Here is a 65,300-nt window from a genome sequence, read left to right as displayed (position 1 = left end):
GTCTCAGTCACTGGCGTGCGTATAATGTCCAACAATGTCAATATGCGCTAGCTTCTGCAGCCACGCACGGCGCACAGCCTATTACTGCGTAAACATGTAGATGGCAAAGCAACGTATTGCATGTAGATACGTTGTTTTGCCAAGTCCATTCCCAACGTGTGTTGAGCAGGAGCAAGTGTATCACCGCTTGCATTGTTTTGCCGACAAAATTTGAACAATTCCCACTGGGAGGGAGCATCATATCTCAGTAATGGAATGGGTTCTGATTTGAAGATTTGGTCAAGAGTTAGATTATACTAAAATAAGCTGAAATATGTGACTAAGTCACTTTTCATGAATTTTCGACTTACATTGTTTTGTGATTTCACGTTTGTGTCGACCAAATTTCCTTACCTGAAAAGTAGGACCCTGAGCATCAACACACCATATCATTGGCAGGGAGTGTTGGAGAGAGAAGATATCTCCAGCATGGTGCATTGGGATGGGTTTGTCTCAAGGCCATCTCCAGCATGGCCTCTCGTACTACCACGCAAATATGTAACTCTTCATGAGACAATTGCTCTTCCGCAAATCAAAGCTCCATGGAAGTCTGAATAAACCCTTTAACCTGTTGAGGACGGGCTGATTTTGCTACGACACACATTTCCCATAGACACCTGCCCGAGTATGCTCGGGACTCGTCTTCAACGGGTTAATTGTAGAAACTACTGTAAAAGTGGAAATTTTCGCGGTGTTGAAATATTCGCGCATTTCGTGCAGACAGAAGCTAGGACGAAAACAAAAGCACGCAAATATTTTTGCGTAGCCATATGTTCCAGTAGCTGATGTCTTGATTCCGCGGAATTAAAAACACGCAAAACTCTTCTTACCTGGCCAAGCGCGAAAAATTAGTCACGCAAAAATATCCGCTTTTACAGTAGTGTGCCATGCTCTGACCCTGTGGTTACTTAATACTATACCTCTGTAGAACATTAAGTGAACTTTTGAATCAGCACATGATGAAGAATGAGTCCTTTAACCACACATTTGCAGGTAAACTGTTGTTTGTGCTTTTAACTTTGACCCAACTTCTACAGAATTTGACTGATAAAAGGTCTTTGTGGAGAGAAAAGTATGTAATGTTCTGTCATTTTTTGGAAGCTGTCTTTAGATCCTAAGTGATGTGCTTTCCCCATTTCAGTGGGACAATGATTATGTACATTTTGATGTGGACATTTCTGATTAAGGCTGTTCTTTATTTCTCAAGAAGAGTTTTGAGATACAAGTATTGTGCTGTTATTGTTACAAAGACATATTATAGTTATAATTGAAATGTTTTAGAAGTGATTCATCCAAGTAGATACGTATAGACAAATGGATTTTTGTTCTGCTAACATGAGACATGTCTATCACTGAAATTTGGAGTATTTTGCAGTTTTTTGTGCATACTGTTGTATTTATGAAGTTTCTTGCTGTAGTGTGAAATTTTGACAGTTGAACATGATTGCATATGTTGGCAGGTTGTGTTGTAAATAATCAGATATCAAACTTCAAAGCCCTATGCTCTGCATTATTCCATGGCAGGGCAAACCAGTAACAGCTCATGTGCTTTGCTACCAAACAGTGCTTATGGATAAATACTGTTTGATACCTTTTTTAACAACCTTTACGCACAGTGGTAGGATTTCACCGCAAATATGAAAAATGTAAATGCATGAGACAAATGTGGATGGTGAAGCACAAAGCCAGCTGGCAAGCTATGGTATCTTTCAATCAGATATTAAGGTCATATCACTTCAGTCCATCGCCCTTCAAAGAGTAGCAGCTGAAGCTTTGCCAGTAAACCTGGGATGTGGTCCAGCATGCCATCAGGAAGGGGAGGGATGTTGTATCGGCTTCTGTAAGCCGCAAAGTGTGAGTTAGTGCAGTAATTATGAGGATCTATGGGCTTTACATGGAGAGTGACACCTCAGCTCCTAGCTAATTAACAAATTGTTACCAAGAATTCCACGATAGTTTTGCAAATGCACACATTCTTGTTTCACTTGTGCAGTTTTTATCTTTAGGAGAGAAGTGTAATATAAGGTGGAATGAAAATGAATGCCACAGTAAACACAGGAAGAAGATCCGATGCATTTATGTCTGCACAACCCAAAGTTGGGGGGTGGGGGGGGGGGGGATTTGACCATACCATATAGTGTTTAGTTTTTGATATGCAGTACATAAGATACTTGCACTTGTGGATGAGCTTTAAAGTGTTCCAGATGCATATTATATACATGTATGTATCATACCTTTATTGGCAACATGTGCATAGTTTGCGTACGAGCAGCAGATTCAAGTCTCTATGCTGGGTACACTTCCAATGCAAGGTTTAATTTAGAGATGCTGATTTCTACTTTGCAGCATGAGATATTTCTTGTGTATAAACAAGACAATTTCATGTGGTAATGCTTATTTTTGGAGCAGTTTGGTGTGGTTTCTATCATGTGTCTGTGCTGATAAGGCTCCCAAATCAAAGTTGAGATGGTCACTATTTCACCAACATCAAAAAAAAAAAAAAAAAAGAAAGGAAGAAAATGACACATATCTCAGGATTGTGTTCGATGTTTTGTTAATAGCAGTGAGGGAAAATATGTAGTGTATGTCTTTCACAATAACTTCTAATGGCAAAACACAAAAAATTCACATCAGAGTACATCATTTTGGCTCTAAAATCTGAAGTTTCCCATTAGTATGGTTTCCATTTTGCATCAGATGAACTTGTATTTCATCCATTATATCTTGTTTCAACAGATGGGGAGCTGTTTAGTGAACAAAGAGTTGCGATAGACACAAGTTTTCTATTAATGCATGAGTCTGATTTCCCTGTGGCAAAGTTATTATCTTATTTTCTAAATGCCTTTTGGCCGGTAGTCAGTCGCAACTCTGTGTGTAACAGGTAACGGAGCCTCAATGCAAATGAAATGTAGTGAATTGTCTGTGTATATTCCTCTGTTTTGTGCCATGTATCATATGTAAATATGTATGAAAATATTCAGAGGTTAAAATGGGTAGAAGAAAAAAAAAAACACATACTGAACTTGGGTGAAATGCATGATTCCGCCCAATGGATGCACATATTATGTATTAATCTACTTGGCTCTTTGATGAATTAAAGCTCTTCTGAAAATACGATGGCAGATTTGATGTTTGTTCGTGTGATGTCTGCATACAGTGTTTGACGTGAGAGTATGAACCCGTGTACACAATTAAACGTGCCGGTAGTCAGCTCCGAATGCTCTAGAATGTAATGTAACTTCCTCCATTAATTTGTGCATGTGCAAACACACAGTCACACACGCACACATACAGACACGCACACATACTCTCTCCCTCAAACATATTATTTCATTTGCTTTTTCATACATTGTATTTAGATATACAAGTACCATATACAAAATGTACAGGGTTCATGTATTCAGAATTAAATAAATGGTACAGTCTACTTTGCTACATTGAAATTCACACAGTGCTGCCAGCATTTCACTTATCAAAATAAAAGGATGGTACAGCTTTGGTTTAGATGGGGCTGCAGGTTTCCAACTTTGTGTGTGTGTGTGTAAGTGTTTGTGAGATAATGAGAAACCTCTTGTGATAAATTAAAAAACATGTAATTCTTAATGGGAATTCACAGTTTATTTATGACGAAAATTGGTCTTGAAATGGCTAAGATATCAAAAAATAATGATCCTAATAAATGTGACAGGCCACAACTTTTATGCGGATCTATGCTTCATTTTTGTTTTTTGATACCCTGTATCTTAGTCATTTCAAAACCGATTTTCATCAAATGAACTTTCAATTCCCCTTACAATTGCTCTTGAACATTTCAGAGTGGTTTCTAACTTCTGCAAAACATTAAAAGCTGAAAACTCTCCTCAACCACAACTATGCCATCGCTTTAGAGGGAAATTTGATTGTATAATTATGTAACAGAAACTTTGTATGACAACATAATAGTCAAGAAAGTCGATCAGCAAAAATTTTGGGAGGGGAAAATGAGACACACACACACAAAAAAAAAAAGTATTACAAGCTGTAAGAACTTTGAGAGCAAAACAAATTGGCGACCGTGTGATGTAGGTGTTGAGAGTAGACATGTATTATGTTCATGGTACAAAATCATACTACCAGGTGTTAACAGATCTCCATTCATGTCATACACAAATATTAAAGGAGACCTCCAGATGATTTTCAGATTTTTACGTTTGAACAATGATAAGTTACTTAGACTGAGTACAGAGTTTCAGAATTGATAGTGATTTGGATGAGGAATAAGAATCAATGTACATTTTACATGTATTCAAAATTTATAACAAATTGCAATGAACAAGGATGATGACATGGCAGCCTCACCATAAGAATGCATGAGTTGGAGCTCGAGGAACCAGAACAAAAGAAGGTATGCATACATTCTTCACAGGTGAACTTGTCAGTCATTATTGCAATGCTACATTTCTGAAATACTTGAGGCTCTATGTCATCAACACTGTTCAGTGTAATTAATCTAAGATTTTTTAGGGTATCGGTTTCTCTGCTCAAAGATCACAATGAATTCCACAAATCTATACATGGAGCTGTCGATTTATGTACTACATGATGTGAAATTATGAAAATCGTCTGGAATGCCCCTTTAAACTAATTATGTTTTTCTCCTGAGAAAAAAAAAAAAAAAATTCTTTTGAAATTTCCTTCAGACATGTCCTTGTATATGATCAGTGTGCATGTATATTTTTAAAGGGGTGGTTAGTATTGGTGGGGATGAGGATTGAGCTTGCAACTTTTTGCAAGATATTGAGAAACCACTTATGAAATGTTACAGAGCATACCATTCTAAGAGGAATTCAATGTTTATCTGATGAAAATAGGTTTTGAAATGGTTGGGATATCCAAGACAAAGTAAAACAAAGAGATCCTAATGAAAGGATCGAGGGTCCCACCTTTTTATCAGTATTGCTTGTTTTGAACATCTCGGTTATTTTAAAAAACTATTTTCATCAAATAAATGTTGAATTCTTCTTGGAATCACATGGACTTTCATATTTCATAAGAGGTTTCTCAATATCACACAAAAAAAGTTAACACCTGATGGCAAATCTCAACCAAAACTGTATCGTCCCTTTAAGACCTTTTTTCTATGTCTGTCCGCGATGGATATGCTCTGTCTGTGCCCAAATAGAAATATCAACACGCATGTACAGAACACCAATACACTCCCATGCACAATGTGATTGTAAATACAGTAGCAATTCTTGAGTAGTTTAAGTGTGATCCAGTAACTATAAATTTCTTCCTGCTCAAGAATGGAGCTAGGAAGAGAGAGCTACATGGTGTGGACAACAGACGAAAGGTATACAGTATTCAACCCTTTAAACAAGCTCTTCCACTGGTTTGTTTTGTCTTGTTTGTTGCTTGTTTGTTTTATGGGTGTTTGGACTCTGTCAGTGAGATTGGTTGATCTGTACAAATGTCATCAAGTTGATGAAAAGTTCTGAATTTTTGTTGTTACTGTACACGTATTTTGTTGACTTCCTTGTAAGTTGACATCTACGCAAGTCGCCAGATATTCTCCGGTCCTGTGTAGAAGTTTACTCCATATCATACATTTTCCTATCACAGTGACGTTAGTCATAAATAACCGCATATGCAATTCTAATACAGCTGTACATAATGATGTCTGTGCCTCACAGGACTCCAATTTGCCTATCACAGTGACGTTAGTCATAAATAACCGCATATGCAATTCTAATACAGCTGTACATAATGATGTCTGTGCCTCGCAGGACTCCAATTTGCCTACACACAAATCTGTAATTTTTTATCATTTAATCTAACAAAAAAAAAATGCACCCTCTGGATGATACTCCTGTTGCACTAAAATGAAACAGCAATGACTTCTAGAGGGAACAGGCTGTAGCTGCTAAATATAAACAAAAAATGCACTTTTTGAAAAAAAACAAACAAACAAAACAACTGGGTAGTTATGAGCTGCTGACACCATTATCTCTGCTTATTTGCACATTTAGTTGTGATGAACATCACAATTCCATGACAAATTAGGAAACTTTGAAGTTCCATAACTTTCTCACCTCCTGTCCTTCATGACAAAAGTTCCTCCATATTTTCTGCTTTTCTCACATTATCTTAGTAGTTAACCTTGAATATAGCATTAAAATGCACATGAAAATATTTCCCTTGGGGTCTTCGACAAAGCTTTATGTAGTAACTTCCATTTCCCTTGTCTAACCTCACAATAAAGAGAATGAAAAAGTATATTGTCCATACAATGATCTTTATTACAGCATAGAATGTTGGCATAATCGTTTAGTATGATCCACTCATTACTTTCTTCACAACGTTGCCACTACCAGTGGACAGTCACACATAAATATACTCAGATTGAAGTCTCTAAATACTGCAAAAGTTGAGACTTTCCCACCATAAACTTATTGCGCAGAGCTATTTTCAGTAAACCTTGCTTGTTTATGATTTCACAGATGAAAGTATCTTTTTTGAATAAGAATTTGGTGTTTCACAGAGTACATGTATTTGCATGTTATCATCTAATGCAATCATTCAAGCAAAGAAAAACAATCACTTTCATAACCGTCAAATAAAAGTAATGCTCATTTGCAAATACAGTATCTGAAGAAGTTCAGATGTTTATAATTCAGACAATAACTTACACTGAGAGCTATGGTAGTTACCATTACATTCATTTTGTGGTTGTTATGTAATAATTACTATTATCAACTGGGCCAGTTCATCTCGGATATGACCCATACACACCACACGCACTGAAGGAAAGGGGGAGGAGTCATCTCGCTAGCAAACGCATGTTGAGGCTCAAGCTACAATTGAACTCACTGAAGAGTAGTCCCGAGTATTCTCTGGCTGGAGTAAATCAGACATGCTTGTTACAGGAAAATCAGTCCATCTACAACATGTTAACAAATGGTTTTCTTCAAATCTAAAGTTGGCAGAAAGCAACAAAGGGATTTGCAATTTAAAAGCAACAAAAGAGATCTATCCTTGACTCTCCCAGTAAATCTTAAATCAGAATGATATGTCTTCTTTGTCTGAAGCGCATCCAGGTGAACCCTGTTATAGCAAAATAGTCAGTGATACTGTACATTAACGTAGATAGCAATAGTTGTGATGGTACAAATCTAGGCTCGTTGTGATTACTGGCAATTAGCAAAACAATGCAGAGCAACGCCATAGGATAAAATCTAGGTTGTTTCACTAGATCTAAAATTACAAACTAATCATACAAAAATCTCATTTTGGATCTCATTATTATAAAAGCAAAACGGGACAGGGATAGGGAGAACCTTAAAAAAGGAAAGAAAAGAAAAACAGCACTGTGAAATGTGCAACAAAACCCAACCTGGGCTGTTTCCTTTGACTGCAATAACCACACAAAATTCCATGCACCACAATTAGTGCAAGATGATTGACTAGCATCACTCAGAGTTATAATGCATGAATTCTACCCATACTGAAGGAAATTCTGCACTACAATGTAGTGTGCCTGTTTAAGCATGAAACTGAACAGAGTACAAATATGGCTGCCATGCTTCCATAATTGTTCAATCCGAGTAGAAATCATTGTTTTTGAAGCTTCCAGTATCTGAATGAATTAAATCACTTCCTCTGCTTTTTCATGTCGATAAAATATAAAGCCATTTTTGGACATACTTAAGCAGAAACTTGATCAACTTATTCTGCATGATTTGCAAGCAAAACTTCAGCAGAGCATCTGATTTGCTGGCCCCGAGGGGGCTAGAAAAACAACAAAAGCTTCCTACAAAAACAATGTATTCCGAAGACTATTGAGGTAAGAGGACACGACATATAAAACAGTTGCATTTTATTTGTTTTCAGCGAAGAAAATACATCTTTTTAGTCATCTGATTCATTGAAGTCTACCTTGTACATCAACATGTGATACACCTCTGGATCACAGTCACATAACATGTTCTCCTTGTCAAATAAAGCCAGCCTTTGATGTTGTTTGGGGCGATATAAAATGACTGAACGAGTCCTCTGCATGTTGGCCAGCTTGATGAGGGATTTAAGAACACTTTCAAAATTTGTAATTAATGTCAATCTCCTCATGCCCGCTACAAAGACGTACACGCACAATTTTTGTTTAAATCTAATTTATGAAGACAGTTAATTATTTGCAAATCATACCGAGAGCATTTCTTCTATATTACACCATGCAAATATTCACATTTGAAGTGCTTGATCAGAAACACAGCAAACATAAAGCCCCGAATTCACGAAGGTGGTACAAATGAAACCATGGTTTAAACCATGGACAAAAACCATGGAGCGCCAAGTGTCGCACGGAATATTTCGTTACGAAATTGGTCATTTCGTCGACAAAATGACCGTTTCGTTAACGAAATTATCATTTCGTGGACGAAATTTTCATTTAGTTACAAAATGCTGTCATTTCATTGCAAAATAATCATTTTATCGACGAAATGACTGATTTCGTAACAAAATATTCCATGCGACACTTGGCGCTCCATGGTTTTTGTCCATGGTTTTAACCATGGTTTCATTTGTACCACCTTCGTGAATTCGGGCCAAAGATGCTTCTTGTGGGCATGAATTAAGCTGAAAAATAAATGAGTAGCATTATCTGCATTCACCTAATCCGTTGGGGCAACGAGGGAAAAATGCAGAACACAAACTTGTATGTTTTGTTGAATGTTGAGACATTGATAGTGCTGGCTGTATTTGGAATCTTGGTACAATGATATTGTTTCATGTGTAGTGCTGGCATCATGCATACACTTGTCCATATCCACCTCTCCACAACAGGGCGGATTTTACAGAGAAACTCAGGAGAAGCGATTCCTGCCCGCTACATTCACACATTGCTGAGATCCCCTCACGTGCATTCTCCCAATCAACTTCAAAGAGGATTTCAGAGTTGAGGCATCACAAAAAAAAGTTCTAGTGTGATGTGAGTGAGGGCGTCCCCTTGGCCTCACGACAAAGCCTGTACACCATTCTGACCAGCGTGCTTATTTCGTAACGACTTCTGGAGAACGTGGGCGTCGGCCGGCTCAATCCGCTTGTAATAGTGCTCCTTGGTCTCAATGATCTCAAACTCAAACTTTTTGTAGAACTCGATGGCGGAGTCATTGTTGATCTGCACATGCCTGTAGTGTTAGAAAGGTGAGACCAGAGTAAAGAGAAATATAATGAATGTCCAAGCCAGCTGAAGAATTTATGTGGAGCAAAGACAGTTTAGGGTGGCGGCATTCTTACTGGGAAACCAGGGCCCTGTTGCTTAATAGTTGAAATCGAACATAAGTCAGCCAATCAAATATAAGTCTCTAATTACCCAATCCTGATTGGCTGACACTTGTCTTTTGTTTGATTTTCCAACTTACATTTGATTCCATCCTTTTATGCAACAGGGCCCACCTGGGTGAAAATCTGTGCTTACTCAGACAAATAACTAGAAAACATTTTTTAGATGAACTTTTAACAATGTTGGCCTCCGGCTATTTTTTAGATCACGCCAAGGATAATGATCAATCTCAGCTAGAACAAATGCCTCATGTGCAAAGAATTTTATCACATGTGCAGATGTACTCACAGGTAAATGTTGTCAATGCGGCCATCTCTTTCACAGAAATCCAGGACATGTTTCAGCATTATTGTTCCTGCAGAATAAACAAAAATGGTACAATCATTACAGCATTGTTGCCAAAAAAAAACAACTAACTAAATATCAAACTACACTGCAGCCCGTTTTGGAACTCCGCTCCCTCTTAACTATATTGTATTAATCACTCTTTGATAAAGAGTACTACATTATCAGTCATGCTCATCGACTACTGTAAACCTAACTAGAAATATCACTTAAGGTGATTAATACCCCCGCCCCATGACGACAGTCTTACCCAAGGAATGATCTTTCCTTGATCTTCTGCCATTTAAATGCCGCTACCATGGCAACGCAGCTTCCGACACGTCCGAAAAATATGTCTTGCACATCTTCCCACCAAGACTATTGTGTGTGCCACATTTCATAAGCTTTTGTCAAAAACTGAGGAAGTAGTTCAATCCACAAGATCTTTCCTTGATCTTCCACCATTAATATGCCATTACCATGGCAACGCAGCTTCCGACATGTCCAAAAAATATGTCTTGCACATCTTCCCACCAAGACCAATGTGTGTGCCACATTTCATGAGCTTCAGTCGAATACAGAGGAAGTAGTTCAATCCGCAAGATCTTTCCTTGATCTTCTGCCATTTATATGCCGTTACCATGGCAACGCAGCTTCTGACACATCCGAAAAATATGTCTTCCACATCTTCCCACCAAGATCAAGGTGTGTGCCACATTTCATAAGCTTTGGTCAAAAAACTGAGGAAGTAGTTAAATCCGCAAGATCTTTCCTTGATCTTCTGCCATTAATATGCCGTTACCATGGCAACGTACTTTCGGGTACTGTCAAAAAATGCGTCTTGCACATCTACAACAAAAGGCACACATCTGTACCAAGTTTCATGGAAATTGGGCAAAAACTGAGGAAGTAGTTTGCAACACAAAATTTTCCATCATTTTGGCTTGTAATATGTGAGCTGTTACCATGGCAACATACTTTTTGTCACTGTCAAGAAATGTGTCATGCTGACCTATATCCTAAGACAAACATTCAATATGAATTCCATGAGAATTGGAAGAACACTGATGAAGCAGTTTTGCCATGAAGCATTTTGCCCTATATTTTACCAATAACATGCCGTTACCATGGCAACGCACTTTTTGCCACTGCGGAAATATGTGTCTTGCACATTAACATATTCAGATGAACATCTGTAGCTAATTTCATAAAAATTGATCAAAAACTGTGGGAGGAGTTTGCGACGCAAGATTTGTACCCATTTTTGCCCATAATATGCCGTTACCATGGCAACGTACTTTTGGGTACTGTCAAAAAATACGTCTTGCACATCTACAACCCCAGGCACACATCTGTGCCAAGTTTTATGGGAATCGGTTGAAAACTGAGGAAGTAGTTCGCGACGCAAGATTTGCAACGGACCGACCGCCCGACCGCCCGACCGCCCGACCGCCCGACCGCCCGACCGCCCGACCGACCGCCCGACCATCCGCTGATTCCTATATACCCCCTTCACACTTCGTTTGGCAGGGGTATAAAAATGTTCCCGTGCATTTTAATTTTGCAAACTTTGCAAGCCAAGATTTGTGAAATTAAATGTACACAAAATTTCACGTCTACACTATATGCACTGAATGCCAGTGGAAATTCGCATGTGAATTAATTTTCGCTATTAATATGTTTTGATCAGGTGTTTTTGTTGGTGTTTTTTTTTTGGGGGGGGGGGGGTGGGGGAGGATTCACTCATGCCCAGTCTGTGGCAAAGAACTACCTGCACACAACCTTGCATTTTTATATTACTTTTTTTATTATCATTATTAATTCGGGGGAGGGGTGACTTACCTATGCCAAGTCTGCAGTAGAAAGCTAGACATCCTGGGGGAAGGGGGGGGGGGGGGTTACTCACTCATGCCAAGTATTTGATGGGAAGCCAGAAAACCTTGGATTAACCCATTGAGGACGGGCTTATTTCGCTACAACATGCATTTCCCATAGATACTTGCCCGAGTATACTCAAGACTCGTCCTCAATGGGTGAAAGGGGGGGGGGGGGGTACTCACCTATTCCAACTTTGTGGTAGGAAGCCAGACACCCTGGGGATAAAGAGGGGGGGGGGGAGGTTACATACTCATAACAAGTATGTGCTATGAAGCCAGAAAACCCTGGATTAAAGGGGGGGGATTAATACACCTATGTCAAGTCTGCAGTAGAAAACCACACGCCAAGAGGGAAGGGGGGGGGCGTAACTCACTCATACGAAGTATTTGATGGGGAGCCAAACATCTTGGATTAAAGTGTGTGTGTGTGTGTGTTGGGGGATTGGGTGACTCACCTATGCCAACTCTGTGGTAGGGAGCCAGACACCCTGGGGATAAGGGGGGGGGGAGGGTTACTCACTCATGCAAGGTCTGTGGTAGGGAGCAAGAAAACCTTGAATTAAAGTGGGAGGGGGGGGGGGATAACTCACCTATGCCAAGTCTGCGGTAGGGAGCCAGACACCCTGGGGATAAGGGGGGGGGGGTGGGGGAAGGTTACTCACTCATACCAAGTATGTGATAAGGAGCCAGAAAACCTTGGATTAAATTGAGGGGGGGGGGGGGGGGGGGGGGTAACTCACCTATGCCAAGTCTGCGGTAGGGAGCCAGACACCCCAGGGTCATGATGTACAGCCGTCTGGATCCATCTTCCGTGGTATCTATCCTGCAGCAGACCGCACCCACTACGATGTCATTGTAGTAAGCTGAGTGGGGTTAGAGTACAGATACCAAAGATCACTTTTTATTGCCTTCATGTTATCTGATTTGAACATACTCTTCAAGCTGTGAACTTTGCACAGTGAATGAGATAGTATTACTCTTAGTGTAATGTGGAGAAAAAGAAATCATTATAACTACATGATCCATGAGGAGGGCATGTGAGAAATAGAGAATCCTTGAGTCATAGCAATGATTTGCTAAAATACTTCTTTTACTTCTTACTGCCTATCACTATTTCTTTTTGCCAATCAAATTGTTTGTTTTGTGTTGTGCTATTTTGCACTTTTTTTTTCCAAAACTGCCATGCAAATCATATTTTTCTTCTTTAGAAATTGAGGGGGTCGGTGCAATATGTTGAATGTTTGGAAAGTCCATACATTGTACATTAATTAATAAAACATGAATGCATGCATTTTTTACCATCTTATTGGTTGAATTCAAATATGATATATTCATGGAGGTTAGATTGAAGGATAAGGATTATGAAAATGCATGTAACTCAATTTTGACAGAAGTGTGGGTTAGCACTATATTGCACCAACCCCTTCAATTGCTATATTTGTTAACACATTAACAGTTGGCATTTGGCACTTTCATGACTACCAAAGAAACCTGTCATCTACTTTGAAATTAAATATCACCGAGCACGTCAGACAGAAATCCTTTCATTAGAAACATATCAAAAGAAAAGGGAGAAACATACATTGCATAAATTCATGCTAATTCTATACAAACTTGAAAGATTCCTGCATCTCACCCAATTTGGCTAGCTCGCCAACCTCAAGGACATCTTTGTAGAACTTGTCGTTGTAGGAGACGGGAAAGACGACCGAGTTGAGTTTCTTCAGCTGCTTGATGTTGTGTGGAGTGATGTCCCCCAGCTCGATTCGACCTCTGCAAGAAGGATGAGATGGAAAAGATTGGTAATTTTGTACACCTGATATTTGATTCCTTCTGTCTGTTCGTCTCTCCATTGTGGGGAAAAAAAAACACACATTAAATGCATGTTGTTTTAACACTAGGAAAAAAAAAATTGTTCTTCCATCTTTGACTACTAGTACACTGCTTTTTTTTCCTGGTTTATCTCAACACCTCAGAATCCCACAAGTTTTGTTGCATCTGGACAAAGGACAATGCTCAGAATTTTAAAGGAATTCTCATATTTTTGCAAAAAACTTTGGAATGATTGTATTTCAATGCAACATATGCAAGAATATGTATCTACATGCATTTTGGGAATGGGATTTGAAGAAGCATAGTATTCCAATGTTGAGGTATGAATATAATGAATTAAGAAGCACACATTGAACACAATGTGGTCACAAGTGATAGAGAGATTAGATAATAATACATGCCGATGCAGTGACTTCAATTTAATCTACAGGGGTTGAATGCGGCGCATTTTTCAGCGGCCTTGAGCAGCATTGACATTGAACACGCATAGGGTGCGTCCAAATTCTGGAGAGGCCGGACAGATTCTGGGGATTACTGTAAAACATGATATATTCGTGGCACGAAATTTACGCGAATTGGAGCCGACGGCCTTTTTCATGGTAAGAAATTTTCGCGAATTGTCACTTGCGTTCAATGCATGTAGTGTAGATAAGAAATTTCGTGTGCATTTTAATTTCGTGAATCTTGGTGCTCGCGAAATTCATGTCAAAACTAAAATGCACGCGAACATTATATATTCTCGTTTTACAGTATCATATTCAAGGACACTCGGCTTGTCAAGGTGATAATATTCTGGGATTTTGTGAAACTTCATGATGTATTTAACAAAATATACATGCAGAAAAAGTAGTTTGATATATCTAACACACATTTGTATATGTATTAGATGCCCTATTTGAGTTGAACAAATGGCAACTGTGCACTTCAATTTCCGGCTCTGTTATCAATATCATGGTTATATAAAAATACTAAAATATTAAAGATAATAAAAAGTTTTGGTACCTCAAAAGCTTCCCTGAATTTCCTTGTCTTGGTTTGTGTTTCAGGTTAACCCGTTCCTTCCGCAATTCTCTGAGTGCCTTTAATGCCCCCAAACGAGATTCTTTTCGCCCGTTGACAGAGAGGCACACAGGTTGGTAATCCAGCTGTGTGAAGGCAGTCAAGCGATTCATTGTGTCCCCCTTTCTACGGTCAACTACATGTGCCCGTGAACAATGGAAATATCGATCGGGTGCGAGGTATGAATAGAGCGTGCACTGATGAGCTCTCAGAATCTTTTGTTCTACACAAAACCAGGCACCTGAATGAGGTGACTGGGGTCAGCGAACCCGCATTTCTAACTGATCTCAGCCTTGATCATTATGTACGTGTTCGTACGAGTTTACAGCAGAACAAGCAAAAAACTAAATCAGGAAAAGGTACATAATACTGTAAAACCCCCTTTTTTAAACAGCAGGAGAACAAATCCTGATAGAATAAACTCTGATCTTTTTATCAAACCCACTTTTCTGAGCATTTTAACACAAAGAAACATGAATTTAGGCCACTGAAGCAGGCACCCGTGTCTTCATTTTGGGAACCTGGTAAACCAGGTTCCCGTATATCAATTGCTCCCACGGGAACCTGGTAAACCAGGTTCCCGAAAGGAACGGGTTAAAGTAAGTTGTCTGTGAGAATTACTCACCCCAAAGTGCTCTCATGTCTTAGTAATCATGCAATAATGGTTTCGTACCAGAGCCGTCGCCGTACCGCGTCGATAACTATTGTACGAAACCACTGACTGCGACCAGCAGCGTGCAGCCCATTGTACGCATAGCTAACTGCAACCAGCAGCCCCATACGCATAGCGTAATGGGGCTTCGCATTGAAGCATTCAGGATCATGACAGAATTAGTATCGCGGGTAAATGTCAACTTAAAATTTTAAGTTGACATTTACCCTGCGATACTAAATCTGTCATGATCCTGAATGCTACAATGTGAAGCCCGATTACGCTATGCGTATGGGGCTGCTGGTCGCAGTTAATTGCATGATTACTAAGACTAGATCTAGTCGGATCCAACTAGTCGGATCAGGCCGCTAACAAGCTAGGTGCGGCAGGTGCCCGTGTTTTGATGGGCGCTCTGCATCGGTTGATTAAAACTCGATTTTTGAAAAAAAAAAAACAGGATTTTTTCTTCTTTTCATCATGGATAGTGGACATGTGTGTGTAACAAAAAATCACCGTGCAAAGTTGCGACAATTTATACGTCAGATGTGAGATGAATAAGAAGTGAATAGGGGGCCTCATGAGGCGTTCCCCCTCCCCCCCCCCCCCCCCCCGGGCCTCATGAGGCGTGGGGCGGTCCTCATGAGGCGGGGCGGTCCTCATGAGCGGGTTTCCCGGACTGATATCATCTAACAAACGATATTAGTTAAAATGAATGCGGAACTACCGCTGCATGCAGCTCTTGGCACTTGCCATAAAAAGATAGGCGGAGCTTGGACTGTTGGAGTCGGAGTCAATAGGGGGTGACAACAACTCCACTCTCTAGCTCTTGTTGGCGCGGGAGGGTCGCGGCGCGGGGGCGCAATGGGTTGCCGATGAAATGGAAATTGGAATGCACCACTCGGTTACCAAACCCACACTGCATTGACAGTAACGACATCAGTTGGGCACACAAATAGGTGCCTTGGCGAATAGATCTACTTACTTCGTCATTTTGTGAACTGATTGGTGTTTGCGCTGCATCCAATGCTTCTGGGTGATATTTAACAAGAATTGTCGACTAGAATAGTGATGGCAGGATCAGGAGTCGAAATACATACACGGCCGGTACAGTGCGACGACGTGCATGCCGCTGCCGGCGTGCTGTACGTGCGTGCGTACTATACCAGTATTAGCTGCAGGCCGAAAACCATGCGAGCGAGGCGCCGCGCGTTCAATGCGATTTTTGCGAAGAGTGAGCTGAGAACTAGAACCTCTTCGGTGGGTGCATGAGAACTGGCGCGCCTGCGCGCGCCCGGGAAGAATTTGCTACTAGTGGAAAAATCACAAAAATGCATATAATATTATTTCAAATCATGAATAAATTTCAAAAAATATTTTGAAAAATATGGTTAATCAGCCGTATCATTACAAGTTGTCAAAAAGAAGAGATCATCGAGAAATTGAATAGATTTCTTGATAAAAATGAAAGAACAACTGATGGCATTCTAACCTATCATCATTCGGGACATCATTTCGACCCAAAAATACTCGGCCCAAGCCTCATTACCCTACCGAACCCTGCCCTCGAATGTACGGAATATGACGACCGCATTACTGTATTTTGATATACCACGTCTTTTGTCTCTTCTTTTTTTCTTTTCTCAACACCTAGGGTGATGTTCGTTATTCCGAAGGTTCGTTAGAAAAAGAAGCCCTCAAATTTCCACTCAGTTCAATTAAATCAATGATCGTTATTCCGAACAATTTTTCATTATTCTGCAGGTTCGCTTCTTATAGGAAGTTTGTTTATCTGAATATATCAAATAGGGTTCGATATTCCAAAGGTTTGTTAGTCTGAAATGGAATAGATTTCATTGATTAAAAAAACACACATTGATAATAACATAATGATAATGAGAAAAAAAGGAGCATACAAGCAAACTTTCGGAAATACGAGCCTGTCGTGAGATTAACAAACTTCCTTGATCATAACGATTTTTAAGTTTTCATTTCTGATCAACAAACCTTGGGAATAAAGAAATTTTGGAATAAGGAACTGTAATGGTCTGCCTCATGAAGTGAGGAACTCCTCACACTCACGATCTATACCCACATAATTCTGGGACAGTGTAAAAATGATTGCAAAATGATATCATAATTTCAAATATAGGGTCATACCCATGATGTAAAGTGGTTATATAGTACTTATGTTCAATATCAGTATACGATTTAATACCCTGAAGAAATACATGTTCACAATAGATTTGAAGCTAATGCTTTATTCTGAACTAATGATAGTTTTTGTTAATTCAAAAATATTGGTGTGTTATCTTATCCATCCCGTATATATATTAGGCCTAGACTATACAATAAATAAATAATTAAATGAATAAATAAAAAAAGGGCTCCCCTGCAATTTTTTTTTTCGGCTGACAAGAAAAACAAAAAGGAACACTGGCTTCAGCTCAACATACTGGTGCCCCTACAAATAAAATGGGCGCGTGCCCGGTGTGCCCCCCCCCCCCCCCATTCAGCCACTGATATAGTTTTGAATGTGAAATTTAACAATCTGGTGCACACTTAGGGTGAGTTTATACATTATTTGAACTTTTTTTCAATGAAAAGATAATAGACCATTCGTTATTTATTCATTCAAGTTGTAAAAACAAAAACAAACTGGGTTATACCGGTACTTCTCGGTTGCGTGATATTAGGAAAAAAAATCAGTTTCCTACTTGTAAAGCCAACCCTGTTTAACAGTGGATGTTCGCACTCCTGAGTGATTGAGTACGTATAAACATGCCTACGAGGAATTAGACCCCCCAAAAGAGACCTCATAAGTATAGGAAATGTACAACCGAGAAGTTTCAAGAAATTGTGATAGGCCTATAATGCAATGAACTTGAATCTAGTTACTATTTCTAACCTATAATAATCAACTATGTTTTACACAGCAGATAGACTTCAAGTATTCTTTCTTTCTTTAAAAAAAAGATATGACCAATTGCAAATCGAACCTCTCCCTTTTATCTTTTTATCATGATTGGTGTATTATAATGGGATATAGTCTATTTCATACAATCATAGGATCATAAAAACAAATAGCAAACGAAAAAGTAATGATAAGTGATATATATCTAATAGGATATAAGATATAAATGCTTTTGATGATTAGGCCCTATTTTTGTCTAAATTTTGCTCTTTATTTATGCCCCTTGAGCATCCTATAAAGTGGATTCGATGCAATATGGGTTATTATGGTATCATTATCATCATTATTATCATTATTGTCATTATTATTATTATTATCATTAATATTATTATTATTGTTGTTGTTATTATTGTCATCATCATTACTATTATCATTAACATCATTATCATTATTATCATTATTAACGAAGTGTAGCCATTCAAAGCAGTTATCATTAAACAGTCTTTATCAAATGTGACTGTAATTTTACCCAGCTACCAAAGGGTCTGAGACGTATCATATTTGATGCCGAATTATACTGGACATACATGCATAAAGCTTAGCAGAACGAGTTATCCTGTTCTCGACACAAGAAATATCGTACATGTGAACAGCTACATCATGTGATGAATGGTTTTGTGTGTAATATGCTGTGCAACCTCTTCGGCTGCGCGTGTATGAATGCAGCTCGTTCTCTACGTGTGTAATCTGTGTGTATGTGATCACATCAGTGCTACATATGCATGCGACTTCCACCTGTGTCGCTGCACTGCATAGGGGGTCATCATCCCATGACCGACGACACGATCTTGTGTGCTTGCTTTCGGATAGGAGAGGAGTGCTCAGGGGCGAAAAAACTGCTGTGAGCGAAGCTTCTACACCTGGGGTGGACGACAGGGCAGAATCAAGGAGAAATTACCCAACCACTCTTCTGTCATTTTGCTTTAAGGTGAGTAAGTTCAAGTGAGTTGAATTAACACGAGATCATTTCTAAGCACAAGAGTTTTGTACAGTGACAAGTGGAACCTCCCTCCCCTTGCTAGTTCGTGGAGGGGTCTACATGTACAACACGGTCACGATTGGGCACACAAGACCCACTCGGGCACTAAAGACGAGAGGTGAAAAGCTACGTAAAAGGTACGTTAGCCTCGTTGCTTTTGCCTGGCCTGCCCTGGCTGGCTGTGGAGTTGACCGACGCAATTTTCTTTTTTCTTTTTTTTTTTGTAGGGATTTTCTTGATTTCTGCATTGTTGTATAGTCTGGAGTTGTCAAGTCTATTTAATTTAGTTTGAAAATTTACCCGTTTTCTTTGTTTGGACTTTCTTTGGGGAATGAATTAGACGATGCACTCATTCTGTCTGATTGTACAGTTGCAGATTCTAATCTAACACTACAACAGTTAACATGGTTAACTTGTTTGGCCTAAATTAAAAATTTAGTTGGTTTATTGTAAACTCTAATTTCTAAATTATTTGCCATGATCCTGTTTGTACAAACAATGTTGTACACTTGTAAGTTGTAGTACTGAAGTACTAGGTTTCATTCATTTGTAATTGACAGTAGGCCCTAATGCACTTGTCAATGTAATGACTCACCCCACTACCCCCGGACATGGGTGCGTCATTTCCTCGTTTGGTCCGTCAAATTTGTGACCCAGGTGTGCGTCATTTTACCAGCTATGTCCGTCAAATTTTTGACCGAGAGGTGCGTCAAAATCCCATCATTGTCGTCAAATTTTTGACCGAGGGGTGCGTCATGGTACGTCACTTGGCTATGGAAAATAACACGCATTATTCTGAACCGAGGGGTGCGTCATGGTATGCACTTGGCTATGGAAAACTGCACGCATTTTTGCACGCTACCAGCAGTACTGGATACACGTACGTACCGCGAGTTTACAGTGAGCGCTTTCCCGCGGCAAGTGAAAATCAAAGTCGGGAAGCGTTTTGGAGTAGGCCTAAGAGGGAAAAATGCATGCCCGAATCTGGCAAGCAAATGATTTAAAAGCCACCCTTTCTCCTCACATTTTCTTTCCAACAAACTCATGAAATCACGCATACTCAATCTCAAGCCAGACGGACTGTTTAGCGACAACGATTTCAATCTCACAGTACTAAATAATAAAATCAAAGATCGTATACGGAATTCCGTATACGATCTTTGGTATACCGTTCCGTGGTGCGGACGCGTACCTGTACTTGCAGTAGCAGGCAAGTCGGGTCGCTCGCTAAACGCTGTGCAATTCGCAAGTGAGCAGCGTGCTCGTTATTCCTCATCGAACGTACATTTGTACATCGTCCATGTGTTGCATTCAACCGGACTAGAAATGGCCGCGCACATACAGCGCATCTGCAGACAAGTCAGGTGACTATGGATTGCATGCACATACATTCAGAATATCGTAGCAGCAGAGTGATGTACGGTGAATGACGGCACGGTGCTTACAGGGCCAGGGTAAGGGAAACTTGCCGAGACTTTGACAAATTGTGTTTACGAACCGAAAGAAAATGAAATTGCTTGAATAAAGCGTATGCAAAAATCCTTTCAGTATTTACGGGGGTGCGTCAAATGTACCGAGGATGTCCGTCAAAAAAGTGACCTACAGTAGGTGTTCGTCAAAAACCCCGTGTTGTCCGTCAAAAAAGTGACTGTGGTGTTCGTCAAAAACCCCGTGTGGTCCGTCAAAAAGTGACTGTGGGGGTGCGTCAAAAACCCTGTGTGGTCAGTCAAAAAATGACCATGACGCACCCATGACGCACCCATGTCCGGGGGTAGTGGGGTGCGTCATTACATTGACAAGTGCATAATAAACAAATAAAATATGTAATTTTATGTAGTACGGTATCAGCAGGCATGATCAATGTCCTGATCATGATGATGTTGTCGTTGTCCTTGTGGATAGATCTATATTTGCATTCTTAATTCAAATTGCACTGTAACACTGAGTAACAGCACCTACAACTTATTTACAAGTGTATCATTGTAATAATACATAGTTACTGGTTTTTGTAACGTACATGTTACCTTGTAGGCTATGGATAGCTCTCACAAGACATAGGCCTAGGTCTACATGTAATTTACATGTGTTTACTTTGCATGCATGTTGAGCTGCTTGAAAGTTTGTTGAAATAATTTGAACTGGAATATAAATTTGGAAATGAACTTTTACAGAACCAATCACACAATTCCTCAGGAGTCATACTATGTACACATACTAGATCTCACAGTGTCTAGTGAAGATACCAAAAGTCAGCTGAGCTGTTGTAAAGGGCTTTAAGAATTCATCAGTGCACCAAACCAACATCATGTGTTTTGTTCAGATCCAGACGTTTTCTCTTGGAATTCCTTTTCATGCTTTCTAGTGCAATCAGACATTGCATGCAAGCTCTGCCCTATTCCTTCATGGTGGTACAGAATGGTACTCACATGGTCATACAATATATCAATAGTCATCTAGCTCAAATCACTTTTAAGTTTTATAATAGAGTTTTCTGTGATACAACAATCATATCCAAAGCATTATACCAGACCTTTGCATTTTTTTCTTATAACAGTAAAAAAGATGGATGAAAGGAGTTGCTAGCATTGCAAGAACCTATCCATATCCACAACCGACTTTAATACAATATCGTTGTGTTTATTTGTGTTTTGCTATTTTAATATGAAAGTTAACAGAGAACAAGTTGGTTAGAGGGAGTCATCATGGAACTTCCAAAAGTGAGAGATGCAGAGAAGGAGAGTCTGTATGGCTACGTGTACGCTGTATCAGGACCTGGTAAGTCTCAATAAGGAACCTTGTGTATTTACCTCACAGTTTGTTAATTTGTTCATTGTTTGTTTGGTCTTTGTTTCTGTTACAGCAGGGTTACACACTAACCCATTTTTTTCTACAGTACTGATCGGACCTGTCTGTTTGACCAGTAGGTGCCCAGTTCCATTTTTTACTGGTCCATTCCTAAAATAAGTTACTGGTCCGAAAATGATTTTTACTGGTCAGGGACTGTCGGACCAGTGCCAATGTGCAGTGTTGGATTCAGCATTCCTGCTTTTTATTGGTTTCATTCTGTGTTCTCCACTGATTTTTTAGTTATTCATTAGATTTAAACATAGTTTTTAAAAAGTTATCAGACTTTACTATTTGATTGAATGATTCACTGTAGTATGTATCATGTGTAGGCCCTAATGATTTGTGTCAAATCATGATGGCTGAAGTGATAAGAGATTTCCCCTCTGATATCACAAATAAGATTTAGGTTGGTATTAAATTTGGCCTGTCCCTGCAACAAAATGAAGCATGTTACAGTTTGTGACTTTCCGCTGAACTAGTGAATTTTATATTAGCCATCACTGTGAGTCGATCTCCCTAATTTAATTTTCATTCAATCACATTATCTTTTTCATAATTGCTAGTAATTATTATCATAGTATTTGTTTTTATCTGCACTACTTATAGATACAATTTAGAAAACAGCATCACATGAAATTACCAGCAGAGGTGTATAAGAGATAAAATCATCCAAAGATGAATTCATACCAAAATAGCAACAATTATAAAAAAAGGTGTAGTTATGATGACATGGTTTAGTTTGGAATAGACCCTGATTAAGTTCAGATCAGATTGATCATACTTTTGTTTTCTGTTGTGAAGAAACAAACAAAATAAGATTTCCTTCTGCTACTCTGCTTCTACAACATGCTTTAAAGGCATAATTTACCATATGCAGATGAAACAAAAACCCAGCATTAGTGTTTAAAATAGTTCTAAAATGTGAGTTACAGATACAAGAAACAACCACTGTAAAAATTTGAATCCATATGATCGACGTTAAGTGTTGTTAAATACACAAAATGTGAACAATACCTAAAATGAAAATGTTTCCAGACTAAACCGTCTACTGTTACGGTTTATCGAGAAAAACACTGATATCTCCTTATATTTTGGGCTTTATTGCTAAAAATTTTTATGGTAGGATGTTTTGTGATACAACAGACATGTTACCAGGTATTTTGAACATTTTTGAACTCACTGCTCCCAAAGGTAAATTGGACCTTTCCCCATACAATGCTCACATTTAGGACTTTCCTACTGAGTAGTTACAAAGTACCTTTAAGAAAAACATGCTTTGCAATCAAAAGATCGGTGTATTTACAGTGCACCATGATGAGAGTTAGATTTGCATTTGTTTGTTTTGGTAAGCAGTCTATTGGTTTTTAGAGCCTAGCCTACCCCCATACTGCATGCATCACCCCAACCCTTACACAAATTTATGTGTAGGCTACTCTCCTGCAAAGCTAGCTGTAGGCCTACTCTGATACAATGTGTATCTCCCTCCTATTCCATGCTTTCAACATATTTCCAACTCCATGCATATGTTCAGAGTACTTTCAATGTCTTTGAGATTCATGCCCCTGCGTCTACAATTTGTACTTTCATGTTTATGTGTGTAGATAGATGTACATGCGTGTATATGTGTATGTTTTTATACTGTACATTGGTCAATGAACGAATACTCAATCATGTAACCCACCTAGGTTTCCTCACAGGAAATAAGCAGAATCTGTACTTTTGGTTTCCTTTTTGCTCGCTGAGGATGTGGCAGCCAGGAATGACTGGTTGCTCTATCCACCGCCCTCCAGCTCTAGCTTTTACTCACATCCCAGGCATGCATTGCTAGTCTCCTTCAAGTCACTATTCACTTAATGGTTTATTTGCTCCCTATGGAGATTGAGTATAAAGAAACACTGGCAGTTTACTGTTATTTCTTAACTGTGCTTCACTAGTATTGACTGCTGCGAGGGTCACAGTGCAAATCCTGGACCCAAGTTAATTCTCATAGATACATCATACATTCTTTGAAGAAAGGGGCACGTCACAGATGGAATGATGCGACAAATGGAGATCGAGGGATTTCATATGATAAATTTGTCTAGTTGTGATACAGCGTAAATCAATGCAAACAATGGCATTAGATTCATTTTGTGATTTCAAGCACCGTGATCATGGAAAAAAGAAGGAATTGGTTTTATTATTAGATTATTAGTGGCATATGTACCCTGTCATGTTAGCACCAATGACAGTGAACTATAGCAAAATTTGTCCTTGTGGTTCATCGGGTCATGGGGGGGGGGGGGGGGGCACTGTTTCTCTGTTTCCTCTGTTACTTTAAGTACTAGTCATGGGGGTACAACTTGACTTGGAGCAGACTTGAAATTAGACTGTACAGTGTGTAACAACTCTTCACTGTTCTCAGCCTGTATAGCTTTATTTTCCATTCCAATTCCTGACATTCTGGGCATGATTTCAAGATGGTTCAAATGCATAGTGCTGATAAGTTAATAGAATACATGCAACTTGTAGTCATGCACCTAGAGAGTGGGGAATGTAAGGCTGCAGGCAAGATGATGTTCACTGAGTTTTCAGCAAAAGCATCAAAGGACATTTCTGTGCACATCCACTCCAGAACATTATTCAGAAATTTTGAAGGGCAGATTTGGTCCAGAAAAGACTGTGCACATTAGTTAACCAAGGTAGTTTGATTTTCAAGAGTGTGGCAGCAAAACGTTGAATGAACTAACTGAAACTGGTTGATGCAGTGAGAGAAATCAGTCGCAGAATCTGTAAAGTCTTTTAGATCTCATTTTGACTCGGCATACTTTCAGCAGGGTTCAGTTGTGATCTTCTATCTTCTATCATTTGCATATGAATGGATGACATGCCATTAAACAGTTAATATTTATTCTTCCTCTCCCTTCCCTTCTATACAGTATGTCCCCCCCCCCCCCCCCAAAAAAAAAAAATACAATCAAATTTTGGCATTGATAACACTCAATATGATTAAACTGTCTAAATGATACTTCAGGGTCTTAAAATATAACATCTTAGTTCTATTTTGCAGAAAACCCCATTCAATTTGGTTAAGTAGTCACAGAGAAATGTGGAATGTTGTCATAAAGCATGTCATGAGTCTGATTCTTCCAAGTTTAGCACTTCGATGCTTTTGTGTGTGAATACAATAGACAGAACTTGGAGGGAAGAGGTTCTTGACATCCTCTACAAAATTCCTTATTTCTCTTTGATCTGAAGCAAATCGATTGGGGTTTTCTGTAAGATGTGGGCAATGAGTTATAGTTTCGTACCCTGAATTTGTATTTGGATTGATTCACTATTTTTAAAGATATCATTGCATTGGGTCCCGTTGTAATTTTTTTTGTGGGGACATGCGGTAAAAGTAAAGTGACACTTGAATACTAATGTGATGTCATGATGATTTGCATGAATGTCAGTATAGTAATAAGCAATGGAAATAGCATTGATATTGTTTACACAAACAAAAAGGAAAGAATTCAGGGGAAAAAAAGGCACAACCAGACATGAATTGAGTGTCTCTAAACTTTGATGAAATTTTACTGGTACTTGACGTAATTGATGTGGTAGTGTGTCGTTGTCACTAACAAACTGTAAGCACACTGTGATGAGTTTATATTATTAGAAAGGGTAGGTATTAATAAGCTTGGTTGAAAATGATGGTGGGTTGAAAATGATGGTTATAATTCCATTTAGTCTTTGCTTTTGGGGAGGGGATGATTTGTGATTATCATAGTGATTTGGCAGTGAATGAATGATAGTAAGGCTGGATGCTGTTCTGGATGCTAAATATGGGTAAGAGGAGTGTCCACATTAGTGTCTAGAAAACTAACAAGAGATGTTTGATTGCAAATCTTGATTTAGGGCTTCAATAAAGAGATTACATGTTTCATGCACTGTGTACAAATTGATCAAGGCTTCAAAGGATGCTCAATACCCCAAAAACTTCACTGGAGCCATGTACACTGTGCCACTGCAGGCCTTTTCTAATAAAACCATGGAGTGGAAATAACACATTTAATATATCAGAAGTGAGTACCACCCAAGTTTGAGTTGTTAGATGCTGTGGTTCATTTGTACAGTTTACTTCACATTTTCATGCCGACAGGACTGACATCTTTTGTGTGTGCCCTGAGCATTGAAGAAGGGTTTCAGATTTATTTTTGCTCCATACTGCCATGCATCATTTTGCATTTGAGAATGAGAATGACAAGTTGAATGCAGGTTGGTTGAATGTGACCTTTCACCTCTTCAATCACTCTTGTTTGACAGTGGTGACGGCTGAACGCATGTCGGGAGCAGCCATGTACGAGCTGGTGCGTGTCGGCCACAGCGAGCTGGTGGGAGAGATCATCCGACTGGAGGGAGACATGGCTACCATCCAGGTCTATGAGGAGACTTGTATCCTTTCTCCAGAAATGTGATGGATTACTGCCCCCTAATATGCTTTGTAGAGAGATTTAAGCATGTCAGTGTATGTAAGAATGAATGTTTAGGCATGCCTTTCTATTACCATCATTTGACGCGTTGGAAGTGATTTGATGTGAAGCTTCTTTCTTCGATGCCTTAAAGACCATGTGGCATTGGGATTTATAAGCATGGGAAGGCTGGTCCCGTCCAGATATTGTAAAAGTGGATATTTTCACGAGACTAATTTTTTCACACTTGGCAGGGTGAGAAGAGTTTTGGGTGTTATTAATTCTGCGGAATCAAGACATCAACTACTGGAACGTATGGCAAGAAAAAATATTTGCATGCTTTTATTTTCGCGCTAGTTAATGGTTGCTTGGAATGCGCGAAAATTTCAATGCAGCAAAAATTTCCACTTTTACAGTGTATTGGAGAATCCCAAATTGTGTACAGAATTACCACTGATCTCTAAATACATGTATACTCAGAGCCCAGAACGTCAACTGGATTCAACTGTCACCGATAAGCGTACACTTTGATACACGTATTCGCTGACCAGTGCTATTCAGTGATGGGTATGTACCCCTGTGGGCAGCGAATAGATTGGATCACCCTTGAATCCCCATGCTACCAAGACTTCTACTCCAATTGACTCATCTCTGGGTAATATTTGCTACCAACCAGAAGGCGAAATTATACCAGATTAGCTAAATATGGAACCAGTGATTAAGTCAAACATTATGCATTGTACTTGTGAACTGAGTGTCTCATTTGGTTTATGCATTGTGCTCTATTCTGCCTTTGACTATTTGTAGTTCTTCCTTTGTATTGTACAAAGGTAATACTCATGCACTCCTAGTTTCCCCTTATTTTCTTACTTCTACTATCTTCATTGAAGTCCTAATTTCTATGAGTTCCAGATCCTACAAAGTGGGTGCCTAAAGTGAAGATATTTCCTTAATGAAACATTTTGACCATTCCAGCTGGTGTCACCGTGGGTGACCCAGTGCTGAGGTCCGGCAAGCCGCTGTCCGTAGAGCTCGGACCGGGCATTATGGGGAACATCTTCGACGGAATCCAGCGACCTCTGCAGGACATCAATGACCTGACCGACAGTATCTACATCCCCCGCGGGATCAACGTCAAGGCCCTCAGCCGCACCAAGAAGTGGGACTTTAAACCCTACCCAGGAATCCGGGTATGCAATCCTCTGTCTTTTCTTATTACACAGATGATGCACAGGTCTGAGTATGTCGATAGACATTGAGTGTACAAGGTAACTATGGAATTGTTTAAAGGGGATGGCTAGTAACTGATCAGTGGGAATCAGTGGGAATGCTGGAGGATGATTGTTCCAATCCTTGTGGTATTCATTTAAGAGTACATTATATTTCTATCGTTGTGTGAAAATTATTTGATTTCAGAATGGTCTCATATTCAAGTAATGTGCAATTTAATGTTTCCAGGTTAGCATGCCTGGTCAGTGATGGGGCATTAATCTGCACATTACTTGAATATGAGACCGTTCTGAAGCAAATAATTATCACACAACAGTAGATATATAATGTACTCTTAAATGAATCCCACAAGGATTGTAACAATCATCCCTCAGCATTCCCACTGATTCCCACTGATCGGTTACTAGCCATCCCCTTTAACCCATTAGGCACAGCCAATAGAGTGGGTTTAGACTAGATTCTATAGTTACCTGCACACTATTCCTACTGATGCACGGAAAAACTTGTGCATCATCTATCTCTTTTATAGAATGGTGGACAAAATTTTTCAAGAGGTCTGTTCTTTTCAATCATGCGCGTGATGTTAGTGACTGTAATAATTATTGGATTTGATATAGAACATGTGACCTGTAGAAATCAATGCACAGCTCTCAACCACTGAAATTGCAGAATTTTCTCAACGCATCCCATATTAACTCTCTTATGTCATGTTACGTGTATTGCTGAATAATCCCTGCCCAGTGGATTTTCATCATAGATCGTAGAGACCTCTTCATGGAACATTTTCTGTGGAAGAAAATGGAGAACATAGCATGAGACATGAAAAGTAAAATTAAGTGCCAATAGGTTAAAAAGATTATTTTTTTTTTCCAGCAGTACCATACCCCGAGCCAAATATCAACACTTTTTGTTCTAACAAGGATGAATGCTGAAGGAATATGAACAATATTAGAATTACACTCATGCCATTTGGTAGGGATGGCCAAGGGGTACGACCCTTGAATTAGATTGGGGAGTGTACAATGTAGTTTACAGTATCTCGTTACGTGTGTATCCCTGCATGCTGACACTCAAATTGCAAACATGTCCACCAGTTAATGGCTGAACACACATTTTAAATGCAATACTTCCCTGAAATATATTGATCATTATGCCTGACTCATACATTGTAGAGTGAGGTTCTTTCAGGTTGTCACATGAATAAATTTGCCATATTAATTTGGTTAGATTGGAAACTTTAAGTAAATTCACCTAAATTTGACTTTATTCTTGCTTTGTGTTGTTTATGTCTTTTGTTTTGAGGTGAGAAGAAAATGGTGCACCTGCTTTAGCATTTCTTGAGAGAAATTGCTATGTGGAAAAGTCCAGTGTTATATCCTTTGAAGCCCTGACATCATTTTACCCCATCTGCCTTCCTATCTATACCCATTCAGGCTGGAAGCCACATCACAGGAGGTGATTTCTACGGCCTGGTGCCAGAGAACACCCTGATTGAACACCGCCTGATGCTTCCCCCCAAGGCACGTGGCACCGTCACCTGGATCGCAGAGGCAGGCTCCTACGACATCACCGTAAGCATTTCAATCACTAGCACATTCGAACAGAAGCAGCAATTCGCCACATGTCGTCAAATAAACTTTCATATTCAGAAAGTCACAGCTGTCCTGAGTAGCCACCACTTCCAGCTATATGTTATCTCTGCATAATGACAATGTGAGATGTGATGATCCTACTATAGCCGAGGTCTGGAGCCCACTTAGGGCCTTTGCAGCTACCTGTATCGGGTTCCAGATAATTAGTGGTGCATTCTTAGCCTTATATATGAAAATTTGACCAGTGTGAATAAACTGTAACAAGATGTAAATCCTAGGCCAAATTTTTAGTATGAATGCAGACTTACCTAACTTTGTCACATGCAAGTTTTCACATATTCAGCGTGTCAGTGTTTAGCATGGTGATTAGAATGTTACATTCTCACATTTTTGCATGTTACTGCACTGTGCTAAAATGCCTCATCACAGTCTTGCAAGTATGATATCATCCATCTAGAGTTGATCGAATCCCCTCTTATCTTATTTTTGTGAACCTCAAGCCATGTTGATTCTCAGCTGACTAATGATAAAATATATGAATCAAACAATATTTTTGAGGATGTTGACTTTGTTGATTGGTCATCTGATTGGTCAGGACGTCGTCTTGGAGACGGAGTTTGATGGTGAGAAGACCAAGCATACCATGCTGCAGGTGTGGCCCGTGCGAACCATCCGTCCAGTTTCGGAGAAGCTGCCTGCAAACTATCCCCTGCTGACCGGGCAGAGAGTGCTTGACGCCCTCTTTCCGTAAGTGTACATCTATCTCGCTGGTCTTGGTTCAAGACTGGTGTCTTTTTTATTCCCAAGAGGTACGCCCAAGCCCTTTTCACCATGGCACTCCCTCTGCAAGAGATCTAGGGTGCGTTTGATATCTAAAAGGTTCTAAGGCCTAATTGCAGCGTTCAATGCATTTTCAGGTGATTGATAAACACACAACCTTGTTTTCAGTTGCATTTACAAACACCAAGTTTTAAATTACCAAACAAAGTAAAATGGCAATTTGAAACTTGTTTGAGACTTTGTGTGAGTAGAAGGCAATGCCATTTTAAAACACATTTTCTCCAAGCTGCCCAGATCAACTTTCAGCATTTCTGGTTGTGGAGAAAAGCACGCGCCATTTGTGTTTTCTAATTCTACCCATTGTATGTGCGTGAATAAAGAAGGCATATGGGCAATTCCACGATAAAGTGGACATGACCATCAAATTTTCAAAATAGTCAAATCTCATTAATTTTGGTATCAAATGAAAACTTAAGGACTGAATTTTTCATATTTGACCATCTTGTTCAAAAATTTCATCATTAACTTTGCTAAATATGTGCATAAAATCAGCATAATTAAATTTGACATAATTATCTGAAAAATATAATGAAGTTAAATGAATGTAGCATGAGAAAATGAAAAAGGAGAAACACAAACTTTGCCTTTGTTTTTAGAGTTTAAGGGTTGAACATTATTACCAAATCATCAAAGTGCAAGATTTTCTATGTGTTAAGCTTCAGCGAACATCGCAAATACGATCATCAATAATGTCACGGTGTTACGGTAAAAACTGATGTTTTTAGTATTGTTTGAAAATTACAGACACAAAAGGGTTTATTTTGATAGCCCAAATCATGACCACATGTAGCTACCATATACAAGTACTAAAATGATGGTAACTCATTTTGTTTATTAATTGAAGCTGATTAAAATGTGTCACGGTGTTACAGTAACTGTAACACCGTGACTATAACACCGTGACTTGCATTGCAATAACACAGGACACATACCGGATTACACATGATAATTAACTGTTGAAGTGACCATCTGATTTCTCTGTCACATTTACTCAAAAGATAGAGGTTTTTCAAGGATTGTTCATAACAGATGGGTCAAGCTACATATCCACAAAGATTATCCCCTGTACTTGTTGCCAGCATCATGCAATTTTAACCCTTTCTGTGCCAAAAATCGAGAACTGTGTTTACAATGCAGTGGGGTTTGATATGCCAATCAACACTCAGAGCACATGGTGGGTTAAAATGGAAGCAGTCCACTCACAGCGTACCACCTACCAGATTCATAACTATCCAGAGCAAACATTTCTGAAGGTTTGGAACTTTTAATTACGGTAAAGACAACAGTTTCAGTTGAGTTAATACCCTTTGTTTAATATTTCTATCATAATTGACCATTTTATCACATGGTTTGACTCTTCTTTTGTAGACTCAGATGTGTTCCTAACATGATAAACAGTCTGAAATCTTGCTGCAGCATCCCTGGTATCCTAAAGAATTACTTCGAACATACTGAAGCTAGATCGATGTGTCCACCAAAAGTTAATCTCACTGGAATACTACTTTCCTGTGCATGGTGCTGTGCACAATCTTACAAGTTTCACCATTAAAAGAGCCACACTCACTAGGATTTACGTGTATGAATGAGAATTTGCATTGTAATCATTTTTATGTACATGTTCATTTTCCAGTACATCTTTGAAAAAGAATAATAATTATGGTACATTTTGTACCACACAAATTGCTTGAATAATTCTTTTTATTGCTACTGAAATTGCTAAGTGGGTTCACCTGGCTTTGTAACCAAAGGTATTAAAATCAAAGTTTCAAATGTGTATGTCATCTTTTAATATTCAAATTGGACTTTTAAAGAGTAGTTGTAAACACTAAAAGTTCACTCAGAAATATTTAACAAGCTTTCAATGATGATAGAGTGAATTATGTCTCAAAACATAAAGTATATTTTACTGAAAGAGCAGTGTTCCTGACTGTAACGTGTACAAACGTATATGACATGTCACGGCGTTACAGTGCAAAGTTTTTCTTTACTTTGTTGTTTTTGTTAATCTGTTATGATTTCAATAATTTTCTGTTTTATCTGGAAGTGTTATACTGTGATGTCAAACATTCATCATGAATCATCATTTCATTCTACCTAATGGAGAAACACTATGAGCTGAAAGTAAGACAACAGGATTCTCCATAGGTTTTCTACACACATTTCAGAGGTCACGGTGTTACAGTCACGGTGTTACGGTGCACTTATTTAAAATCTATGTCATAGTTTTCCTGTCAATTGATTCTTTAATCAAATTTTACTTCATTATTGTCATTGAGTCTCTAGTACATCCAATGAACACATCCACTTATCAAAATGTTCATTAACTTCACAGAGTTTTGTCAGTAAAGGAAGTGCACAAAAACCCATGTCCATTTTGAGTCAAGGTGTTACAGTGGTAATTAATCTTGCATAACTCATTTACCACAGCAGTTTTTCTTCCTTTCTTTTGTTTTCAAAATTGCTTATGACGATATGCATAGATACACAATAAAAAATTTTTCTCAAGTGTTACATTTTGATTATTATTTACATTTGATGAGTGAAATTATACTCAAAAGTGTCACGGTGTTATCGTGGAATTGCCCATATTTGGTGACACACCGCCGGTTACAAAAAAACAGGCTCCTTAATTGACCTCTGTTTCCCCTGGGTCAAACAGCCCAAAGCAGCTGTGCAGTGACAACACTCAAATTGTGATTGTGTGATGGTTCGATAAACGCAGCGCCCTGAGAATCACTTCTCTAACCACCTTTGTAAACGCCATTTGAAACGCATACTAAAATTAGATAAACTCGGCCCTAGTGAGCACTAGCTTTCAGCTTGCGGCAAGCGCATGCCAACAGAACAGTATAATTTTGGTAGTACAATCTGGATGAACGGGAGAACAAAAGTTTAAAAACAAGCTAGACTGCTGCTTCCCTTGGTCATTCCTCGGTCATCCTACACATGCTTGTTTTTAGTTTATCCCCTGCAGAGATCTTATCAAAACAATGGGAGCACTATTTTTCAACAGACAAGTGTGTCAGAGAGTTCACACCTGTATTATACCTGCCTGTCTGAGGAGCATACTCGTGTTCAAACAAATTGTGCCAATGGTAGCGTCAGGAACGATGTGGAGTTGAGAGGAAGTGTCAAAGAGTAGAGTTTGAATTCTAGAAAACCGGCTAAAGGTGGCATGCATGCATCCATGCTTGAAGTAGTGTAGATGGAAGCAAAGCCTTGAGCTGTCTGTTGCTGCAGCTCTCAAAAATCACTGAACCACCCTTGGCTGCCCTTACATGATTGGGGACTGCATAAATAAGAGTGGGATGAGGTGGGGTTAGGAAGTAGGGCTTTACATAGAAGAGATCAGATAAAGATAGATGGATATACATGTATGATGAGGGTATGTAACCATCTATACAAGTAATGTATTGAAGGAAAGAGCAATGTTCCTGTAAAAATCACAAGTTGCATTTACAAAGATCATCATTTCTTGCATTACCAGCAATGATACCATATTTGCCATTATTCTAGATTGTGAACTGTGAACGTTTGACACTTCCTGTGCACCCTGTGCCACTCTTCAAGTTACCACCAGCACATAATGTTTTAACAGCTGCTCTGTGACTTTGTTATATTTTGCTCTGAGGAAACATGAAACAGTCATAACAAACCTAATGGGGGTGAAGTTGTCAATTGACTAATAGGAAAATATATTGTGTACTTTTCCATATGTCTGATAAAGCTGTCCAAATTGAGTGGATTTTTTATTCCCCCCCCCCCCACACATTGTTCTCTGTCTGTGTTGTTCAGTGATGTGCTAAAAAATCAATGAAGATGTAGATTTTTTTCTTTTCGGGGGGGGGGGGGGGGGGGGGGAGAATAACCTCAAACAAACAAATCCAGTGAAAGTAGTGTTGGTCTATGTGTTATATGTGTAACAACAATCAGTATAGCCAAGTCAGATGTTTCTTCCCTGAAATACATCTCCTTGGCACTTCATCCCACTTTTGCCTACTTTTCAGGTGTGTGCAAGGCGGAACTACGGCTATCCCAGGGGCCTTTGGGTGTGGCAAGACCGTTATCTCACAGTCCCTCTCTAAGTACTCCAACAGTGACGTCATCGTATATGTGGGATGCGGTGAGCGTGGCAACGAGATGTCTGAGGTACTCAGGGACTTTCCTGAGGTGAGCTATTGAGAGAACAGCTGTACTTCTCTTCTTGGTTTTTTCCATATGTACTTTTTTGGTAATTTATTTTTGTTTTGTTTTTTAAGATAAGATTAAAGTACAGTGATATGTGAGAAATATCTTTTCTTCTTTATTTATGCTCTTTTGTATATAAATTCTCTGTCCATTTATAAATCCTTCCGTCACATACTGCACTCGCTGATATTTTCATGTACAGATATTTTCACATATGGCAGTTAATCAGACATTTATCTTGGTTCGATAGTTTTACGCTTTGTGGTCTTCTCACTAAAACAAAACTTAATGCTATCATTCAGAAAAAAATGTGACATGTTTGAAATACTAGTACTTCTAGTATCTTCACCAGGCCAGGGCCCGCTGTTGATAGATGTCATTTGGGCTCCACTTATAGTATTCACTTGATATTGCAATGCTAGTCAGCTTGAAAGAAACAGTGTTTGCTGGGCAGAATTTTCGTTTTCATTTGCGTACATATTTTTTGTACATTGTAACTTTCCGATCAGGAGCCTATAAGCAAGCTTCGCAAAAATGGAGCACAACATAAATTTCAGTGTATACAGTATTTAATGTAATTCTTATGGAGGTGGCAGGAAAAATTGCCACTAGCCAAGGTACTGATAAATCTTCGTAAACTCAAAGACAGGGAGAATTGTTGATGCCATAGAAATAAGATTGAGAAAATTAATATGCTAATGATACCCCTTACAGCTGACTGTGGAGATTGGAGGGAAGACAGAGTCCATTATGAAGAGAACAACATTGGTAGCAAACACCTCCAACATGCCTGTGGCTGCCAGAGAGGCCTCCATCTACACCGGTATGTCTGTCTGTCTGTCTGTCAGTCTGTCTGCCTGCCTACTGTGAAAGTGGACATTTTCGCAGTGTTGAAATTTTCGTATATTTCGCAACAGGAAAGTAGCATGAAAATAAAAGCACATGAATATACTGTAAAACATGATATATTCGCGGCATGAAATTTTCGCGAATTGGCGCCAACGGCCTTTTTCGCGGCAAGAAATTTTCGCGAATTGCCTCTTTCGTTCAATGCATATAGTGTAGATGAGAAATTTTGCGTGCATTTTAATTTCGCGAATCTTGGCGCTCGCGAAATTCGCGAAATTAAAATGCACGAGAACATTTCTCGTTTTACAGTATTTGCTTGTCATATGACTGTTCCGGTAGTTGATGTCTTGACTCTGCAGAATTGAAAACAGGTGAAATTCATCTTACCCGGCCAAGCGTGAAAAAATACGCCGACGAAAATATCCACTTTTATAGTATATCTCGTTCTCTCTCTATCTCTTTCTTTTTCTTTTTCTATCTCCCTGCCTACCTCTTTTATCTCCAAGTTAGCTCACAAGCAAAACCACAAAAGTGGTTGCGGTCTTGAATGGAGACTAGCCAGCATTCTGTAAATGAAGAGAACAAAGACAAAACTGACATGCAAACCACCATCAACATCACCAACAAGAAAAGCTAGTTTAATGTCTGTCATTGTGCTTGTCAACTTGCACAGTCTACCTTATGTCATCCTTTATAGTTGTCAATTTTTACTGTTTTTTCCCCCTTGTTCTCCGGGGCAATTGCAACGCACGATCAGCTGCAACATAACATTCTAAAGTTGTACAGATATTGCATATTATTATATTGATATAAATTATGCTTTGTGCACAAAGGAAAGGTGACATGTTACACATTTTTGTTTCACTTTTAGGCATTTGGTGAGTGAATTCACACTTTTTGTCATGGATGGGGGAAGGGTTTTCTCTCTTATTGCTGATAAATGTAATTGTATGTTTTTAAACTTGACAAAGAGAAAGATATTATAGATAGAGTTTAAAACTTTTAAAGTTTAAAAATTTAGATTTGCTTGGCAGAGACTCCAACCCCAAGCACCTTCTGATCTGGAGATTCTTCTGCCTGAAACCCCTAGCAAACGGGAGACTCCAACTTGATGTGCGTGAAGGGCACATCACAAGCGCGAAGTTCCTTGCGTCTAGTGTTCGAGATGCTCTCTCATGCTATCTAAGGCTTATTTTTCAACATGCAACATTTGAAATTAAGTAAGAAATCATTTCAAGCGGGAGAAACTAAATCTCAAGCGGGAGAACGGGAGATTCAGCAAAAATGGGCGCGGTCGAAACCGGGAGAGTTGGAGTCTCTGGCTTGGATGCTCGTGTTGTGTTAATATTCCCCTTCTCCTTTGTTTTTTTTCTGACAGGTGTGACGCTATCTGAGTACTTCCGTGATCAGGGTTACAACGTGTCCATGATGGCGGACTCCACCTCTCGATGGGCCGAGGCTCTTCGTGAAATCTCTGGCCGTCTGGCTGAAATGCCGGCTGGTAAGCATACCGAAAGTCAGCAACCTTGCAATGACAGCTCTATCTTTGTGAGCATTCCTAAACACGAATGAAGGGAAGTCATCAATGAAGCATATTTATGATGCAGGCATAACATCACAAGGATACCAAAAATGATTTTCATGATCTGTAGTTGAAGAGAGGAACTTCTGGGGTGTGGATTGCTATGATCTGCTCAGTGTTGTCTTGGGGTGCATCCCCCACCCGGTAAAGTTCGCTTTGAAAGATCAGGTAGAATGAAAGAAACTTAATTGCTGAGGTTTCATTAAAATGGGATCTGAAGTAGCTCAAGGTCTGGTAGTACAGAAATCCATGTGGGAAATATATTGGAGTAAAGGAAATACAAATCATACTTGTTAGAGTTCTGACTGATGGAAAGCCAAGATCATTTGATAGGTGTTTGTGATTTCAAAGTGAACATTTCATTCAGCATGTCCTCACTTGGAATTCCAGACTAGAATCACCACAATCTTGGTGTTATGTAATGTGATTTTCTGTTTGTATTTTGTGTTGAAATGCCCCCCCCCCCCAAAAAAAAAGTTATACTGATAATAATAATAATAATAATAATAATAATAATAATAATAACAACAACAACTATAATAATAATAATAATGATAATGGTAATGATAATGATAATGATAATGATAATGATAATGATAATGATAATGATAATGATGATAATGATAATAATGATAATAATGATAATAATGATAATAATAATAATAATTATTATTATTATTATTATTATCATCATCGTCATCATTATTATTGTTATTATTATTATTATTATTATTATTATAACTGTTATTATTATTATTATTATTATAGTTATAATTGTAATTGTAATTGTAATTATAATAATAATTATAACAATAACATCAGCAATAACAACAGTAATAATATTGATAATATTATTAGAATTAGAGCCACTGTAGAGTTGATATTCACATTGTTTCTGTCCTATTTATTTGATCCACAGACAGTGGATATCCTGCGTACCTAGGTGCCCGCCTGGCGTCGTTTTACGAGAGAGCTGGTCGCGTCAAGTGCATGGGAAACCCAAGCCGTGAGGGCAGTGTCAGCATCGTAGGAGCGTGAGTTTGCACTGCAGTCATTCTTGTGTATCATGGGATGCTTTCATATGAGCTGTCCTTATACACCCTAAGAGATGTTACATTAGGGGGCTTTTAACCACGGCAGGTTAGCAGCTTGGACATAGAACAACAGATCAGGAAAAATTTCAGCATTATCAGGGTATATGATGCTAGAAGTTTTGACCATTTTCATTGTTGGTACATCAATCATACTATGGTTTCCTTGACACTGATAGATCTCACATTGAAGCAAATGTGGTGTATCCTAGTAGGTACTCTTTTGTGCCTTGACAGCATAGAAAAAAAAAAATATATATATAGTGTCAAATTTGTATGAAAGGTCACTTTTGTCTTTTGTGTAACATTTCTTGACACAAAGCTTTCAGCATGCTTTTGCCCATTGTCATGACAAAAGTGATTTTTTAATGAAAAGTTTTGTCCATAATGATATTTCATGGGACTGTCTTGTCCACGCAACTTACTGTCTACATATAAAACATTGATGAAAAAAACTTACCAGAAACGAGCACAAACTAGAAAAGAATAGAATGAATAAAAGAATCAGTTGAAAAACTGATAAAGAATAAAAAGGGGAAGAAAGAAAAAAGGAAGGAGTCATGACAATGAATATGTTTTCTCTGCATTTACTGGAATTAATATTATTCTTTTTCCTCCCTTTGTAGTGTGTCGCCCCCTGGAGGTGACTTCTCTGATCCTGTGACTTCGGCCACTCTGGGTATCGTCCAGGTGTTCTGGGGTCTAGACAAGAAGCTGGCCCAGCGCAAGCACTTCCCGTCCATCAACTGGCTCATCAGCTACTCCAAGTACATGAGGGCGCTAGACGACTTCTATGACAAGAACTACTCCGAATTTGTGCCCCTGAGGACAAAGGTAAGAATTCATACCTCATATACAGTATGTCCCCCCCCCCCCCCCCCCCCCCAAAAAAAAAAAAAAAAAAAAAATTACAACGGGACCCTCCGCAACGATAACTTTAAAAATAGTGAATCAATTCAAATACAATTTCAGGGTACAAAACTATAACTCATTGCCCACATCTTACAGAAAACCTCATTCGATTTGCTTCAAGTGGTCAAAGAGAAACAAGGAATTTTGTGGAGCATGTCAGGAATCTCTTCCCTCCAAGTTCTGTCTATTGTGTTTACACATAAGAGCATCCAAGTGCTAAACTTGGAAGAATCAGACTCCTGACATGCTTTACAACAATCCACATTTCTCTGTGACTGCTTAACCAAATTGACTGGGGTTTTCTGCAAAATAGAGCCAAGATGTTATATTTTAAGACCCTGAAGTAGAATTTAGACAGTTAAATTATATTTCGTGATATCAATGCGAAAATCTGATTGTAAATTTTTGGGAGACATACAGTATATTGCTAGCGGGTTTCAGAGCCTCCTTGAGGAGACTCTAAATCCAGCTCTGAGAAAGTTGCCTCTCGTCTGTTTATACTGCTCACAAAAAGCAGGCCCTAGCAGGCCCAACTGGCCCAACCGTTCCAACCAGCTCCTCCCCTCTGATACATGGCCCAGGCTTTTTCACAGAAGTATGCAAATTGCATGAGTTTTATCAGTGGGGATTGGTCGCGATAACTTGGTTGTTTATGTCAGCAGGCGATGACCTTCAGTGATAACTTCCGGGTTGACTAGAAAGCGGCTTCTCATACCCCCTAGTGTTTATACTGCATCAAAGGCTGCAATGGCATGCTCTGAAACCAGCCCCTGTAGGTGGTTTCAGAACCTGACCTTATCGGACCTGATCTGATCACCTTTTGTCTGTTGCTCGAGACAGCTATAGGAGGCTTCATAACCCCTTTTTGTTGAGTATTAAATGTGCTATTAGACCTTTGTTGTGCTTTGTTCATTGTCCCTACTATAGGACATTAAATGCAGGTATAGGTGTGAGTTATTTACAGCTTAATATGACTGTAAAAGACCCTACTGCATTCCTTTAATACCAAAGAGCAGAGTGCTAACCCAGTGAAGTGGTTCATTTTATTTCGATATAACGAAAGAAAGCGACCGGTCCCAAGGACTTCGTAATAATGGAGTCCACGGTATTGCCAAATATAGAGCTTTAAAGAATGCTGCATTGCTGTCCGGTGGATGTGGTGGCATGCACCATTTATAGGGATTGCATGAATAATCATTACAGTACATCATAGATACTGCTCTCATTGAATTAAGGAAAACAACATACTAGATGGTACGAATGAATTTTTCTGCTCTTGTGCAAAGGGGCGCTAAGAAATAGCTTATTGATTGAATTCTCAAGATTAGTGTGGAATTTCCTGGTCTTTTTTTTTAATGGTGAGTTGAGGTTAATGGTATGTGGAACCAGGATGCTAAAGGGCTATTAGAACCATGGACAAGTTTGATGTGTATTGGCTAAAGAAGCAGCATACACCAAATGCAGTGTACTTCATGGCAGCATGTCCTATCATGTTACAGCTCAATGCAGTAGGAAAGGGTAGTACCTGCACTATTCATCCATGTGTGATATATTTATGTAGGCCATAAAAGATGAGAGTTAGTGTGTCCACCTTGTAGTGATAGTCATCTCTCTTCCTATGCAGTGGAGGTAGGACAGGTATACCCCAGTCATTAATTACATTGTAGTAGGGAAACGTATGTAGGAATATGATATTGGTATTGCACAACTCCACCAGGATGATTTACTCCTTTCACTTCGAAGACGAGTCCGGAGTATACTCGGGCAGGCGTCTATGGGAAATGCATGTTATTTCTGGAGTTGTTAAACTCACATTAGTCACAATCTTGGAGTACAGTGATAAATGGAGAAATGTATGTATGAATATCTTTTTCATTTTGAAATCAGAGTTAATATGTTTGCGTGTTTTTAAATTCTTGAAATGCACCAGACTTGCAAAATTTGCAAGAATAAAAGCTACGCGAAATATATGACGGATACAGCGTTGCAGTATTATTTGTGATGGGGCTCTTTACCAACTAGCACACTACTACACGTGAGTGGGCTTGGTAACTTTACATCTCTGTCCAGTTTTGATGAATTACTGATTGCTCATGGAACATAGTTAACTCTTAACGTGCCATGGTCGCCGAACGGCGACCTTAGTCCTGACGTGCCATGGTCGCTGATCAGCGACCAAGAAGAGCGCAAAAAACATTGGTCATTTAAGTTCTTGTGGTACCAAAACGCGTTACAACAAGAAACTGCCATTTACATGTACTGGTAGCTGATTAGCATATCCATCGTTTCCACTGAAAATATGAGTATGCTTACATTGAAAAATTTTGAGTAAATGCGTGATTTTTCAGCTAGATCTATTTTTTTCGCGTCGGGAAAATCCGCAGAGAGCGCACCCTCAGTGAGATGTGTATAGATCATATGTCTCATTGATAAATCACGCGTGTGTATGCTACTGAATCTGCGTGTGTTGTCTATGCGTTTCCACTCGCATTGTTCTGCTTGGGCGCTCTCCTGCGGGAGCGGCTTTCATTTTGTCCTTAAAATAGGGTAAAGCGTTCGTTCGTCGGTCAAGTCTTTCATCCTTTTGTCTTGGACAGTGAACTTCACTAATCGTCCCCTCGCTAGCTTATACAAAAGAAGAACACGCTTTTGTTCTTGCCTATGTACATGTACAGTGGACGGAAAGTAGACTTGTAAACCAAGGAATTGCACGAGCACAAACTCCTCACGTAGAAAGGCCTGCCGATTTCAATAGAGTACGCCCGGCCGTAGTAGAGACAAAAGAAGGATTAGTGGGTGCTTCCTTCTCAAGTGGACAAAAGACACTCTTCCAGGACTCGACGCGGGATTTACTTGAGTTTCAAATACAGGATCTGGGACTAAAGGACACAGATTTGGGAATGAATTACCGAGACAGAAAATGAAATTATAAAGACAAATTGAACTGCCAATATCTTTGGAATTATACAACTCTAGAAGACAAATTTGTTATCATTTGAAAGAGGAAATGTAGCTCTAAAACTTTCTCAGAGTCAAGGGAGCGTTCTATTGAAGAAAAATCATGCCTGACTCTTTCTTTCCATACTACACAAAAAAATGTAATAATTTTTTAATGATATCGATTATTTCTTCAATATTTCAGGTTCAGATAATATTACAGCAAACTGACTACATGACACGAAAGAGCAATCATTTCTTGATATTTGTTGTGAAGAACTCAATTTAAAACAGACAATAGTTTCAAAGATATGGCAGTTTTAAATTTCATTGTCAATCCAGTTCGCAAACTTTCTGGCGTTGGGTAAAAACGTCTGGCACGTTAGGGGTTTTGGGTCTGGCACATTAAGAGTTAACCTTAGTGTGTAGGCACCTAACAGGTCAATACCCACTGTACACACTTTCACCCCTTTATCTGCCACAGGCACTTACCTTAACAAAATTAAAGGGGCGCACCATGCCCCCCTCCCCTGTAATATTTTGTGGCAAGAGAAAATGAGAAAATGTGCGCGGAAGCCTGGGTTGTTTGGGTTTTTTTTCTTTCTTTGCTTGTCAGCCAATTAATCTGGAAGTGGCACATTGCTTTGTCTCCCCCACCCTATACAGAATTCCTGGATCCGCCCCTGATTTCATGGGCATCCAGAAGCATCCTTTACACTCGACCCCAATGTAAGTTAGTCAGCCCACTCAGGTGTAACAAAGTCCCCCCCCCCCCCCCCCCAGGCCAACAAGAAGGTCATGATATAATGGGGATTATTACGGTAAAGGGGATTGGGTAATCTCTACCCCCTTGGCAGTTGAGTTTGTAGACATCTCAACCATTCAACAAGAAAAGTGAGCATGCCAACTGGAGACAACCTATTGTAAGGATTAAGCCTGTTGAAAAGATACCCAGCTGGTTTGAACTGGGCTGTTATGAAGAATATTTTCTTGCTCTTAGTATCTATGGCTTCATGACATTTGCTCTTGCAACAGTTGCCCCCAATGAAATATCAGCAAGTTAAGCTAAATATAAAACCTATCCACAAACCTAACCCTTACCCTGAATCCTTTCAGAAGCTGACCTTGGAGCAATTGTTACAGGAGCAAATGTTGCTATGAAATTTCATTTCATTTCATTTCATTCCATTTCATGTATTACGTTTCCACACAAATTATACAGTGTTGCTTATCCAATTGATTGTGCTATATCATGCATACATGTCTTTCGATAAGCTCACTTACCAGAGACCCTTGGGGCATTCTCATTCCTTTTCTGCCATCATGATTATTTTCTTGGAAAATTTGATGCCAGTTGAAGCTCAAATCCAAAGTAAGCTTTGACTTTTATGGCGGTACTAGTCTTTATAGTTTTATGGGGGGGGGGGGGGGGGGGGGGGAAGGGGGGGGGGGGGGTCAAGCCACGACTAAACAGTGCCTTGTTACACCAAGAAGTGCAGGTAGTGCCCTTTTATTTTTTTTTCTTTCTTCCCTTATGTTTGTTTGAGAGCTGTTCATTAAAATTTTCCCTTGACCAACTCTCATAATATGTGAATCCTTTCATATTCGTGCTGTAGACTTGTGAAAAGTACCAGTAGGACAGTTTAAAGCACATGTAGCAAAGAGGATTGTCTTAGCTTTCTGGGAAGTGCAGCCTTGAATGTTGGGGAATAATTTCCCTTCTCAAAATTCATGAGTGCAATGTTAGTCAGTGGACATACAGTAAATTCTGAACAAAAAGGTGTAAAAATCTATATAAATGAAGTGATATTGCTTTACAAATGTCATTTTGTATAGCAGTCGTACCAAAAGGCATAGCAAATCTCAGTGCAATGCCAGGAAAATCATACTTGGGAATGTGAACTCCTGGTTTCTCGTTGATGACATGTTGGCTGCTGATATGGAGAGGGAAAGAAGCCGAGTCTGTCGGACTGACAATATCTCTTCCGTCTTTCCTAGGTGAGGGAGATTCTCCAGGAAGAAGAGGACTTGTCGGAGATCGTCCAGCTGGTCGGAAAGGGCTCCCTCGCCGAGTCCGACAAGATCACGCTGGAGATTGCCAAGCTGCTGAAAGACGACTTCTTGCAGCAGAACGGTTACTCCCCCTACGACAGGTGAGAGAGAGAGAGAGAGCAGCGCCCTCTTTGACAGACCAGGGGCAGTGAATGCCCACTGTTTGGTCAGCTCAATCCACTGGTCATCATAACCCCAATTTGCGGAACTGTGTGTTTAGCCCGCAAATTGAAATTAACTCTAAGAAAAAAACACCCCCACCAGGAAAGAAAAAAGAAGAAGAAAAGAACATACATGCACCTTGTCTGCAGTACACAAATCTAGAGGTTTATTGGTGTTAGGAGCCATTACCATGGCGCTAGATATTTTGATCAAATTTAAAATTGTAGGGGTCCCGTGGTTGTGTTAACAACCATCGGATGGGGGATGTGGGGTGGAGGTATGTTGTGCGATTGAAATCTCTTTTCTCATAGACTTATCACAGTCACTTTGATTCCATTAGGTGTCCAAAATGCAACAGAATTTTGTAGTTTTGCATATCTATCGTATTCAATGCCTTCATTGTAGCCTAAGGTAGTTGGAGCCTTCATTGAAAGTGAAAGACGTTCGATTCCTTCATCATATTCTGACAATTAAAACGAATGATAATAGCAAAGCAATGAGGAGTTGCATTTTTGTGCTTCTTAGGTCTGGCAAAGCCAGAATCTCGTCCCATGTATTCATGCAACTTTTTGTATGTACTTGTTTAATTTTTTGTGTGCTTTGTAGTAAAGTAATGTTTTTGGAAAGTTTCCCTCAAGGCCATGGATTGATGTGACCCTAGCAGCCAAAGTGAAGTATTGCAGAGGGAAAGGTGACCAATTTGTCCTGATTTTCTTTTCCTTTTATTGTGGGACACTCTGATGTCCACCTCAGGTACTGCCCGTTCTACAAGACGGTGGGCATGCTGAGCAACATTGTGGCATTCTTCGACATGGCCAGACACGCTGTGGAGAGTACGGCTCAGAGCGAGAACAAGATCACGTGGGCAATCATCAGGGAAAACATGGGCGACATCATGTACAAACTCTCCTCCATGAAATTCAAGGTCAGTCCCTGCTATCGAGTACACCATATACTGAGCAAGTCTCTTAGTTTTATTGAATCGGGACCTCGCAACAATTTTGCAAGTGGTTAGATCTGTTATCGTGAAGTACAGTACATAATGAACAGAGAAATGTACACGTGTACTTGCTTTCATGTCAAGATCAGAGATAATGATTTCGTGTGTTGATGATTTTGTGAATAGCACCTGAAATGCAAAATTTGCTCAGATAAAAGTCATGTGAAATACATGTTATACAGCTATGTACAGTACCCTCCCACTCTGTAAATACGCACCGAGTACATAGTGACATCCTTAGTAAATATAGTAACTATGATTACCTGACAAAAGAATAGATAAGAAAAAAGAATCAAATGACTCTCATTGTACACTTTCGTGCATACCTTCAACAATGTTTGCAAGTTTGTGTGTGCAAGTTCTGCAGATTTTTTTTTTTAATTACCTATTTGTTTAATCTATGCTAGTCTAGTCTGTCCTGTTCAGTCTTTAGAGATTTGACATTCACCACATGAGTGACTGCCACATTCAGAACAGATAAAGTCTAACAGTATATGTGCGTGACCAACGCATCTTCACACCAGATGGAGTCATGCATGCATGCAACAAAAAAAAAAAGAAGACAGTTAGTCACGTGAGCAAATGTAACAAAAAATGTAACATTCACTTTGTCAATAGTTGTATCATTTGGTGAAAAACTGTGTCATTTGGTGTATATTACTTGCAGGACCCTGTGAAAGACGGTGAGGCCAAGATCAAGCAGGACTTTGCAGACCTGTTAGATGAAATGCAGCAAGGCTTCAGGAATCTAGAAGACTAGACATCACATAGAGCCAGTAGAATACAAGTATATATATAGCAAATTCATCTATATTCTTTGTGTAGTCCCATGTCTAGCCTTTGGTGTTGGTGGTGGAATGCCTCCTCCTCCCCCCCCCCCCCCCCCCTATATTGCTACCCTATTACTTACCCCTCTTTTCTGCTCACTTTCTTTTTCTCTGAATTGTGCAATGGGCCATTGATAAGAGGCCATGTGGAGACCGTGTTTTTTCCCATGGATCATTTTTGTGTTTCACAGTATTTTCTTCCATATTTTTCTTACACCAATCTTGGTGCAAGATGTATTTTGCGTGCTTCATGCTATTTTAGTTCTTGTAATTACTTTTTTTTTGCATGCCCAAAGGGCATGCTTTGTGTAAGTGAAGCATTGGCATGTTTTAACTGATATATACCATTGGAGTACAGGAGCAGCTATAAGCAAATTTGAATGCTAAGTAATTGTAAGTGCACTGTTTTATCTTGTGCCATGCATTACTCACTGTAAAATACAGAAGTACACAAAACCATTGTTGTAGGAATTCTTGCTTGGCAGTAGACAGTTTGTCTTTCAGTTGAATGAATTCCATAAGAGAGGAAAATGAATATTCACCAATGCTCTCTGAATGGAACATGATAAATACACCATGCTCTACCAAAAGCTCTGGACAAGTGAAAGGTTAGCACACTGTGATGCCCGAGTGTGTAAATAACTTGTGTCTGGTTCAGCTGTTGATACGCATTTCAAGAACAAACTGAACTTCCTGGTCTGTTTCCCTGTGTAGTATTTCTATCATATATGGATTGCCTGCAGTAGACAGTGGGCATCTACACTGTGTCATGTGCACTGATGACATATGTTCCAGACAATGTTATTCATATCATTTCATATCATTCTACACTTTGTTTTCCTGATTTTTCTTTCTGTATGTTTGTTGTTTTTTATCTTTTTTTTTCCTCTTTGCTCTCTTATCATGATAACATTCCAGTGACAGTTTAGAGAATAGTGTAAAGTATATCAGTACTACTTTGTAAACTGTATTGTGAATGATGATGGCCAATTATTAATACACAGGACTTGATATAATTCGTAAGTGAATGATTCAGAAAATAGTTATCCTCCTTCATGCCCAAAGGTTTCTTACAGTGCAAACCAGTACTCACAGAGAGAAACCAAAAAAAAAAAAAAATCATGATTTTTGGAGCTTAAAAGTCCAGTGTTTGGTGATGCAGGAATGATATAAAGCAGGCTTTGAAACACACCCACACCCCACACGCTGGAACACATACAGGTAAATGTGGTTCACTGATTTTCAAGTGGGACAATGGAGGGGTGTTCCTGGATCTGTAAGATTAAAGGCTCCAGACCATGCTATTATCCAGCAATGCATGCAACCCATGAGAATGGCCTTTTATGGCGGGGAGTGTTTGGCCACAACCGACCATGGCTGCAAGCATCCTCTTGTGTTGGTTGCTGTAAACCATGAAACTTATCTCGGTGTAAATTTTCATGTAGAAATGGACCCAGGCCACCATTGGAATGGCTGGTCAGCTAGAGATAAGAGAATGTCTGGAATTCATGTATCAACTACGTTCACTCATCACTATGAATATTGTCAGAAAACCTATGGCCTAGGAATTGCAAATTGGGGAAGACAAAAATAGTAGATCTATATCCCCCTCCCTTCTTTTTTCCTCTTTTCTAACCCTTGACCCTACCTGTGACTAATATTGTTTTGAAGCTGGTGAACTGTAATGGTGTCTTGGGTTTATCATGTAGTTAATCTTAGGGCTCTAGAGTTTGCTGACTGCAAATTAAAGTCATTGGATGGGGAAAGGGACTACTTCTGAAAAGGAAGTATAAGAATGTGGTGAATCAATGATGAGATAATCTGTAGCATTATGTTTCATGTCAGTATGTGTCAGACTTTATACACATGGATTTTTTGTTTGTTTGTTTGTTGGTTAGTAACTTTCTGTTTTTGTGGACATTTATAGAGTTATGAGTGTCGTATCAGACAGCAAATGATAAGTAAAATATATGCAAGTAGGTATGAGGGTAAAATTTGTGTGATTGTCATCTCAGAATGGAATTCTAGTGGACTGTATGATGCCAAATGCCTTTGAGTAGATTGCAAATCAGCAATCCAAATATTGCTTGCCCTTTGTTTAATTTGCATTGTTCAGCCCAATTATTATTCTTCATGATGCCTCAGCAGTATGTGGTGAAAAAATTCGGGTCTGATTCTCCTAAAATGTTCAGTTCTGCCGATCTACAGAGGCGTAAACTTGGTCTCATAATGGTGAGAATTCCGCAAGGAAATCCACAGCATTTTCTTAGTGTGTTCCATATCTTTATGACCGTGCTATGTTTTTGTGTATGTTCACATACACTCTCTCTGCAAATACATTATGCCACCATATTGCACAGGATGTCAGTGCTACCTTCAAAGGCATGGGTTTTGTGAGGGTTAATGCAAAAAGGATATGACTGTAGTTACTCCTTCTCCATCCTGCCCACCCACACCCTACATGACATAGAACTTTTGACGGAGATGGCTCTCGTAGAAAAACTCTATTTGTATATACATTAAATCTGAAGATATATGAGACTGTATTTTGAGTGTTTGATATAAATTTGTATGTTGAATAGAGATCTATGATTGGATTTAATTGTCATATATGAAACAATTTAACAGCCAAGATGATGTTCATGTACTGTGATTCCCAATGTTCTGACCCTTTGCCTCATAGAGACGACATAATTTCCCATGTGTTCAATGCATTGCTAACTGATTCCAATAGACAGGAAGTTACATTGGAGATGTCGTTATGTTCCAGAAAGTATTGATTGGTGATTGGTTAGAGGAGAAACAGTTAGACCTCTGTTGTGGATTTGTTTGTGCTCTTCACACTTTTAGCCTTGGCCAATGGACCGAGTCCCGCAAATGGCTAGAACCAAGCAGTCATTTTCAAATTTTCGTGGGCTCTTCAAATCCTACCATTGGTTGTCTGCCCTACTTAGCATGAGGAGGCAAATGTCAGAAATGACATTTCTGGAATATGTGCACAATATGTCTGCCATTGTCTTTGATGTTAGTGTCATTCAGTTACATTAAAACAAAAGTTTTTTAGGGAAAGTGTCGCTGTTCAAAATTTGGCATCCAAATAGAACATGCTACATTGAGTATTAAAACTCTGACAGCTCAAATTTGTATGGTTTGTCACTTGCTCCCTTTTGCCCACAGAAGGGCAGGATTGTGTGCTGAATGCATTGCACACTCTCACATGTTCTGTGTGATCAGCACCCCATGACAGTGACAGTAATATATGTGATACCAGTTGATAGCATGTGGCCCCTTTCAGACTTTAATTATCAGCTGTTTCTCCTGAGCCGGTAGTCCGTCTCTGATGCCTGAGACATGTGTGTGACTGTCTCTGATACAGTTCATGTCCCTTTATAAATCTTGTTTTGGAACAGATAGTCCCCTCCTGTTCTTCATTACTTTTACTCATTTTTCTTTTCTTTTTTACTCCTTTTTAGAGGGAAAGGCAATTGCATACTCGTGGGCATTGAATCAATTGATACAATGTAGTACATTTGTTCCTGTCTTGTCAAATGTGTGATACTCCATGGACGTATCATGAGCTTATGTGTATTAGTTTTCTGCCGTTATTTTATCTTCACATCTGAATGAATCCACATGGCTTCAGACCCGAGTTCATGGGTGCTTGGCAAACTGGTATCATGTACTGCTGGGATGTATCATTTATTATGTTACTCGTTTGCCCTTGTATTGTCTTGGATTTGAGATCTCTTTTGTGATGTTTAAGGTTGTGAATGATGAGGATCTTTCAGAATGTCATCAAAAAAATGGACAAAGTCATATTAGTTTTTATGTACATCAAAAGGTGACGAGTGTATGGTGATGTGACATTACTATGTCAATGTAGAAGTTACCCCTTTGTGATAAATAAATGACACATGAAATATATATATATTGTGAACCTCAGAAATGTGTTATGTGTGTGTTCTTTCTTTTTCGACTTCACTCTTTTTATGTCTCCGCCATGAAGTGGTGCCGGAGGCATTGTGCTTTCGGGTTGTCCGTCCTTCCGTCCATCAGTCCGTCCTTCTGTAATCACTTTTGTGGACGCCGTAACTGAAAACTCGTCTCAGGTATCCTAATGAAACTTGGCATGTGTATGTATGAGTGGGCGAAGTTGTGCCTATCAACTTTTGGGTGCACATGCGGAAGGTCAAAGGTGAAAAGGTCAAGGTCAAATGCTCAAAATTTCACTATTTCCCCCATATCTAGTCAATGCCTGAAGGTATCTTCTTGAAACTTAGTGCATACTACTACTATTACTAATACTACGTGTACTACTATTATACTAACATTGATAATAATTTGACTACCAATGAAAATGATTGTTGAAAAAAAAAAATTACGGAGCAAAAAAAGAAAGAAGGACTGTATATGATTGAGAAATCACCAATCCCACAATTTTTATGCCTCCGCCACGTAGTTTTATGCATTATGTTTTCGGGTTGTCCGTCCGTCCGCTTTCGTTTACGCGATAACTTGAGTAATATTTACTGGAATTTTACCAAACTTGGTCCAAGTATGAAGTATGATTGGGCAATGATTTGATTAGATTTTAGGTGAAATCGGCAAAAGGTCAAAGGTCAAAGGTCAAGGTCAAATGAAATTTATCCGTTTACGCGATAACTCAAGACTGTATGGAGCAAATTTCTCCAAACTTTGTTGGAGGATGATGTATGATGGGACAATTACTTGATTAGTTTTTCAGTGAAATCGGACAGAGGTCAAAGGTCAAAGATCAAGGTCAAATCCTAAAATTTATCTGTTTACGTGATAACTCAAAACTGGATGAAGCAGCTTTCACCAAACTTGGTCCAAGGATGATGTATGATGGGACAATTAGTTGAGTAGATTTTAGTGACATTGACAAGAGATCAAAGGTCAAAAGGTCAAGGTCAAATGCTAAAAATGTTGCTATTTCCCCCATATCTATGCAATGCCCGCAGTTATTTTCTTGAAACTTAGTGTAGACATGTACTACTGCATAAAGATTCACCAGAGAGAGTTTCTTGTCATAAGGTCAAAGGTCAAAAGGTCAAAGGTTAGGTGAAAATGTTGCAATATCACATTTCTCACAAATGGTTCAATGTATCTTCATGGAACTTGGTACATATGCATCTCGTACTGACTGGCAGGGATTATCTAGGGAATTTAGGGGTCATGGGTCAATAGTCAGGGGTCAAAGGTCAAGGTCAACTCCTCAAAATGTTACTATTTCCCTCATATACTAGTATATGCAATAATTGCATTATTAGTTTTAAAATTTAATATATGTACATGTATTACTTAAAGGAGATTCTCTTGGAAGTTTCCAGCCAGAAGGTCAAAGGTCAAAGGTTAAGGGTCAAAGGTTATTTTTGAATGAAAAAAAGATATATTTTGTACTGTAATTACACTCTTTCTTCATACCTTGAAAATTATATTCAATGCATAAACTTATAATAGGTGTGGGGGCGCTGTGGCATAGTGGATAAGACTCCCGACTCCCGAACGGAGGACCGTGAGTTCGAATCCCGCCCAGTGCTTACATCCTTGGACAAGATGTGTTTACCCACAATGTCCCTCTCGACCCAGGTGTATAAATGGGTACCTGGCAACGCTAGGGTAATAATAATAGCAGGGCCCTCTGGTAGAGCAGTGGTAACACTGAAGAGGCTACCCTGGGTAAATAAGACCTTATTATTATTATTATTATTATTATTATTATAAGGTCGGTCAGAAGTTAAGTAAAAATTTTGAATTCCCCAAATATGTGTACCTGTACTCTTTAATAGACAATTATAGCAAACCCAGTTCGTGGAAAGTGAACATTCAAGATATTTCTGATAAACCTGTTATTTCGATATTTTGCCAGTTATGCGAAACTGTCATCACACATTGTGAAGACATTGTACTATACACCTATTGGGAGAATCATGCATTATGGCGGAGGCATCAGTCGCTGTAGCGACATTTCTAGTTGTACACTGCAGTGTTTCAGATGAATAAAATTAATTTTTGAACATGCCTTTGTAGACTTAACCTTTAAAGACACACACACCCACACACACACACACACACACACACACATGTTCGGGTCATTGCTAATGGTAGCAATATTAGATGTCTGTGATAGGATATCCATACACCGTATGTGGTCACGTTTGGTGGTCAAAGCACTCTACATGCTAATCATACATCTCGAGAGATTGAAATAGCATTACATAATTGTATGCATGTGTTTTTGAAATAGGCACAAATAAATGGGTACCAGCATAACAAAACTGCTTTCATAAACGTAATGAAAGACTTGAATGGAAAAGAAAAGGGACACTCCGTGATTAAGTTTTTACCGTGCTGTTAAAATTTATTTCATATTACAACATCTTAACAATCAAAATAAGTGATTTTTCTTTTTACAATGATGTATCATTACAATCATGTGCAACCTGATAAAAATCTTGAGAGTTGATGTATTATTTATCTACCATCTAAAAATAAAAGATGTTAAATGATATAAGGCCACGTATATACTTAGAACCAGTTATTCTCCTCTTTCGAGTGAAAAACTATGGTGAAGGCCCTCAATAATAATGAATCATCAGTTGATCATTGGCAAAATCCGAAAATGTGAACCAACTGCAACCGCACGTACAGACAGAAACTTTTACCAATATGTGACATACCCGCACCATTGGGTGAATGTGATCTACTGTCTTGTGACTTAAAAACACAAATAGTGGATTAATAAAATGATAGTCACCTAAAAACGACCAGCGTATATTCTATCAAGTAATTTTGATATGCTACTTGACCTAGACTAGTTAACCTCCACCACTCTCAAACCCCTATATGACAACAGACGAGCCCCTCAATAACAGAAGACATAATTATCGCTTAATTCAAAGAGGAGAATCACAGACATTTTAACAAAATGTTACAAGAAAGTAGACATTGAAAAATGATGATCACAAGCTCTGTCGCGGGCAAAAGAACAAAATCACGTTGAATTCATTGCATAAGTTTGAGCAATTTGAAGAAACCTCATGTTGTTTTGTTATGTTTCCTAATGGAATAGTTGAATTTATTGCATTAGTTTGAGCAATGTGAAGAAACCTCATTCTTGTTTGTTTTGTTATGTTTTCTAAAGAGATTTAATCATGGAAAAGGACAGGGAACTTTTTTAAAGAAATTTTAAATGCCCTCTGTGTATACAGGAGAAAAAAAATACACTGTAAAGGGCTTTCGGACGGAAGGATAAACACGAAGATTGTCATTGGGGCGGCAGGAACAGTTTAGGGGATCTTACCTTTGAAAAGAGGGTAAAGCTTTCTTTTCATTCAGTAGATCCGTAAAGGGGCCGAGTAAAAGATGTTTGACATTTACAGTCAGGATGTTAAAACTCATGAAATGATTTTTTTTTTCTCAAACGACAAAAGTCTGACACATAGTTAAAACTAAAACAACGTATGACTAGATCACGTTCGCCACGATTATGTCTTGAGCTGTTATACTCCACTTAGGCCTACATGAAGTATAATGAGCGTCAAAAGATCATAGCCTTACGTAAGAAAGAATGAATACATTTGCCAAAGCTGCCAATCAGATTATAGCTTGTTATGTTTTGTAACATGAAAAACAGAATGCTGGTGTTTCATTTTATCTCGGGTTTTCTTTTCTTTTTGTCAGTCCCTCTGACGTTGTCTGAACAAAATGGAAGAAACACCTGTTGAAATTTGTGTCATCATTATTTGAGCATTTTTTCAACATTACCATGAGGATTCACAGTGTGTGGGCAAAGTTGAACACTCTGTTTTCTTTTCATGAGCCACTAAAATGGTAGAGAGTGTGCCATTAACGCTCGCGAACCAGGAACACGAAACAGAATGTGTCGGGGTAGCTAGGCCTGCTCTACGCTGCAATTGAAGATCGACGGTCCTCATAGTTTACAACTTCCTTAATAGTCTTCCGCGTTGTAAATACCCCTTGGATTCCAAAGAATGTCACTTAAAATATCATTCTGTCAGTCTTGCGATCATCGCGGAGTATAGAGATATCAACATCATCGTAATATTCCACAAAAATATATAAATTGCTGTCCAAACACGAAAACCTGGTGATAGGCTGGGGTAATTTTATGCGATTTTCGAATCCAACATTTCTGGGAGAACGCAACTTGCGACAAGACCGCGAGAAGGAGAAAAACAATTAAAATAAAATGATGTTTATGTTTGATCAAAAGTTATGATCATCATGGTTCTAAGACTTATGGTACTCCTTCGATAGCATTTCCTTCGTTTTCTTCCCAAATTTATTTCTTTTCGAAGGTAGCCCAATTCGTAAGATCTTTCCGAAAGGCTCTCGCAGAAAACTTTTAAAACGTAACAGTATCATGAGTATGACATTCTGACACATTTGGAGCATCATTCATCACCATAAAATACTTTCATCAAACAGTCACAGCATCGTGAGATATCAAAATTGATATAGAGATTGTTTAAGGCAGAGTGGAAGATTCTTTGCAGAGTGAAGGAGGGAATTGTGACATTTTTTTTTCTTAAAAATGATTGCAATATCTTGAAATAGATTGAGCTGCTCTTTGATATATTCCATTCCGTATATTGTAGTGAAATCGTCTGGCGGCAGTTCAACTAGATTTTATTCAACATTAAACAACCGATACTTGAGGACAAAACAAATGGGATTTATGTTGTATAAATGGATAAGATTTGCTTATGTTGAATTATAAGAAAACTACGGTGGCACATTATGTACAAGTCCTGTCACATCAGTGGAAGTATGTTCCCTAAATTAGGTGGGAAAAATAAGAACACTTTATACACCTATCTTTCCATGTTTATGTAAATCAATTATTCGCACGCCTGTGATATATCTTTCATGCGAAAGTCTTATTTGTCAAAACAAAACATACTATACTCACAGAACAGACAGACAGACAGACAGACAGAATGAGGGGAAGAGATATAGAAAGAAATATAAACTGTATACTAACTCGATTATTTTCTTGCACATGTGCTAATGTGGCCAAATCTGTCGTTTAATAATGTAATGTGGAGATATGCAATCACATGGAATGTGGAGACTGTCATCATGTCAACTTGTAGCTTTTGTGCTGTGAGTCACAGGGAAACAAGGAAGTCTGTATTTTTTTTATACATGACCTTTGGCTCACATTACAAGGAATGTATAGCTTCATTTGCTTTGCTCCGAGTTTGTCTGCTTTTTTCTTGAAAAATATGTGTGTGTTGTTTTTTTTTCCAGAGTGAATAAAGCAGTCTGGAAATTAAGATGTCTTTTTGTAATCTTAACAGAGACATTTAGGGATATTTTTTTCTCACTTCTCCGAGTAAATCAAAAGTCAGGCTTCTCTGTGTAGTAACAATAGCGGCCATGTTGTTATTTTTAACAGTAACGGCGAATACCTTTCACGATAAAACATTAAAAAAAAAATGCTGAGAACATCTATGGACTCAGTGACTTAGCATTTCTCTGGTGTCTACGGGAAAGCACAGTTGAAAGAACATATAACAAAAGTCGGTAAGTTATCATCATTTCTATGCGTGACAATCTCTTTAACTAGGTTTTACAGTGGTACTCGTTGATTTCATTGCGTTGAACATACTTCACGATGACATGATATATGTCACTAAGCTTTTACATTTACAAGGTTTTGAAAACAACAACAACAACAACATCGTGAGAAATAATTCTCAAGGCTTGACAGGCTCTTAACAGTCCCTTGTGAAGTCGTACGCATGCGCAGTTGTAAGGAGGTTGGCACACCATCAAGGCCCGTGTCGTGACTGACATCCTCTTCGAAATCCGCGGGCGATCAAAATGCGTTTCCTACCATCGGATGCAGGCGACTGTTCTGAGACCTGGGAGTAAAGTTATTGGGCGAGGGAAGAGCGGCTCAGCTGCCTTCAACGATGTCTTGGCGTTTCGCCTGATCTGTGTGAAATAACAAGTGGAAACAAGCAAGATATGGATGATTATGTGAAGCGGTAGCCATGGCAACAACATCATATAACTTAGTCCGTCCGTCTGTATCTCCCTCCCTCTATCGATCTATCTATCTATCTATCTATCTACAATGTATCTATCTATCTGCCTCTATCAGTTAGCTATCTATTCATCTCAGTCACACTTTCTCTCATACTCTCCAACTTTCTTTTAATAAGTAGTTTGTTTCTTTGCCTTTGGATTTTTTTTACATCTTATCTATTCTACCAGTCAACCTTGCTTAAGTCAACCAAGCGTAAGTCGATTTTTTTTTAAAGTCCTCTTCTCTTTATATTCTATAGATTTTAATCCCTCATAAGTTGAATTTTCTCCAAGTTTAAGCTATTTCTGCAGTCCAAACAGATGCGACTTAGGCAAGGTTGACTGGTATGTATGATGATTGTTATGTATACAGTATAAACACATATGGTACATACGGCAGTATCAAGTTCAAGTGCGTCTCAGTAGTGTAATGTATGTACGTTTGTATGTTTATATGTGTGTAGGCACATCTATACATAAGTATTGCTCTCATCTCTTTCTACAGACAAGGAGAAATGTTTGTTACGAGTATGTTATGATCTAACTTAAAACAGTTTCACTCCGTGTTGTGTCTCAATTTCACCCCGGTGCTTTTAACAGCATGAACATGACAGTGGAGACGATACCAAACAAGATGTCATAAGGTAACCTGAGGAGAAAAAATACAGCCTGTGTGTAGACCAAAATAGAATTATATTCTGTCGATCAAAATGCGATGAAATGGGAGACGAATATAGCTACAGTATCTTAACATCAGCAGGGAGGCATTTAGCTCAAGCAAGAAGAAACCAAGGAATATATCTTGTGGTTTCGAGAGATAAGGGGATTCTGTATGATTCAGGATTTATGCCCAACACTTGAAGACTAAAGACTTTCACCATTATGCCTTAGTCAACGAAAACCTGCACGTTCTGTAAGAGCGACAATTTACACGCGCATTTCGGAATTTCGTATAAGGAATCTATAGGTTAATCACAAATGAATGTACATGAATAGGTCCTCTTTGATTCTACATCCTGATTTTACATCCAACTGGGCTCAATGGAAGAAATACGGCCAGCTATTTTTGCACGCAATGCTCAACACGGCGACCATCTCCATTTTCCATGCGTTTAAGCCTATCGATATTGAAATTCTTTAAATATGCAAGCATAAATCAAGTTTTTTTCATATAATTTTGCTCTTTCACTTTTCATTCTGTTTTTTTTTTCTGCTGATTTTTTAATCTTATGTCAATGAAATAAATGTCGTAATATTAATCGGGAAATAAACGTGTGGAAATGTAGAAAAAAAGGTCATTCCTTTGATAAGAGAGCAAACCACTCCAAAGTAAAACTCTTGCAATGAGATTATGATGGGTTGGTGTTTTATTACTGTTTTCTGTTCTTTCTTTCATTTTGAAGCATCGTTGTTATCTCCTGTCTAATGTCCTGCGGACATAGTCTCTGACACAGCCCTGTCCTCGTGGTTACCATGAGTAAACGGAAGCAATGGACAGCATTATCCGAATCTAAAATTTGAAGGTTACTTTTTCAATTTGATTAAAGAAGAAATCCGAGACTACATTGAGTCATGCTCAAATGAAAAACAAAATATGAAAAGCTGAAATAGGCCTATACTTTTACTCTTGCAAATGTGTTACGGGAATTATCGTTAATCGTTTTGTTTTGTAGACCCCCCCCCCCTCCTATTTTCCTAGTTTGCGAGACGCATTAAGCATGTTGCACAACGATGCCATTCAAGCCCTATGGAACTGGCTCACTCAATTCATTGACAGTGCATACGGTGGAGGCCTAAAAGTCAAGACGCCAGATAATAATAATAACAATAATAATAATAATAATAATAATAATAATAATAATAATAATAATAATAATAAAAATAATAAGGTATTATTTATCCAGGGTAGCCTCTTCAATGTTGGCACCAGAAGACCCTGCTATTGTTATTACCCCACCATTGCCAGGTACCCATTTATCCATTTATACACCTGGGTCGAGAGGGACATAGTGGGTAAAAACATCTTGTCCACGGACGTAAGCACTGGCATGACTGGGCGGGATTCGAACTCGGGTCTTCCGATTGGGAGTAGCGAGTCTTATCCACTATGCCACAGCGCCCCCGCAGCGCCAGATCATCTCTTTGATGACAGTGGAAATGACAGATATTATTGTGGACATTTGGTTTTCTTTTTTCTTTCTTTTTTTACAGCAAACAACATCTACGTCGGCTAGGCTCTATACTATACATTTTGCCAAAGTCGGACATGCCAGAGACTGTTTGATAATTATTTACGCAGGACAGATAACTGTGGGATATATGATTTCGTGGTGACGACATTACTGATGAGGGTTTTAATTTTTCGCACACCGAATAGTCTATAGATGACATACCAATAACATGATCATAAGTAACTTGTCACGCTTGATCTCTACACAACTTTGCAGCCATACATGTAGGGTAACAAAGAAGGAAATGGCGCTGATTAGTCTATGCAGACAGGGATGTCGCAAAATTAACGGGACAATTATTTTGTTTAGGATTTAACCTCAAGAGAGATTGTTATTTTCTTTCAGGCACAGTCTAAATAAGATTTACCAACACAAACAAAACAGGTGATAATCTTGGTACAGCTGTAACTGATAAGCACACATCTGCTAAACAGTAACAACCATGAACAACACAACATTATTTACACCAAAACCCAATGTAATGGTGAAAACACTATGGGCCCTATTGTCTGTACCGGGTCTCTATCATAGCTTACCTGTTGCTTCCTCATAGAAGTGTACAGGGCATGCTCTTCTTGTCCTTATACGGGTTGGTTTGTCCCGGAGCCAGTTGTTTGGTGAGGAGATAGTCGCCCTCTCCTTTCTGTTCACAGTAGGCCTGTAAGCTGTACCGAGGTAGAAAGGCGAATGAAGGGAAACTTGTTATTTTATACAGAACGAGCATCAGTGAAAATACTTGTAATAAACTATACTTCAGTGTAAAAACAAATGAGTGTAAAGGAAAGCTTAAAGGCATGACGAGAAGGCGACTCACTGAAACTCGGCTGGATGCGCCTTGCTTATGTATTATTGCAAGACGACTTCTGAAAAGTCGCTTTAGAGCGCCAAGATTTCAAACTCGAAGACGTCTGCTCAGAGCAATTAATGTCATGTTTATAGAACAATAAGGAGCCAACAAAGCAATTACTTGTCGAAACTCTCCTCGGCATCTCGCTCAGGACAAGAAGTGACTTGTTGAAACTTGGCAAGGTTTATAGATCGAGAAGAAGAGAGAGCGGTTTGGTGTCCAAGCCACACTATTTAGTTATAGGCGCCTTGTTTTATACAATGTATATGACGGAAAGGTCTTCGTTTGGAAAGTTGTTTGAGACTATTCTATAAGAGAGTCTTGCCTCTTAAATATAAGCAAGAAATCATCAGCAAGCAGCCGTGTAATCTTCTTTTACCAAGGTGTCCAGACGAGTTGTTGTTGAGAACTCATTTTCTCTTCCTAAAATGGCTCTATGAGGCGTGTTATTAAAACAATCGACTTTTACCGCAAGTTTTAAGCACAATCAACATTTGCCGCACGTTTTAAGCACTTTAATTGATGCACGTTTTAAGTTTCCAAAAACCGTCCCAATCCTTTGAATAAGTCCCTATGATCGTTGCTCGTTGCATCTTTCAGGCTTTTCAAAAACACAGCACTGTAAATTTATTTGTCCTCCAAAAAGCAACTTCCCAACGTGTCATTTCGAATGGCGTGCTGTATCATCAAACTCCAAGGTTTCAAACCTTTCTCACCATTCCCAACGACATATAGAAATGCACTTACGTTTGTGAGGAATATACAACGTGTATACACAAACAAGTATGTTTGTTGCTGCAGTGAATAATATGGTCTAATTACAAGCCGCCTCAAACACTTTTAAGCCAGCACTTCTCGTATAATGAGCTGAATCCCTGCTACGGATGCTGCTTCGCCGCATTCTTTCATCGCTCGGCGTCAGCGAACACTTAGTCCGCTTCAGTCTCCCAGCGTTTTTTTCTCTCATAAAGTTTGGGTTCACATTCTTGTAAATGCTTTCACAGAAAGTTGTCTTTCCAAGACTGGAGAAGGGAAATATTGCATTACCATAATACTGACGGAGCAAACCCAAAACGGACTTCGATTAGCGTTTATCAACATTTAATCCTTATACCTACTATGGAAGATGCTGAACGCAGGCTGAGCCTCTGTATTCAGATCCAGGTTTAGTCCATAAGATTATTCATCACACAAAACGTAATCATAAAACTAATTATACGACACGTAGTGTTTGGGTTCACATTGTAAATGCTTTCAAGCTGTCTTTCCCAGACTGAAAGAAAAAAATGCATTACCATTAAACTGATGGAGCAAGCCCAAAAGGGATTTCGATTAGCGTTAATTAACATTTAATAATTATCCATAACAAAAATAATGTAATCATAAAACTACTGGCATGACAGGTACAGAGAACCGATTCCACTTGATAAAATGAAATTAGACACCTATGGCACGGAATAGTTTTTCAATAAGATGACACAAAGCATGCGAAACACATTGAATTTTGAAGTTACGAATGCTCTCTCGCAAAACAGTCAAAATGGCTGCAGTCATGTGTGAGTGGAAATTGACACTCATGTCCTGTAAAAGTGCTTTTTTCTTCTTTTTTATATCAGTGTTTCTAAAATTACTGTAGAAATTATCAGCCTTTGAGTATAACAATGAGTCAAAGTTGGAGAAAACAGAACTATGTTAAACATTACTTACTATATAAGACTTGCAATTTCCTTTTGATTTCATTTTATTGTAAACTGCGTCATCTCCAGGAATCTTATTAAAGGTTGCGGATTTGTAGTAGAAATGTCACTTTTGGGAGGATCATGTCGACCCATACATATTACAATATACCCAATATAGATTACACAGTCTAGAAAACGGAACTGTACACTGTACTGTATGTTCAATGTTAATTACATTTATTTTACCAAAGCAAGTCATATTTAGTCACATGTTAACACGTTCTCAAATTTAAAAAAAAAAGTGGTTGGGGGAATCACATCTGCAAATCAAATTAACTGACATGTCAGCGCCTCACTATAGTCACCTTATCAACAATGCACACGGATAATGATAATTTCCATGGCTTTTCAAAAATAAAAATGCAATTCACATGTAATTTCTGCCATTATTCTCATGTCAGAATGACAAGGCGACGGTGACTTTTTTCATTTCATTTTATTGAGTCTTACTTATTCACTTATTCCCCTTTTTTTCATACTCCATAATCGTGGATAAAATACAACACAAGAGTTCTTTTTATTTCAAATGCGATGGTGGGAAAGAGGTGAAACTATTATGTCAATGTCCAGAATTTTGTGATTTCATTTGAGATTTTGTTGGATCACATACCCTGTTCTTAATATGCGATTTTAATTTATTGATATCCGTTAACTTGACCTTGGTGTGAAGTTTAACTCTTTGGTTAAACTCAAGTACTTTTGGTATAACTATGACACAGTAATATAGCTTCAACAACTTATTAACATAATTTCCCCCGAGAAACTTAATGATTCCACTAAAATGTGTTAGATTTTAATCTTATATAGCGATAGGGCATTTGGGAAAAGAGTATTCTGTAGAGGAGTTGAGCAATCTGACCAGTTCCAAGTCGATCTGCTGAAGAAATTTTGTTAGTATACCTAATTATGGAATGTTTTAACACTTCCTGTCGGACCTGAAGTAAAACTAAACTCAATGTTAACTATTTCCTGAGTAGTTCATTCTATGATCTACAAATATGTATTATATTCCTTACAGTACACTGACATAGAAATTATGATGATGATGATGATGATGATGAATGATTATGATATCACTACATGTTTTACGGGATGTCGTTTCGTATCGCTTTAATGTACTTACAATGTATAGCACAGCATAATATTATATACACTGTACAGGGTCCTACATGACTGTATGAATGCGAGTCTGCAATAGGTCTATACGGGAGTAGATGTTGCAGAAGGCCCTGTATTATGTGTGCGACAAATGCCATTGTGGACCCCTGAAGGGCACTTCTACTAGTGTTCTCCTCAATGGTAAATAACGCTGGTGGCCACCATTCAGCATGGCGACCTTTATACTCAGCATTATTGTCTACTGAAAAGGTGTAGCATTCCCTAAATTCCTTTATCATGTGGTGGTGAAACGACCCGTGTCCATGTGTGGATCTTTTATCACTGAGTAGCGAATATTATAATCCCAGAAACTGCACTGCATGATGATATATTCATACTGAAATATAATGTACATAATATCTATCATGTCAATAGTATATATTTCACGTATAGAAATCTTCCTATAAAGATTTACATTCTACAATGCGAATGTCTGTCTGTATGATGTTATGCGCTTACACTACAACAGAATATCACAGATTTGTTCTCGTTTTCTGTCGGATGCTTAATCCCCATTCGGCTAAACGGAAAAACGTAATACATTAATTTTGTATAAACGTGTGAAAAACATAATAATTGAAGGATTATATATGCAACCACCTCTTTTTATATCTTTCTTCTAGTCTGACTTCTACTACGTAGGTCTTGCTTGCAATCCTAGAATATAAACTGCTTCAGTATACATCTTCTTTCAGTGAGAAAATGACACGACAAACTACAGAATGAACACACACACACACACACACACACAATATTATATATACATGTACATGTACACACACACACACACACACACATATATATATATATATATATATATATATACACCACACACCAAATGAGTTAAGATTCACAGATAAAACATATAACAGAGAAGATTTACTTTAATGTAAATTATATTACGATCAGAGAAAAGGTGTTTTGTATGGCGATGGTGTGCCAGTTTGATGTATAAACCTGCGCCTGGCGTGGTTACTGCAGTGAGGTGAGGTGAATAATATCTCGTGTGCAACAGCCTCGTGGTCTTCCGAAGAAGGGCGCTTTCTATTAACGACAGAGATCCCGTTTCTTTTACAATACTTACTCTGCACAAGCTTGAGAGACCTTAATCCTGTCAATCTTGAGTTCCCGCTTCAGCTGCTCGACGTTCTTCTGTAGAGCGATGTGTGTCGTGGTCGTGGCCATGTTGACTGGATGTATCGTCTGCAAACTTCGATGTTAAGTCAATATCCTGCCAATCAGGAGCCTCGCCTCGCGAAAAAACCGCGGCACGCTTTATATATCACACGATAGATCCGCAATACTCGAAAACCAGCAAAACCACAGGAGGAGTTTGATTTCTGCAGAGGCAGATCCTTGTATCCAGCGAAGTGTTCTAAGTGAATATTCCTAATTGGTGTGGAGTATATAGGTGCGGCAGTTGTTTATCATAAGACGATGTCTGTCGCCAATAATGTGGTTAATTATCTGAAACGGTACGTCACGCAAGGCTGACATCTATCTTTTTTTTCACACCAGAGATCGGTTGTTGGGGGGAAAAAAAGAACTGAAAGGAAAATATTCCAAGTATTATCCTATGTATTGAGGCTCTCACACTCATAGGCCTTCGGGATCCTCCAGGCGAAGCGACAGACCAACCGCAGGTCAACAGCAAAGCGCGAAGTGGTGATTGTCGAAAAGAAAGCTTTGCTTATGAACAAGTCCCGTCGGCTTTGTGAGACGAAGTTAAACTACAATTTCTTCGACATCTAGAATAGTTTGGTGTTGTTGCCAGTGGTTTATGTCTTCAAAACTCGTTGATGGTCCTATTCTTTGGTGAGATCCGGAGATCCTGTCTCAAGAGTACCCCCTTCTTGACCCAACCCAAAGCAACAGATCAGGCGTACCAGCGCTTCTTCGTCGGGCGTCTCCGGCAGAATGACACACACGGAAAAAGAACTTGTTAGCGATTAAGGTGTTGGCTGTGCATGGGGAAAAGCGGGTACAGGCACTTCGTCATAATATGAACAACAAGGAGCGTCCCTTATCTCTCTCTCTCTCTCTCTCTCTCTCTCTCTCTCTCTCTCTCTCTTTCTCTCTCCCCTCTGAAGCTGGGTTATCTCCCCTTATCTTCCCAGTTGAACGATTATCGGCTCAAAGAGCACGGACGATGACAAATAGAATATACACACAGCTCTCTGATGCGTGTCTTGTCTGTGCGTTGTGTGGGTGGATGTGCGCTAAGCGCGCTCAGGTGTACAAATGCTTCAGTTATTTACAAGCACCTCGGAGCGTTCAATTCACTCGCAGCGGCCCGCATTCTTTTCGTGTTATTTGTGTTTTCCTGTCTGTAAACGTGAGGGTACAATAATAGTGTGCAGAGTAAATTTATTTTCGTGAATTGGACAAGCACTGCTTGCTCTTGAGTCGCTTCGTAACCTTCTGATGTTTGAGTATAAAACGATGCTTATCATCCTATTGCTGAACCATCAAGGACAAGACAGTTTCCTTTGAGAGGGAAAAGAAAGGCTAGTTCATTAACCATGTAACTTTCAAGATAATTACCTCTTTATCTATCATGTTTTTTAACGAGAGTTTTCTGGATCTCCTAATAAAAGAAAACTTTAGATCGGATTTTCGAAATGACTTTTATCAGTGACAGATATTGAAGTCGGAAGCACCTCACTCAACTGATGCGTATCTTTCGAATATAGTATACACATACAATGTAGTTATTATCATGGATTCATACCGTAACCTATCTAGCTCAGTAGCGTTATTTTTCCAGTGATAATTTCATGATTGATGTTCAAAGTAACTTTGCAATACTTAGCAGGCCTGTTGTTATTATTCTATCGGTGGTCGGTTTGTGTGTGTGTGTGTGTGTGTGTGTTTGCCTGTTTGTTTTTGTGACCGACATAGATTTTAGACAGCTTTTCTGTTGTACATTAAGGTGACATTGTCCAATTTTTTAGAAAAAAAAATACTAAAAAGAAAAGACAACAACACAATAAGAGCTTCATAATGCACCAACATGTTGTGTTTTAGTGTTTCTAAATTAATTGATGGAAAGTTACTTTTTGTAACATCTCAGGAGAGGGACCTTTCAAACACTTTGTATAAATGTCTCTGTTTTGCTATGTATAATAATAATAATGATAATGATAATAATAACAATAATAATAATAATAATAATAACAATAATAATGATAATAAGAATAATAATGATAATAAGAATAATAATAACAATAACAATAATAACAATAATGATGATAATAATAATAATAATAATAATAATAATAATAATAATAACAATAATAATAATTATATTATTATTATCATCAACATCATCATCATCATTTTGGTAAAAGTTTCCTAGCCGGGTAGTATTTAAGACTAGTTCATCTTTTCAAACATGGGTAATGGATGTCGCTAAAGGGGAAACTGGGAACTCAAATATTAATTTATTTATATCATATCGAAAGATTAGCAAAAATCGCTGTGAAATTTTGAAGAACGTCTTACCATCCGTTTGCATCTGTGTTCAAGTCTATTCTATGATAATGAGAACCGCACTGATGTCGGGACATTGCCTCTCCATTAGAAAAAAAAAAATATGACATCAGTTCTGTGCTTTCATATTGACGCAAAGAAGTCAAAACCATCAT

The 65,300-nt window shown here is 38.8% G+C and overlaps 2 protein-coding genes across 2 annotated transcripts; one reads left to right on the top strand and one right to left on the bottom strand.

The window, feature by feature from the left end:
* Window positions 1-8,608: 8,608 nt before the first annotated feature.
* Window positions 8,609-16,174, bottom strand: LOC139738459 (N-alpha-acetyltransferase 50-like). Its single transcript, XM_071649083.1, has 5 exons — window positions 16,086-16,174; window positions 13,196-13,332; window positions 12,300-12,422; window positions 9,647-9,713; window positions 8,609-9,203 (listed from the first exon to the last, which is right to left on the bottom strand). Exons 1-5 carry the CDS (start codon window positions 16,121-16,123, stop codon window positions 9,029-9,031), a joined length of 540 nt encoding a protein of 179 aa, XP_071505184.1. The 5' UTR covers window positions 16,124-16,174; the 3' UTR covers window positions 8,609-9,028.
* A 2,746-nt stretch (window positions 16,175-18,920) lies between these two features.
* LOC139738458 (V-type proton ATPase catalytic subunit A) lies at window positions 18,921-46,653 on the top strand. Its single transcript, XM_071649082.1, has 14 exons — window positions 18,921-19,002; window positions 21,722-21,828; window positions 26,191-26,319; window positions 27,312-27,526; window positions 29,000-29,137; window positions 29,754-29,905; window positions 34,006-34,168; window positions 34,901-35,009; window positions 36,414-36,536; window positions 37,537-37,651; window positions 38,335-38,542; window positions 43,556-43,710; window positions 44,525-44,696; window positions 45,439-46,653. Exons 2-14 carry the CDS (start codon window positions 21,756-21,758, stop codon window positions 45,529-45,531), a joined length of 1,845 nt encoding a protein of 614 aa, XP_071505183.1. The 5' UTR covers window positions 18,921-19,002; window positions 21,722-21,755; the 3' UTR covers window positions 45,532-46,653.
* Window positions 46,654-65,300: the final 18,647 nt, after the last annotated feature.

The sequence above is a fragment of the Diadema antillarum genome, unplaced genomic scaffold (assembly GCF_040938485.1).
Source record: "Diadema antillarum isolate AM-2024a unplaced genomic scaffold, OU_Dant_1.0 seq00000743_RagTag, whole genome shotgun sequence".
Lineage (NCBI taxonomy): Eukaryota > Metazoa > Echinodermata > Echinoidea > Diadematoida > Diadematidae > Diadema > Diadema antillarum.
This window is presented reverse-complemented; position numbering and strand designations above follow the sequence as displayed.

What these genes read in the sequence shown, in the direction of transcription:
- LOC139738458 (XM_071649082.1), top strand. Translation starts at nt 21,756, where the DNA reads ATGGAACTTCCAAAAGTGAGAGATGCAGAGAAGGAGAGTCTGTATGGC. An exon ending in GTACGCTGTATCAGGACCTG is followed by an intron (nt 21,829 to 26,190) that starts GTAAGTCTCAAT and finishes CTTGTTTGACAG; the next exon opens with TGGTGACGGCTGAACGCATG. An exon ending in CAGGCTCCTACGACATCACC is followed by an intron (nt 29,138 to 29,753) that starts GTAAGCATTTCA and finishes CTGATTGGTCAG; the next exon opens with GACGTCGTCTTGGAGACGGA.
- LOC139738459 (XM_071649083.1), bottom strand. Translation starts at nt 16,123, where the DNA reads ATGCAGCGCAAACACCAATCAGTTCACAAAATGACGAA. An exon ending in TCAGTTCACAAAATGACGAA is followed by an intron (nt 13,333 to 16,085) that starts GTAAGTAGATCT and finishes TCCTTCTTGCAG; the next exon opens with AGGTCGAATCGAGCTGGGGG. An exon ending in CTACCGCAGACTTGGCATAG is followed by an intron (nt 9,714 to 12,299) that starts GTGAGTTACCCC and finishes TTTATTCTGCAG; the next exon opens with GAACAATAATGCTGAAACAT.